This window comes from Rhincodon typus, chromosome 8, assembly GCF_021869965.1.
Source record: "Rhincodon typus isolate 14 chromosome 8, sRhiTyp1.1, whole genome shotgun sequence".
Classification (NCBI taxonomy): domain Eukaryota; kingdom Metazoa; phylum Chordata; class Chondrichthyes; order Orectolobiformes; family Rhincodontidae; genus Rhincodon; species Rhincodon typus.
This window is the reverse complement of record NC_063339.1, coordinates 73,307,944-73,380,032: the sequence shown is the minus strand read 5'-3', so window position 1 is coordinate 73,380,032 and position 72,089 is coordinate 73,307,944. Positions and strand designations below refer to the sequence as shown.

The 72,089-nt window shown below is 41.1% G+C and overlaps 1 protein-coding gene across 1 annotated transcript; it reads right to left on the bottom strand.

The window, feature by feature from the left end:
* Positions 1-21,574: 21,574 nt before the first annotated feature.
* On the bottom strand, positions 21,575-44,199 carry LOC109910965 (homeodomain-interacting protein kinase 4-like). The gene is made up of 5 exons (XM_048600459.1): positions 43,695-44,199; positions 33,725-34,824; positions 24,391-24,470; positions 23,546-23,615; positions 21,575-21,751 (listed from the first exon to the last, which is right to left on the bottom strand). Exons 1-5 carry the CDS (start codon positions 44,197-44,199, stop codon positions 21,575-21,577), a joined length of 1,932 nt encoding a protein of 643 aa, XP_048456416.1.
* Positions 44,200-72,089: the final 27,890 nt, after the last annotated feature.

Here is a 72,089-nt window from a genome sequence, read left to right as displayed (position 1 = left end):
CAATGACCTGCCTATTGATCATCATGCCATTGCAGGACTCCCACTTCCAGAAGTCACATAGCTAGAGAAAAGTGCATGCTCTTAACAGGCTTTGCCAGCTTGTTGGACTGTGTTTCAGCTTGGTTCAATGGATTATCATTGTGGAGTAAAGTAACTTTTATGGTCGTAACAAATTCAAACATAATTTGTTTGAGAAAACAATTCTGATCAAGAAGCTGGTTTCCATCACAATTGATGGTGCATCTGCCATGCTTGGTGCAGTTGTAGGCTTTGATACATTTTGCATAAATGATCTTGATTTCCCCACTTTTGTCAATTACCACTTACAATCCACCACCAAGCATTCATGAGTAAAGTTATGGGCTTTTCTCATGTAACAAAAGTTGTTGTGATGGTTATAAACTTAATTCGAGCAAGAGCCCTTCAGCACCATTTGTTTAAGGCCTTGCTCGAAAAACTCAATGATGTTTAAGGTGAACTAATTTTCCACAATGATGTGAGGTGGTTACGTTGAGGGAAGATCCTATGAAGATATTTAGATCTGATGCCAGAAATTGTCACTTTTCTTAAATCAGGAGTGTGCAGTGAGTTGTTGTGTGGTCACTGAACTTTAGGTTCCTTACTGACATAACATCAGAATTGAACGAGCTGAACTGAGAACAACAGAGAAAGGACAGACACTCAACACATATGACCAGTGCTGTGAATGCATTTAAATTGAAACTGGGCTGTGGTCCAAATTAAGACAAACGCTGCAACACTTCCTGTGTCCAGAGAAAAGACTTGAAAAAAAATCAAAGACCGAGAAAACTGGTTCCGCCCAGAAAGCTTCAGTGCACACTTGAAGAAGTTAGCAGAGGAATTCAACAGGCCATTTCAGGAATTAGATGTGATGGAATAAATCATCACCATTGTCTCAAATCCAATCCTTCAAGTGTACATTGATGGGCCTGCTACCAAATGCCGTCAGCTTTTTGTTTTTGTAAACAGTGGAGTTGATATGCAGATATTCACGATACTAAATGACATTGAGCTGAAAGTCAAATCAAGGGACAGTGATTTGTGGGGACTTGTAAACAGAGAAACACATACCTCTGTGAGACAGCGATCACCCAAATGAAGATAATCAAATCCACGCACCACACCCAGGTCACAGACCACCATTTGATGGGTTGTATATAACTATCAGGCTCAAACTGTCTGTTGTCTATTTTCTTAGGGGTAGATCCTGGGCACTGGAAGCTGTCCCTTTGGGAGCAATAAATTAACAACCAGATAAATTGCTTTAGTAATGTTGGCTGTGGGATAAATATTGGTCGGAATAACACTGTGTTATATTTTACATCCACCTGACAGGACAGTCAGTACCTTGGTTTACCACATCCTGTTTACAATTTTGCTGTCCTTATTGAAGAAAGGACATAACTACATTAGAGGCATTCAGAGAAGGCACACATGACTAATTCCTGGGGTAGAAGAGCTTACCTTTTCAGAAAATGTCGGTCAGATTGGACCTGTATCCATTGGAGTTTGGGAGAATGAGAATCTTATTGAATATCCTTAAGGCACTTGACAGGATGAATGCTGCAAGGATATTCCCCCTTGTGGGTGAGACTGGAACTAAGGGTCACAGTTTAAAAATAAAGGCACTTCCATTTAAATTGGGATCCATTTTCTCCAGAGATTGGTGAAGGCACCGTCATTGAATATGTTTAAGGCAGAGGTAGATAATTCTTGATTGACAAGGCAGTCAAAGGGCATTGGGGCAGGCAGGAAAGTGGAGTTGAAGCCATGATTGTATTGAATAGTGGAGCAGGCTTGAAGGCCAAAAGGCCTACCCCCTTTCCCATATCAGAATTCTATGTTCAAGAAAGCATGTCTGCCAGTATAGCACTCCCTCTGCAATGCACTGGAGAGTCCAGTTAGATCATATGTACAAGTCTGTTATCCTGTTACCTTCATGATTTAGAGGTGAAGAGCTGCCAACAACCAAATCTTGACTGCACAGTGCATTTGTTCCCCGATTGTATCATTGCTCATATTTCCATTTTCTACCTGTTGCTACTTTTGTTTTCTATCTAGATACAGAATTCTACCTCCAAGGTGTGTCATTGTCATCTGCAATATAGATTGACATTCTGACCCTATCATCTAGCCTATCTGTCTATTTGAGGTTCTAACTAAAGTTTCACATGAGTTAGTCAAGTCACTTCACTGGGGAAGCGTTGTGATTTTCCAATGTTTTTCTTGTGCCCTTAGTCTTCAGTGTAATTTCTTTCAAGTGAGCTACAATCCAGACTAATGTTGCCGACTTACCTTTGAGACAACTGCACCATAATTTACTGGATAGCAATGATACTCCAGTCTTCTCTGGCTGGAATTCCGTGGAGCACAGCCCAAACTGAGCCCATCAGATTCAGGAAGGGATCCCACTGCCTAGCCAGTGATCACTCCATTTGGTTGTGATCATCCTGCTGGATTTCAGGCCAAGACTGAGAGTCCATCCTTTGGCTGCTGTGTTGACTAGAGGTCAGTTATTTTCACTAAGGTACAGGTTGAAAATCCACTCTGGGACTTGAGGATGTGTTTCTAAGTCAATATATCTGTGTAATGCTGGAGGGCTGCTGCAAGATTGGAGATGCTATGTTTTGGAAGGGATGGTTGCTGTCATCAGAGGCAGCATCCTTCAACCTATGTGAGATGGAATATCTCCTGTCAGTTATAAGATATACCTTTGCTGATAGTTGAAGGGCCAACCAGTGAGAGGCAGGTTTTAACACAAATGTTGCCTTTAGGACGGTTATCAAGTGTCAGTGGGAATTACAATTTATGGTGCTGATGCCTGTTGTCAAAGCTGATGTAACCACTGATTATCATGGTAGCGCACACTAAAGTCATCATTTTCTTCTGTGTTGCCTAGCATTTTCCACTTGTGAAAATGGTTGTTCAGGGCACGATGAGCCTTCATGTCACTCGTAAACATCTTGGTCTTTCTCTGTGGCTACGCCCACCATATTGAATAGGAATGCATCTGTCATCCATTCTGCAAATGATCCTAAGCTAGCAAAGTGGCCTCTGCTTATTGAGTGCAATGGACTTGATCGACTTGCCCTTGAGAGGACTGGCACATTCTTGCTTTAGACCTTCCATAAGATGCTATATGGATGAAATCCTCTCAGGTAGATATGAAAGATCTCATTTTTTAACAATGCAGAGTCTTGGAGAACTCTTGATGTCCTGACCAATATTTATCCCTCAACTGACTTCACCAAACCTGATTCTGGTCATTGTCCCTTTGCTGTTTGAGCAAACCTGCTGTGTGTAAATTGCTATGTTTAACAAATGTGGGGGAGGTGTGTGAATGAGGCATACAAATTATGGATGGACACTGACTACATGTCTTTACAATATGAGGAAGGATTCCTTCCCACGTTCGGCAGTAAAGCCATATTGACTGTAATGCAATTATTCCTGTGTGAAGATCAAAGTTGCGATCTTTCTCGGGTAATAGAACAAACACTCCACTCAACTGGAAGCTGAACACTTGAAAAGAGATTTCTTAAACAATAGAGTGAACTGAGCAATGAATTAATCCAGGCTTGGAGTAGTTACAAATTTAGCAATCTTTCTTTGGGGGATGGAACCTATTAGTCATGTTAGATTGCCAAGTAATCTGGACGAGACACAAGCTCCTATTATCTGGTTGTTTGCTGTGGATTGTCTCACTAAATTATCCATTCCATTTTGAGCAACAACCTGAGAGATATTTTTCAAAATTTGACAAGGATAAAGAATTTTAGATTGCTATCTCTTAAGCTTGAATGAATCACAAAGACAAGAAAAAAATACCTTCAATATTTACATTATTTTGCATTACAATTGGTAGGAGTGTTTAAAAAAAATAATTTCTTGGACAAGCTGTCAATGGTGAATTACTCACTACAGCATACTCAGTCTATAAATTTTTCTTGTAACTTAGTCCTCCAGAGATCTAAATTGGAACCTCAGCATTTTAAAAAAACACTGTATGTTTTAACAACTTAGATGATGGAATAGACAGCTGTCTATCCAGGTTTGCTGATGACACACATGCTGGATGCCCAGACAACTGGGTAGATGGGAAGAGACAATTGAAAATGGCCATTGACAGGTGAAATGAATTGGCAAAATGGTAAGGAGGTAAGGTTCAATGAGTGAGGTTGTCTACTTTGGACCGAAGAAAGGTACAGATCAAGTTATTTTCTAAATGATAGGAACAGTATAAGGATGCAAAGATTTAGACTAGAAAGCAAAAGCACAGTACTGAAGAGGTTCCGTCAACTGATGTGGCTGTGGTCTACCAGATACTGGCCCTGCATGTATCTTGGAGGTTTCAGAGTTGAGATCAGCATGTGTTGAGTAAATGGGCATGTGTGGGCTGTAGCCAAACCAGGGATAAATAAATAGCTCACCAGTGAGATTTTGACACAAGATCTTGATGTCTGATCCGAATTAAATTTGCCTTTTATACTCCTCTTATCATAAATATCTGAATTATTCTTGTATGGATTAAGGCAAAAAGGTGTAAATAAATTGCTATTTCCATCCTGTCTCTTAATGATAAGTAAAATTAGCTGTGCAACAGGGATTGAATGGCTGCCTCTGTAGCTTCTCTAATCACTCCAGCCAATCATGTGGTGATTCAACTCAATAACGCTTTAGTACACTTCTCTGCTAGAATAATCATCTGGGCTGACTATGTAAATGGATCGTATGAATTAAGATGAGTATACCATGGGCCCCTTGTGCTTTCTCTATTCATTATGATTATGCCTAATCTGATCATTCAACATTCTTTCTTTCTCTGATAATCTTTCACTTCTTGGTTTATCGAGGGTACTCCCTCAATTAAATGTCTTAAGGTCAAACATTTTCAGCTGCTTCATCTGCCCTCAAAATAAGGTCAGAAATGGGTTGTTCACTGAAGGTTGCACAATGTTCAGCATCATTCACTACTTGTCAGATACTGAAGTAGTCCATGTCCAAATGGAGCAAGACTTGAGAAACTTCCTGGTTTAAGCTGACAAGTAGCAGGTAACATTTGTGTCACACAAATGCTAGACGATGATCATCTCCAATAAGACAGAATCTTAACCATCTAAACTTGACTTTCAATGACAATACCATTGTTGAAACTCCCACTATCAACATCTTAGGGATACAATTGACCAGAAACTGAACTGGACTTGCCATATAAATACACTGGCTACAAGAGCAAGTCAGAAGCTATGAATCTTGCTCTTGATAACTCACTTCTCAACTCTCCAAAGCCTGACCACCATCTACGAGGTACATGTCAAGAGTGCCTAGATGACTGCAGCTCCAACAACACTTAAGAAACTTGACACAAACCAGGATAAAGCAGCACACTTTATTGGCACCACATCCACAAGCATCCACTTCCTCTCCCACTGACACTCAGTTGCAGCAGGATGTACAAGATGCACTGCAGAAATTCACCAAAGTTCCTTAGACAGCACTTTCCAAACCCATGACCATTAGCATCAAGAAGGACAAAGGCAGCAGACATATAGGAAGCTGCCAATTCTCCTCCAAGCCATTCACCATCCTGACTTGGAAATATATCGCCATTCCTTTAATGTCACTGGGTCAAAATCCTGGAATTCCAACCCTAACAGCATTGTGGGCCTACCTACAGCACATGGACTGCATCGGTTCAAGAACACAGCTCACCACCACCTTCTCAATAGTAATTAGGGACTAGCAATAAATGCTGCCCAGCCAGCAACACCTCTATTCCACAAGTGAATGAAAAAAACTCTACACAACTTCTTTGGCACAAAGCAGACGGGCCATTCTTAGCAGCAAAACATTTTTAATGCACTGCACGCAGATGTATCTATTCCAGTCATTCCAAATTACACGCCCATAAAAATAACATTGCAATAATGGCTACATATAAACTAATCTCGTATGCATTTGCACTTGTTTATCTTGGCCACAAGACAGGCACAAACAGTTCAAATCATAGATGGCATGAAGCTTTAAGGAGTATGTGTAGTTGCTGCCCATGGATCATGCTGTAAGATGCTGCTACCTGGTATCTGAGATTGAGGGCCAAAGGAGCAACAGAATTGGAGTTGCCCAGGTAACTGCTCTGACTTTCGCATTGGGAATTATTGCCAGTTTCTATCTGGCAGGTGGGAGAATGAGAAAGTGTATTTCATTGAAATGAGATGGCATAATAATGAAGATATTAACTTCATGCTAATGAATGCAGATAGATCTCTCACTGTTCACTAGTGAGAATGTCGTCTCACTGTTCAACAGTTGGAAAATGGCACTTGTTGCTCTCAAGGAATCTCATTCCTGCCAATCTCACCCAATTCTTCTAACTTTCTCGCTAACACCCACATCATTCAGTGGCTGGGAAGATTCCACCAGTGATGCCAGCCTCCCAAATTCAATGTTATCACTGTTAGTTTTTGGAACTATTGATGAAAATCATCAGGGAAATCAGTATTTGCAGAACTTATGTGAATGATATATTTTTACAAATTGAGGATGAATACTGACTGACTGTATGATAATGTTAAACAGAGGACAGTAAATCAGCAGTCCATTTTATACTTCCCCTGATACTTATGTTTGCTGTGGAGTGATATGAATTGGGCTGCTAACTCTTTACACACTGTTACTAACTGTTACACACTATCGTGCAAAATTAATACCTCTCCCACATTTGTTAAGATGATAAAGCTAACCCCACTGATAAGCTAATTATTTGAATATGTCAGAAAGGAAGAATGAGTTGGAAAGCTCGTCAAAACATTTTACAATTAATTACTGTACTTTGAAATGGATGGCTTTTGTAGGCCACCACAAGAAACAAGAGGAAGAATGACTACTCTACCTGTTTGGTAATTTTGCGCAGAATCTTACCTGAACAATGTGGGCCATGGTGGGAAATTTGGGAATGTCAGGTGAGATGTCCAGCGAAGACCTCCTCAATGTCAAGAACAGTAAGTCTCATATTCCAAACAAGTGTTGGATGGGATTCTCACTATCAAACAACGAGAGGCTTATTAGCATGAATTATCACACATTATCACCCTCATTATGACTTAATATTACCCATGCAGTCTCTGATTCTTACACCTGCAGGATAGAAACTAGACACGAAGAATTTTTGACATGAACATCAGAGCATGTATCTTGCAACTCAAGCCCTGATGCTTCCTTCTCCAGGTCTCCCTCTTGGACAGCAGGCAGCAATATCTCAGAGCGTTGTCATGGTCAGAGTTTGCACAGACTGCACATACATGGACATTGGCATCTGACATGTGCCAACTTCACCAGATCATCAAATCACATCTCCAAACCACTTCCAGTTCAGATCTGCACTTCAATGCTGAACTTTGGAGCACATCAGCACCTCTCATTGGAATGCTGCTGTCAGGACTCTTTGCAAAAATAGACAACCATTTTGTTCACGGACTGGACCAGAATTCATCTCAGGGTTGTTCACTTGCTCTCTTAAGGCTTATTCAGTTTGTGTATACCTAGTTGCTCACAGCCTCTCTGGCTTGACTTGCCTTACCTATTTGTGCTATTGCCCCTCACCCAGAACTAACAGTCCAAAATACTTCTGTCTTGCCTTTCAGTGCAGGCACGAAGCCAGACAGCTTGTCATGGTTGTCAGTAGCAATCAGACAAGTGAGTGGATATGTTGCTGTACGTCAATGTTACACGTGCAACCTTGCTAGCTATGTACATGCAAAACACACTGCATGTGCTTCAACCAAATGGCCATGTCTCAAAGTTTACAGGGAGCCATCCTTGTCAAGTCAAGGGAGACACCATTCAGTTAGGCGATCCTGGTACAGTAAGCCAAGGGCAGCCTTCAGTATTGGTCCAGGTTCTTGGACGTGGTCAGTTGACTGCTCAGGGCAGTCACGATTTGGTGATCCATCCCTTCAGGTTCTGGGGAGTGGGTCATGGTCAGCCGTGTGGAACCAGGACAATTGCAGGATCACAGTTGGGGGGCTTTTTAGATACCAGTCTGGTCACTCATCATTTAAGACTCTCCAGCTAATTCGCTCAAGGGGTTGAGCCGTGATCAGTCCTGGGGGGGGTCTGTCCAGTAAAAGGAGCTTTATTCAAGCCCGTGCTGTCAGGATGAAGCTGGGGAAATTACTAATGGAGATTGGAGGCAGAATTCTCAGCGGCAGAGGAGATTACAGTGGGGAAGGGTGGCAACTCAATTTATAAGGCAAGGTGACAATATAACATTGAAGGGAGAAAGATAATGCAGGAAGGGGGTTTATTAACATCAGCAGCGCCCTGACTTTGACTTGTGGGAATAGTGCAGTACTGGATGTGGTATGTTTCCTCGCTATGACTGGGGCCATGGGGTAAAGTGTGGAGGTGAACATTTCGATAAATGGGTTGAGTAGGAACTTGAAAATGCACAAGGCCAGTGGGGTTGATCAGAAAGGCTACCAAGAAGGGAATGTGTATATTGGAGTTTCACCAATATTAAAAGGCAGAGCCTGAGACTGGCTCAGGAGTGACTCCTGACTCCTGTTGCCTTCAATCATGCTGTAAATAACAGTACTTGAAATGGATGGCTTTTGTAGGCCACCACAAGAAACAAGAGGAAGAATGACTACTCTACCTGTCTGGTAATTTTGCACAGAATCTTACCTGAACAATGTGGGCCATGGTGGGAAATTTGGGAATGTCAGGTGAGATGTCCAACGAAGACATCCTCAATGTCAAGAATAGTAAGTCTCATATTCCAAACAAGTGTTGGACGGGATTCTTGCTATTGAACAACGAGAGGCTTATTAGCATGAATTATCACACATTATCACCCTCATTATGACTTAATGTTACCTCTATGCAGTCTCTGGGGTGAAAATGGCTGTGGCCGCACCCAGAGAGGGAGGGGCACATATTTCATTCTGTGAGGGAGGGGCTTCAGTTTTAAGTGATGTGAAGCCATTCATATGGGAAATTCATTGCACAGACACCCAAACATGAAAGCTGAAACAAACCTGTGAGCAGTAAAAGGTATGTAAACCACAGACATTAATCTATCGTGTGCAGTTCAAATCTTTGCCCCAAGCACGCTTGACCATACCACGCAACATCATAAATCTATCCCACAAATGGTTGTGATGCACTAGTAACGTTGTGCTACTTGGAAAGATTGGCCCTGTTTGCTAAAGTAGCAAATACCTCTCATTTACCCATAGCCTGCATGTGGTGCAGGAGCTGCTCACGTTACATCTCGGACCATCAAACATTGTGTGCTGCTAAAGTGGTTAGGCTCTTTACCTTCAATGTTACTGGCAGACAGCTCCACAGCTGATGGAGTGATCATACATTTACAAATGTGTAACATATACATAGAATCATCATAGAATTATAGAATCCCTACAGTGTGAAAACAGGCCCTTCAGCCCAACGACTGCACACCGGCAATCGGAGCATCTCACTCAGACCCATCCCCCTAATCTACACATCCCTGAACACTACAGGCAATTTAGCAAGGTCAATCCACCTAGCTTGCACATCTTTGGACTGTGGGAGGAAACTGGAACACCTGGAGGAAACCCACGCAGACACGGGGAGAATGTGCAAACACAGACAGTCGCACGAGGGTGGAATCAAACCCAGGTGCCTGGCGCTGTGGCCAGTAGTGCTAACCACTGAGCCACTGTGCTGCCCCAATTGATGTGTTCCGCAAGCCAACAGGGTTCCCTCAAATTTTCTTACCAGCTGCGTGGGCCTCTGAGGTCTGTACACAGCAGCAGCTTCAGGAACTGGAAGGCAATGCTGTGCAGCATGAGATGGGACTTCTGGGTTTTTTTTTATGTGGTTCTCCTCTGAATGGGTGTCTGCTTGCATTACCATGTCTCCTTGTGATGAAAGGGCACCCAGAGTGAGCTCAAGGCCTGTCATTTCTCTGTCACCCTGCTGTCAGTGCTGAGGACCAATGGCTAGATTGATGAAGTGGAGGTCTATGCATATATCCAGTAGACTCTGACAGTTCTGGACCTGGCTGTCCATGGAGGCAGTCAAATGCTTGTGTACCTAAGGCATTGGGTCCCAATAGCACTGGTGCAGACCTGCAATCCGTGTGTCAGGTTGCCCAGTGCTCCTGACAAAGCTGCTGTGTTAGTTTGTGTGTGTTGATGAAGTCCCTGATTGCAGACACTGTGGGCTCTTCTACTGCCTGGTGCTGAGCAGGTACCTGGTCTCTGGCAGTCCTCCTAGTGCCAATGACCTTGGACATTTCTTCCTGGGCCAGCTGTGGAGGTGTGGCAGTGAAGTGCTGACCAGCATGTGCACCTAAGTCTAACTAAACAAAGCACCCGCCGTGGTTTCGGCATCTGAGGTGATGGGGTATGGATGTGTTTTGCAAGATGCAGCCTTGCCAGTGTTTCCTCTGACGCAGAGGAGGGATCTCCTGAGGTTCTGCCCTCTTGCCCGTGGAGATTATGATTATGATTTCGGATACCTGCAGGAGACAGAACAGAGGAACCGTCATGACCAAGGACTGGTTATGGCATGTTGAGACTATATTGACGGTGGATGTGATGAGCAATGTAGCATTACAATGAACAATAAATGCTTCTTACTTAATTATTGATATGTGGGTGTTTCTGCATCTTTACAAGCCAAATCCTGATCTTCATCAGCGCTGGCCAAAATCCTCTCCTCATGGGATGCAAGGAGCCAAATATCGACTCATCCTGTCTATTTCAGCCCAACTATGGTCCATTTTCTAGTGGAGGAACGAAGGGAGAAATTGAGTGAGGAGGAAGTGGATGGCACAGCTGGTAGTGCTGATGCAGGTAGGGGAAAAGCTAATATGTGCCCCCAGTGAGTGAATAAGAGTTGCAAAGGCCATGCAGGGTTGTGACGGTGAGTGAGATAAGATGATGCAGCAATAATGACAATGGTGGAGCATGATCCTTGGTGGGAGGTGGTTGCAGTTGGAGAGATAGAGCCAATGTGATCACAGAGAAGATGAGAGACTGACCCTGGTGGAGCGGAGAAGGCCATTGACTACTGCTGGACCTTGCTCCGGATGTTTGAGACTGCAGTGACCAGCATGGCAACCTTGAGCCAGTGGCAGGGTCTGCAGTTATGGTCTCTTCTACCAGTCCTAGGGGAAGAGGACATCTATCCTCTGTACCACTGTCCTCTCCAACAAGACCTCTAGATCTCTGTCTGCAAAGCAGGACATCAATTCCCCTAAATTACTTGAACCATGCAGGGCAGCTCCGGCCTAAAAGTGCTTGACTGGGTGCACAATGGCCTTTTAAATATAGCGTCAGTGCCAGGAATCTGTCAATACATCTACCTTCAGTGACTGGGAGAATCAGCTAGCATGGACAAACAGGGTGCCATGGGATGTACTGCTTATTTAACGATGAGTTTAGGACGATATGAGCAAATGCATTCAACTCAGAGAGAGAAACTCTCCATGAAACTTGATGAAAATGATACCTAATCAATTTCAGCCTTGTATCTTAGTGGAGATGGTGGGTATTCATTAGCATACTTGGAGAATTCAGACTCACTTTCATATTGTGTCCTTCAACATCAATACAACGTCTATTCAAAAGATGACACGTTCTGAAGAATTTCCTTCTGCACTGAGCTGTCAATTCCTAATAAGTGTTCTTGTTAGATGAGAAAATTCAACATACAACCTTCTCACTCAGAGAGAAGATATTGTGAACGGAGTCAAGATAATAACATAATGTCAAGATACAGAGCTAAGTGGTTTGATTCGAAGTTCACCACATTGTCAGTTAATCATTAAGAGCTGGCAGAATTACTGTTTTCTCAGTTTTTTAAATTGCGATTTTGGTGGCTTGGTTCTGGGGTGTCTAGCTTAATTTCCTTAGGAATATTTACCAAAGTTTTACATTGCAAAACTCTGTAAATTCTCATGCCCAGATATTTTCTAATCAACCTGTTCTAAGATGTTATTATACACTTCTGAAGAAGGTGGGACCTAAACCTGGGTCTCCTGGTCCAGAGGTATGGGACACTATCAATGTGCCACAAGGGCCCTTCATAAATATGAGAACTTGAACATTTTCATTTGCTTCCAGTTGCCTGACACTTTAGCACCACCCTATTCCTGGCAAACATCTCTGTCTCAGGATTGCTGCAGCGTACCAGCAAAGTTCACTGCAAGCTCGAAGAACAACGCCTCATTTTCCGCTTGGGAACTCTGCAGCCGTCCGGACTCAAATAGAGATCAATAATCTTAGTGCCTGAACTCTCCCATGTCTTAGCCCCCACCTCCGGCCATCCCATATACCAAGGCTTGTTATCACATAGTCTGCCATTACACACTACCTATTGTTAGCCACCAACAGTCTCCATTAACAGCTATTCTCCCATCTAGCCAGATCGTTATTCACTCCTTTGTCTGTCCTACTGCTCTTCTCTCTCTTTGGGCTCTATCCCCACCTATCGTTTACTCCTGACCCTCTTCACCCACCCTATCTTCTGCATATAAACCTACATTTTCCTAGCTACCCATCAGTTCTGAGGAAGGGTCACCAGACTCTGATTTCTCTTCAGATGCTGCCAGACGTGCTGAGCTTTTCCAGCAACTTCTGTTTTTGTTTCTGATTTATAGCATCCGTGGTTCTTTCGGTTTTAATTTTCACCTGCTGTTTGGGATATTGTAAAAAAGCATCTCATGGATTCCATGATTTAAGCTTGAATGGCCTATCATGACCTCACTGAACAAACTCCCCTAGATTAGCATTAACTGGTATAAATTGGAGCATCTCACTTTGCAAGTGCTCAAGTAAGGACAGAGTAGAAGTACTCTATACCGAACCATCAAACGTGAGCTGTGAGTTCCTGACATTGATTCTTGTGCTAACATCACACTGCTCCTTTTGCATTCATGTGAAGCAGTTTCTGCTGCATCTCAGTTCATCTCAGCGCAAGAAATTATTTAACTCCAGAATGCCCTGAAACCAACAATTTGCAGCTGGCTCTACAAGTTAACTCTGTAAATTGTCCAATACGGATACTGAAAGCTGTGTTAATTAGCATGCCCCAGAATGGGGGAGTGTTCCATTTCTCGGTATCAACATCCTTTACCAAAATTCGTCCAAAATTCAGCAAAAATAAATTTAGAACTTCAAGTGTCAGCTTATGCTGTGGCTACAGAATTGTGACCAAAGTTCTGAAACTATTTCAGCTGAGGCCCCCTTGTGGTCTCCTAATAGCAACCAGAACATTTGAAACTGGAGCTAAGATCTGGATTGCTTGCATTTTAGACATCTTTGTTTCATTATTTGACAATGTTTTAACCCTGTTTAGAAAATAGCGGATCTCCACTGGCACTACTCACTGTATCTTTGAGGCAATCTAATATCAGAGGCTGGAAAAAGATGGATCCAGATCATTCAAAGTGGAGGTACCAATCCTCCCATCATAAAACATTGCAATAAAGGCGGGGGGCGGGGGGGGTAATTTCCAACCGAGGTTCAAGGGATGAAATGATGTCTTTCCTAATCTCCCTCCTCCACTGGTCACATCAAAGTTTGATTTTAAAATAGGTGGTGGATATTGCAGTTACACAGCTATCACAGTATATTTAATTCAGTGTGCAAAATAATTCTGCCATTTTTCTTTAGGTTACAAAGAATAACAAGTTTATTACAAATAAAATACACTCAAACATGCAAAGATCTTAGACAAAAACAATTTAGACTGTACAAAGATATACATGACATATTTTAACATTCTAAAATTAACATGAGACAAATATGGGTAATATACAAACTAGAACCAAGCTCTGCACAGAATACATCAAATATCAAATGGAATCAAGACAGAACCCATGGTTGCTCAGCAATTCATCCCCCACTACACACACACACACACACACACACACACAAAGTGACACTGTGGATCATTAAAAGGCATTCCAATTCTTGACATCTGGCCTTGAAACTCCCTCAAGAGCCACTCTGTGGACTGTGTCAACAACCTTTCACACTTTGATATTTTAACCATCATTTTCTGAGATGCTCTATTTTCTTGAATTCTGGAACATAAGAACTAGGAGCAGGAGTAGGCCGTCTGGCCCTTCGAGCCTGCTCCGCCATTCAATAAGATCATGGCTGATCTTTTCATGGACTCAGATCCACTTACCCGCGTTCTCACCATATCCCTTAATTCCTTTATTGTTCAAAAAAAATCTACCTTATCTTTAAAAACGTTTACTGAAGTAGCGTCAACTACTTCACTGGGCAAGGAATTCCATAGATTAACAACCCTCTGGCTGAAGAAGTTCCTTCTCAATTCAGTCCTAAATCTGCTCCCTTTAATCTTGAGGCTATGCCCTCTTGTCCTAGCTTCACCTGCCAGTGGAAACATCCTCTCTACTTCTATCTTATCTATTCCCTCCATAATTTTATATGTTTCTATAAGATTCCCCCTCAATCTTCTGAATTCCAATGAATATAATCCCAAACTACTCAGTCTCTCCTCATAAGCCAACTCCCTCAATTCCAGAATCAACCTAGTGAACCTCCTTTGCACCCCCTCCACTGCCAGTACATCCTTTCTCAAGTAAGGAGACCAAAACTGCACACAGTACTCCAGGTGTGGCCTCACCAGCACCTTGTACAGCTGCAACATAACCTCTCTGCTTTTAATCTCAATCCCTTTAGCAATGAAGGACAAAATTCCATTTGCCTTCCTAATTACTTGTTGTACCTGCAGACCTACCTTCTGTGATTCATGCACCAGGAAACCCAGGTTCCTCTGCATAGCAGCATGCTGCAACTTTTTACCATTCAAGTAATAATCCTTTTTACTAGTACTCCTACCAAAATGTATGACTTCACATTTATTTACATTGTATTCCATCTGCCAGACCTTTGCCCACTCACTCAATGTATCTATGTTCCTCTGCAAAGTTTCACAGTTCTCTGCACACTTTGCTCTGCCACTCATCTTAGTGTCATCTGCAAACTTTGACACCCTACACGTGGTCCTCAACTCCAAATCATCTATATAAATTGTAAATAATTGTGGTCCCAACACCGATCCCTGAGGCACACCACTAGTCACTGATTGCCAGCGAGAACAGCACTCACTTATCCCCACTCTTTGCTTCCTGCTAGTCAACCAATCCTCTATCCATGCTAATACTTTACCCTTAATGCCATGCATCCTTATCTTATGCAGTAGCCTCTTGTGCGGCATCTTGTCGAAGGCCTTTTGGAAATCTAGGTACACCACATCCACTGGGTCCCCATTGTCCACCTTGCTTGTAATGTCTTCATAGAATTCCAAAAGATGTGTCAAGCATGACCTGCCCTTCATGAACCCATGCTGCGTCTGCCCAACGGTACAACTTCTATCAAAGATGCCTTGCTATTTCTTCCTTGATAATAGACTCAAGCATCTTCCCCACTACAGAGGTTAAGCTAACCGGTCTATAATTCCCCATCTTTTGACTACTTCCCTTTTTAAACAGTGGCGTCACATTTGCTATTTTCCAATCTGCTGGGACTGCCCCAGAGTCCAGCGAATTTTGGAAAATTACTGCCAATGCACCTGCTATTTCTCCCACCATCTCTTTTAGTACCCTGGGATGCATTCCGTCAGGGCCAGGAGACTTATCAATCCTTAGCTCCATTAGCTTGCCCAACACTACCTCTTCCGTAATAATGATTGTTTCCAGGTCCTCACCTACCTTCGTCTCTTTGTCAATTACTGGCATGTTATTCGTGTCCTCCACTGTGAAGACCGATACAAAATACCTGTTTCAATGCCTCGGCCATTTCATCATATCCCATAACTAAATTCCCCTTCTCATCCTCTAAAGGGCCAACGTTTACTTTAGCCACTCTTTTTCGTTTTATATATTTATAGAAACTTTTGCTATCTGTCTTTATATTCTGTGCTAGTTTTTTCTCATGTTCTATCTTACTTTTCTTTATAGCTCTTTTTGTGGCTTTGTGTTGACCTTTAAAGTTTTCCCAATCTTCTAGTTTCATGCTGTTTTTGGCCACTTTGTATGCCTTCTCTTTCAATTTGATAGCCTCCCTTATTTCTTTAGACACCCATGGCAGATTACCCCTTTTCTTACAGTCCTTCCTTTTCATTGGAATATACTTCTGCTGAGCACTTTGAAAAATTGCTTTGGAAGTCCTCCATTGCTCGTCAACTGTCCTAAAATCTTTGTTTCCAGTCTAAAAACGACATTCCATCACCTACTCAGGCACTAATCCAGCTTTTCAGCCAGACAGCTAGCTTCACCAAACCAGTAATATCCCAGGGTTTACAAACCTTAATTTTCCTCAGCTACACAAAGCAACCACAGTTTTTAGAAAAGTCAGTCATGGGACCCAGAAGGATATTGTTTGGTAACTCATTATTGGTGACTGTATTCCTTTGGATTATATCTGCTTTCCAGGCTTTTATTTGCTTGCAATCAATTTTGAAATATGAAATAATATATGATAAACTATTAAATCTTACATTATCAAAATTAGCACAAAAAATTTAATTCTATAAGTTCTAACTGTTGTGGGAAGGAGTTAATTAAAAGCGCCAGAAAATTCAACAAATTAAAACATTTTAAATTTATCACTTGTGCAGTATGAGATTTTAATTTCTTTTTCTTCTTTCATTTTCTCAATATAAAATGTTCATGTATCTTTCATAATAACCAGACATAACATTTGTGTTGCTTGTAGCCCAATACACACATGAATCTATAATTGATTTGTGGAGCTATGTAGCTATCAGCTACGCAAATATAACTTCAAAGATTATCTTTGTGTGCAGGGTCCAGCAAATATCCGATATCATCCTCACCCCCAGCAGGTTACCTAGGTAAGAAGGAGACAGAAATTGGTATCTGGAGGAAAGACCAGTTGGCAAATGGAATTGAGATTAAAGCTGAGGCAAGCCATCTCACCAATAGCGTGACTTATTCAGTAGACTATTACTGATGTTAAAAGGAAGGTTAATCCATTTTTTCTAACTCAGAAAAAAAACTAACTTAAATCAATCATTATAATGTTCTATGATACATTTCTTGAGTAAAGTTCTAATTTCATCATCTGAAGGCACTCTCTTTTGCTTCAGGAGATAGTGTAGATTATTCTTTACACAAGGACTGAGACTAATCAGTGAGGGTAAATGCAGGTTATAGTTCAATGGTACAGAGATTGAGACAGCCTATTTACAGACAGGTTTAATCAGTGCATGACAGGAGGACTGAGGATGGATATTTACAGGTTATGTAGGTTATAGACCTGTCTCCACATTCTTGTAAAGAGTAATGGAAGTAAAGTTTACCTGTCATTGATCTAAAAATATCTTAAGTCAACAGATATCCCAGTGAATTTCATGGCTAGATTGATGCATCCTTTCGTCATGTGGTTTACATCTTGATTCAAAAATCAAGACTACTCCGATGGTGAATGATTTCCCTTCTTTTGTATTCATTCATGGGATGGAAGCATCGCTGGCTGGGTGCACATTTATTGTCATGCCCCAGTTGCCTCTGAGAATGTGATGGTGAGTGCCTTTTTGAACTGCTGCAGTCAATGTGCAGACCCACAATATTGTTATGGAGGGAGTTCCAGGATTTTGACCCAGTGATACGTAAGGACTGTAGATATACTTCCAAGTCAGGTTGCACAGTGGCTTGGAAGCGAAATTACAGATGGTGGTGCTCCCATGTTTTTGCTGCCCTTTCCCTTTTAGATAGTCGTGGTTGTGTATTTGGAAGGTGCTATCAAAGGATCTTTAGCAAATTTCTGCAGTGCATCTTGTCGATGATACACACTGCTGCTGAGTGCCAATGGTGGAGGTAATGAGTGTTTTTGGATATAGTGCCAAACAATCGGTTTGCTTTGTCCTGGAAGGTATCAAGCTTCTGGATACAAAACTGGCTGTCCAATAGAAGACAGAGTGTGGTAGTAGATGGAAAGTATTCAGCCTGGAGCTCAGTGGCCAATGGTGTGCCACAGGGATCTGTTCTGGGACCTCTGCTCTTTGTGATCTTTATAAATGACTTGGATGAGGAAGTGGAAGGGTGGGTTAGCAAGTTTGCCCAACACACGACGGTTGGTGGAGTTGTGGACAGCGTCGAGGGCTGTTGTAGGTTGTAACGGGACATTGACAGGATGTAGAGCTGGGCAAAGAAGTGGCAGATGGAATTCAACCCAGAAAAATGTGAAGTGATTCATTTTGGAAGGTCGAATTTGAATGCAGAATACAGGGTTAATGGCAGGATTCTCGACAGTGTGGAGGAACAGAGGGATCTTGGGGTCCACGTCCATAGATCCCTCAAAGTTGCGACCCAACTTGATAAGGTTGTAAAGAAGGCATATGGTGTGTTGGCTTTCATTGGCAGGGGGATTGAGTTTAAGAGCCGTGAGGTTATGCTGCAGCTCTATAAAACTCTGGTTAGACCACACTTGGAATACTGCGTTCAGTTCTGGTCACCTCAATACAGGAAAGATGTGGAAGCTTTAGAGAGGATGCAGAGGAGATTTACCAGGATGTTGCCTGGACTGGAGGGCAGGACTTATGAGGAAAGGTTGAGAGAGGTAGGGCTTTTCTCTTTGGAGCGAAGAAGGATGAGAGGTGACTTGATAGAGGTGTACAAGATGATGAGGCATAGATAGAGTGGATAGTCAGAGACTTTTTCCCAGGGCGGAAATAGCTATTACGAGGGGGCATAATTTTAAGGTTATTGGAAGAAGGTATAGGGGAGATGTCAGAGGTAGATTCTTCACACAGAGAGTGGTGGGTGTGTGGAATGCGCTGCCGGCAGTGGTAGTGGAGTCAGATACTTTAGAGACTTTTAAGCAACTCTTGGATAGGCACATGGAGCATAGTAAAATGTAGGGTATGCAGGGTAGATTGATCTTAGTAGGATAAAAGGTCAGCACAACATCTTGGGCCAAAGGTCCTGTACTGTGCTGTTCTATGTTCTATATTCTTCAGTGTTGTTGAGCTGCACACATACAGGCAAGACAGAAGTATTCTGTCACACTCCTGATTTGTGTCTTGTTCATGGAGGGCAGGATTTGGACAGTCAGGTGATGTATTAATTGTAGTGATTATAACTAGGTCAAACATCCTGTTCATGTCGACAGCGGGCTCTGAGGGATCTGGGACAATGTCAAGGGTTCTCCATGTGTAAATAAAAGATGACTTGGGGACGAGATACCAGCCTTTGTGGAGTTATTTCATGAATCACTGCAGGATTCCAAACTGCTTTCCTGCTCTCATAGCCACTATATTTATATGGTTAGCCCAGTTTGGTTTCTGGTCAATGATAACTCCCAATGTTGATAACATGTGATTCAGTGATCGTAATGCTGTTGAATGTCAAGGGACAATGGTTAGATTGTCCCTTATTGAAGTTAGTCATTGCCTAGGATTTGTATGGGGTAAATGCTACTTGCCGCTTATCAGCCAAATACCATAGGTTTATCAGGTTTGCTGCATTTGGATATGACTGCTTTGGTATCTGAGGAATCATGAATGGTGCTGAGTATTAGTGAATCATTCAAGAACTGACCTTACGATGGAGGAAAGGCTGTTGATGAAGCAGATGAAGATAGATGGGCCTAAGACATAATTCTGAGAAATTCTGGCACTAATGTCCTAGGCTGAGATGACTGACTACCCACAACCACATCACAACCACCCACCTTTCCTTAGACACATCCCACATACTCTGAGTCCCCTGTACTCTTCCCCAAATGCCCAGTGGTCATCTGCACTTTGTCATTGTCCAGGAAAAACATACAGGAAAGCAGTCAGACATGTCCAAATGTACACTTTTACTGACAGCCAACAAAAGGAAAACGAAGGCAACAAGTAGAGGCTGCAGATTGCATTCACAATGCAAATCCAATGCTGGCATTATGACCATGATAGTCCACGATGGTCTTCTGTACCCAGCTGTATTTATCGGAACCCGGTGTCAATCAAGCCTGGTCTACCTATTAATGTCCAATGGAGGTGAGCTCCATTACCCACAAGGATAGCTTCCTCCAGCTCAATGTCCTCATCCTTCTCCTCGGAAGAATTCTCTTATTCCCTCAGCTTCTCAGCATGTATCACATCCTTGTTGCATGCTGCAATTGTGCAGGGCACAGACGTCAGAATGGTGTGGCACATTTTGTCCAGACTACAATGGAAGCCCAATACCCCCACAGATCGCTCCATACTGCAGACGTACATCTTCAGCAGGCCTATGGTTTATTCCACCACAGTCCTCAGCATGTGCACCAATTGGTGAAGCTGCCACACCAGTTGAGTGACAATGCCATTACATTCAATAAAAGGAGTTCCTGTTGCACTCTGACCCCCTTTCCATTGCAGACCCACGTCAACTCCTTCATTTTGCATTGAATTCATGGCAGTCCATCATCATATTGGCATGATATATCATACAACAATGCACCCCTCATTCCATAGCAGCCCTGAAATTTCTACAATTGTTGGGATGCTTTTGCCAGCAATCACCTTTTAAGTTATTGCTGCTAACTTCTGCATCAATCGCATGGGGCAATCTGCTTTTAACCAACATTTGACATATTAGCACATTCATGTGTTGTATACACGTGAAGAAATGTTTGCACGTGGAATGTAGCTGGATTCTGCAAATAAATGCTACATGTGTTAGCTTCTTCAATGCCCAGCCATGCAAAAGATGTGGATCCTGCAGTTTTACCCATTAAACTGACACTGACTTCACCTAGCCTGGGCACTGTCCCAGCCACTTTTCAGTTGCATTGAGCATCTAAAAAACTGCAAGTGTTGGCAAAGATACGATCAGCACCGGGCTCTGTTTGGCTATTTACACCCCGTCACCCTACCTCAAGAGTCCCCTTCTTTCTCTCACTACCCTGACAGATAATTTCCACCTATCCTCCCTAAATGGGAATCCGTCATATCGAACTTTGCTTCCAAATGTCATCCCTGCCACCTGAACCCTGTCACTGTATCTCAAAGATGCCCACCCTGATCCATTACATTGTGGGGCCACAGTGTTGGTCACTGCCAATAACTGCAGCCTATCATACCCTCTGATACTTTTCCACATACTGCTCCATGCATCTCGGGTTTCGCCCATCACTGTCCTTGTTCCCACCTCCACAAATGATTCTGTATTCCCTGCCAGCCTTGACTTCCTCCAATCTTTTTTGAATGGTGATGCCTTGACCTCTAGGACTTTGACCAACTTTGAAGGACAGCCCGTAGACATGACTGGCCAGATCCCAAATGTTGTCTTTGCAGCTCCTGGAGTGACAATACACAATTCCCCTGACTACTAGTGCTGGCCTGACTGTTGACCACTCCCAGTTGGACAAATCTCCTAAGGTTGAACATCTTGAGCAGACGCCTGGCCAGGCCAAGCTCCTGAACTGTATATGCCCCTGAGTGACAGTACCAGACCTCCACATCAACAGCGACCCTCATTGATTATTAAAAAAATCACCTTAAAACTGAAGTAAACGAGTTTATTTTTCCATTAGCAGTTTCTGTAAGCTGTGGATTTTAACCAGTAAGCTAGGCGAAGCAGCCAACTTCTACAAGCAGCTATAAATCGGTTCTGATGTAGCGCGATAGTTCCGTTCTCATGCGATCTCGCGTTCTGGGAAATTCGCGCAATAACAACGCCATTTAATGTAATGGGAACGGAATCGTGCTATAGCCAATAGAGGTAGGGAAAGTTCACGTTCTACAAATATCATTCTATAACACTTCAATCACGTTAAAACTAATTTGTGTTGAAGAAATACGCATTATCTCAGAACCGACTGTGTTAATTATCTGGAGGATCAAGGGGCAACATGTCTGGAAAGCCAAAGGATCATCTCAGTCAAATCCTGTGAACAGGGACCACTGAACTGTCTTCCCAGTCTTCCCCTCCGCCTATCACACCCTTGTTATTTACCCTGTTCCTGTCTGTGTATATGTATGTGTGTGTCCGGGGGCGGGGTTTAAAGTTTTAGGAGGTTAGAGTAGCTGACTCTATTTAAGAATGAGAATTGTTCAGAGGAAGTTTTTGGCATGCCTTCACTAACTGTAGCTCAAGAAACAGATCCAGAGTTAAGTAACTAAGTAAGGACAGTTCACAATGAAGCTGAAGCTGAAGCTGAAAGAGTCCCACAGTGTTATTGTATTTGAAATAGACTTCTGATAAAGAAGTGGAGATATCCCCACAGAGTTCTGGATGAAGAATGGACAATTATTCATCAAATTGCAGTACCACCTAGATACTGTAAAGAAGTATTGTGAGTAGCATATGAAATTCTTAGATCATGACCTACAGGAATACAGAAAATGTAGGCATTGATAAATGCATAAATCATTCTGTATAGCCAAGACTTTATAGAAACATACTGCGTTCTGTAAGATATGTCAAGCGGTAAGAAAAGCAACGTAATCCAACCAGCATCTTTGATACACATAGTTTTTGAAAAACCATTCAGTCGAATACTTGTAGATTGTGTAGGACTATGAGCAAAACCAAAAGCTGATCATCAGTATATCCTTACAATTATGGATAGGACAACGAGATTCAGGTCATACTGGATAAGTTATCGCAGCTTTAAATGCATTTTGGCTACCACTTGAAATAGTTTGATTAGGATTCTAACTCTGTCTAACATTTTCAGTTTGGGTATAAAACATTTGAAGTTAACTGCATCATCTGTAAACACAGGGAGCTTTGGAAAAGCACCATCAAACTCTCAAAATAATTATTAAGACACACTGACATGATTTCCCATGGTTTATCTGTAGCTACTTGTAATAAAACCAATGACTATTTAAGTACAGCAACTTGGTTTGTGCTTTTTGTTAACCTAGGTCTAATAGACAGGTAAATTGGAGAATTCTGCATACTTTTCTAAAATCTTTAACTTTTATGACAATTTTGGAAATAGCTGGACTTGATTTCAAGCATGCTATCTCAGTGTGGCATAACCATCCTTGGATGCAGTTTGATGCTAGTCAGCACCGAGGCTGGTTGCAGCTTGAGGCAAGCTGAAGTCTCCACATATTGCTTCTGATTTCCATGTCGAAAACTTGATATCCAACTTGTTTGGCACTTATAAGATGGGAAGCTATGTATTAATGAGGCTAGTTGGGCTGTTAACAATGCATTTAACAAGCTAATACCCCCTTAATTAAAAACTTTTTGCTGCCTGGTGAGAAACTCCCTCGCTGCTCAGCAAAAGCATCATAAATGGAACAAAATGCTTCTGACATTGAAACAGGCCTCACCAAACTTCTCAACAGATCCTGCCGCAATCTCGCCATAGCACACATTGCTTAGACCCCTATAAGATTAGACTCAAAGTTTTCAAAGTGCTCAGAATACCATGTTTATTATCCAACCTTTGAATTTGTTGTTAGTACATATGTGAGAGCACAAGTGCTGCCAATCAGACCTTGTACTAGTTTTGAAAATGATAGATCATTCTATTGGACTTACTTTCTTTTCCTTTTGGATTTTCTTGCTATTGTTCCAGAACTTTGCCAACTTGAAAATCCCACAAGTGTTCCTTCAGAAAAGATAACATTTGAAATCAGAATGAAGAAGAAATTTGCAGCACAGTGGACTGCAGAACTGAGACAGAATCACAGATTAGAACCACATAAACAAAAATAAACACTCGCCCTATCATGCTTTTTCACACTTTGAATGACCTGTCCAAAAAGCTGTTACGGCACAGTGGTATTGTCCCAAGCCCCATCTATCCCTAAGGTGCTTCAAGACATGTTCAAACAGATTAATTAAAAATAATTAGGAATGCAGCTAAATGGCACAGTGAAGGTGTGCTAGTTCCGTAACATAGTGGTCGATGGATCGAACCCAATTTTTACTGTTTATCCTGGGTGGGCGGGGGGGCAGTGATAGCATGGTGGTAAGGATTTTTCAACATTGCAGATTTGTTCAGGATCTTGTGGCCTAGTGACAGTGTTTCTCTCTCCGGGCTAGACAGCCCAAATGCAAGTCCTACATGCTCCAGAGATGTGTCATAATATTTCTGAAACAAGTTGATTAAAATATCTATCTATATCCAAATTGCTTTTGCAAGTCAATATGGAATCTGCTTCAATTTACCTTTCAGGCTGTGTAATTCATGTCATAACAACTTTCTGAGTAAAGAAAATTCACCTCCGTGCTATGTTTTGCTAATTATATCCCCTGAAGACAGTTTCTCCTTTTTTACTCCATCAAAACTCATTATAAGAGCAAACAAATACCAATATTCAAAAAGGATGCAACTATGTCCAAGTGAATTACACATGAAATCCTATGATTGTCACACTTACTTATCTAGAATTTTCTCTCTCTCCAAATCTTCAGCTTCATTGACCTCCACTGGTGAAGAATTAATTTCAGTTTCTGAACCCTATCGACAGGAAGGAAGAATTTCAACAATATTATTGTAAACACAGTTCTTCCTTGAATTCTTCCTCTTCGTACACTGGACTGAAGTTCTCCAGCTCTCCACTGTTGGATCCAAGTGATTGAACTTCACAGATGTGCTCAGGCAATGAATGGCTGTGGGATATTCATCAATGAAGTTCTTCAGATTATGAGCCGCTTTCTGCCATCCACACACCTGTTTTCTGCAGCAGATGCCAAATACCTTAGCTAATTTTTGCAATTAAACTGATGTTAATTGAAGCCTAATCCCCTCACAGGCATACTGATATTAGGTCATCATTTCCCAATTTCCTTATTACCATACCGATACAGGTTAACATTCTAGCAACTATAGCATTTTATTTATTCTATCTTCAATTATTCCAGTTCACCCTGGACTTCAGGTTCAGAAAACGAGTCTGTGCATCACTTGTCATGTTGGATAATTAATCACACAGTTTATGAAACAAATATGCTGACAACAAATCGCTAGGTTACTGTGGCATTAAGCATCAAAGGTGAGCCTGATCGAGATCTCATTTCACGTCTGCACACAGTACTTTGGAGCAGGAGCCTACTTCTCTGTCAATCATAAACACTTCATAATATTGTTGCTACATCTAAATATTCAGTGAAAGCAGGAAGGCAGAATAAGAAGCAGATTAAAGATTTTTAATAATAAAAACGTATAAGAACAAAAGACAAATCAGAAATGGAGCAAATGTATAATTTAAATAAATCATAAAACAGTGAAGAGATGATAATGCAGCAATAGACTTTTATTTTCACATGCAAGGTAAAAGTAGTCTGTTTAAATATATATTTAGTAATTTATTGTTACTCCAATGCATGCATTCAGTCTTTTACCCAGGGTTGGGGAATTGAGGACTAAAGGGCATCAGTTTAAGAGGGGAAAGAATACATGGGAATCTGAGGGGCAACCTTTTTACGCATATGGAATAATCTGCCAGCGGAAGTGTTTGAAGCTGGTACATTAACAACATTTAAAAGGTATTTGGACGAATACATGGATAGGGAAGGTTTAGTAGCATATGGGTCAAGTGCAGGGAAATGGGGATAGCGTGAATGGACATTTTGGTCGGCATGGACAAGTTTGGCCAAAGGGCCTACCTCCATGCTGTAGGACTCTATGACTCTCTATGACTATGACTCTATGATTAATTGCTTTATAGAGAAATGTTTTTTTTTGTGAGTGTGATGTATGAGTTAAAAAAACAAAAATACCTTTTTCTTAGGAGAAAGGAATATTCCTTAATCTGTCAGAAATCGCGGGGCTCATAACACGAGTAGGGCATTTTGTTCCTCATGATCAATCTTTCAGTGAGATCATGCTTGATCTATGACCTGACTTCCTATGTCCCTTTATACATTTGGTAAGTAAAAATCTAGCCATTAAAATTAACAGGTCACCGAGCATCTTAAGTTTTTTGTAAAGGGGAGTTTCAAATTTCTGAAACCCTTCATTTTTAGACGTGATTTCTAATATTTCTAAGTCTCCTCAACTGGTGGAAAGTTTCCTATGAGTTCCCTTAGTATTTTGACAGCTTCAATCAAGTTACCTTTTAACCTTCTAGGTTCATGAAAATACACTACTAATTTCTGTAAACTCTTCTCTGAAACTCTTTGGAGTGTCATTCCGATAAATCTTCATCAATCTCATTCCAATGCTGGTATATCAGCGCTTCCAAAAATCTTTCCCAGTGTGACCCTATTTTAGTGCCTCAGACTTTGTGTGGCCCTGAAGTGAAAATTGGAGGGGGCAAGAAGAGGGGTGGAAGCTTTGTGAGTAGGGGAGTGTTGAGAGTTGTTAAGCTGGGATATGGGGAAATAGTTTTTGATGGTGGGATAATGTTGAATGTTATCAGCGAGTGACTGGAGAGATTTAAAACTGCTGGGTTCACCCTAAGAAAAGCAAAGAGCCACCTTTTTTTTAAATAGGCTGTGGCTGTAGCAGCAATTTGGCCTCAGATGGTAAACTGAACCCACTAATATTGTAAAAACACAAACATTTAAAAGGGCTTCACAGCCTTGAAACTCAGAGTTTCATGGCCACTATTGCTATCTCAGAACTTGCAACCTAAATATGTCGTCCTGTGTCCCACAGTTTGCAAATGCCTGCAGTACATCTTTTATAAAGGTGTGAGTCTGTAACTTCTCACAGCACTCCTAGTGTTGTTGAACCAGGACTTTATGTAGATGAAGGGCTAATAATCTCACCAGATCGTGCCTCTTGGCAATTTGTTTCGGATGAATGTTTTCCAAGTGCACATTTTTGCTTTCATTCTCTCCACAATCCTCTGAGAGCAATTGTTTGTTTGCTTTGCAACTGAAATAAAATAAATTAAAAACAACTACAAATGACTTGATTCACACAAAATCGTTACACACCTTTATATATTTGCTAGTGAAATTCATATGTCACTGGATCACTGTCATGAAATGATACAGTACAGAGGGAGGCCATTCTGTCCATTATGTCTATATCAGCTCCTGTTAAGAGTTCTCCAGTTAAACTATTCCAACGTTTTTTCACTAAACCCTGCAAATTTCTCCTTTCCAATTATATATCTCATTCACTTTTGAAAGTTATTTGCAAGCCTAGTAGACAATGCATTCACAACCATAACAAATCACTGTGTAAAAAAAAATCTTGTCTCTGATTTATTTGCCAATTACTTTAAGTCTGTCTCATCTGTTTACCATCGCTTACCACCACTGGAAACAGTTTCTAGTTACTTACTTTATCAAAATCCTTCATGACTCGGAACCTCTTCATTATGTCTACCCTAATTTCCACTGGTCTAAGGGAAATAAAGCCAATTTCATGGTCTCCCCACATACCTGTCATCCCATTCTAGTAAATCACCGTTGCGCCCTTCCTAAAGCTTTGGCATCCTTTCTGTAGTATAGTGCCCAGCTAAACAATGTTCCAGCTAAAGTTTTATATAATTTCCTTGCTTTAGTCCTCTGCATATGTTTACAAATGAATCCATATACTTTTAAAAAAAAAAATTCATTCATGGTAAGTGGACATCACTGGTGGGCCAGCATTTATTGCCCAACCATAGTTGTTCTTGAGGAGGTGATAGTGAGTTGCCTTTGTGAATTGCTGCAGCCCATTTGGTGCATGTAAATCTCACGTAGGATTTATAACTGTAAACCTCAGCTTGACCTGCCTCCTTTAAAGGAGTGCATATTTATTTCTTCAAACCTAACTATCATTTTCAATTGCTTTACTCTATAACATTGTCATTTATAGACATAACCCAGAAAATTAAATGACACTTTAAAATGACTTCAAGTGTATGTAGCTGTGAACAAAAGCCCACAATTCACATGCCTGATGATGAACATACACACCAAGATGCATTCTTATCCCTGAAAGGCATTAAATTGGGAAGCCGACAACCATATTTCTGGCTACAAGCACTACGAATTTTGGCTGCTACTCTTAAGGTTCAATGATTACCCTGGTGAAAGGAAATGCATGAGCAACAAGAATTACCCTCTGTACTCCAAACATCTTTAGTTCTTATAGAATGTGCTTGTGACATTACTGCTGGCTTTCTGGGAGGGCCCTCAACTTGCAGCATAACTCAAGGAAGCTAAAGCACAAGGCTGGAAGCACCCTTTTGGCCTCTGCTCTACTGCAGACATGGGCCCAGTTATTCTATTTTGGGGCAACATTTTAGGCTGGCTATTTGATACAACAGGTCGCCATTTTTATTTCTCTAATATACCAATAGATTAATCCCCTCTCCTATCTTCACAACATTGGCAGTGGGAATATGCTTAACATTTTTTTAAAGATTGATAAATTTTAATGCTGACCTGGTAATTTCACTTCTTGATATATGTCTTGATCTACTTCTGATCCCCCTAGTTCCTAGTAGACAGTCATTGGAAAAATAAATATAATAAATACTATTGATAATGTTGTTGAAAAACAACTTCTGACTCATGATTCTTACCAACTAATTACCATGTAATTATATGATTTCATAGATGCATGGAATTAAGCTGTATCTTCATCAAAATTGTGGAAAACAGAGGGAAGGATTCTATTTATACAGAAAGGAAATGTTGGAAAGCCTAGTGAGGAACTGTGAGCTCAATCAAGTAAATAAGATATGTGGGACACTGAAAAACTCGGGGAATGTGAATGCTGAAATTGAGAAGCTCCTGAACATCATTATGGTAAGAGGCTCAGGAAGACAAACATGGACAAAGAGAATCAGGGATATCAGCATGGAAAATGAAGCTCTGGAATACTGCTATAAAATAAAGGTCTTGGGTACATCAGTATGGAAAAAGAGGCTCAGTGGAATAAATGGAATAAACACGGTTTTTTGAAGTATAAAATCAAAGATGTTATATTCAGTGGAAGTATATTTAATAGACTCAGAAGTATGCTGTGCATGATTGTCCAAACATTTATTGATACCTAATCTAGGTCCTCTGCTGCTGTTCGGCAAGGAACAGTACAAGTGTTCTCTTATATCTGAAAAATATCTGAAGAAGTAAAAAAATTGGCATTCTGTATATCAGCAACTAAGCAAGGAAAACCAGCTTTAGATCATAATTGTGAAACATTTTTCTGAAGTATGCTCCATATTATGGATTACTTTGAAGTGCACTGATTTCTAATTTGTGTGCATTAATATTCCAAAATCAGAAATAATATAAACACATATTAGTCTTTTTTCAGTGGTTTTCTTTCAGTGCAATTCTTCGACAATTGATTATATAGGAAGTAGGAAGCACAAGCTGGTGAATGGCAATGAGAGTGCGTTAGGGATAAGCAATAGGATTTTAATTGATGTCACACTTTAGGAGATTAGAATGTGAGATTGTGTTGGAAAACTCCTCGATATATGTATTGGGGTAAAAGTACAATGGCATTACATAAGCAGAAACTTACAATTAGGATCAAGAAGTAATGTAAGTTGATTTCAAGTAAAGGATCAAGATGGATTTTGAAACCTCCATTCTAATGTAATATAACAAATAATATCCTAATAGATTAAGTTTTATAGTTTTGAGGTCAAGCAACATAACACTCATCCTATGCATGACATAGGAATGATGTCAAGTATATTCAAATAAGGGCAGGCCAACAAGCCCTTCAAATCTGTTCCATGATTCCAGTAGATCAAGATGGATTTGTGGAGTTAAACTATCTACTCTGCCTTTGTAAGGCAACCTTTAGCCAAAAAACACCCGCTCAAACTCAGTTTTGTTACATTCAATGGCATTACAGGGAGAATTCCTGAATGCCACTGTCTTTTCTGTGAATAAAATGTGTTTCCAGCCATAACCCCTAAGCAATCCAATTCAGGTTTTATGATTATTATCTCTTGTTCGAACTATTCCACCAAAGGAACAGTTTTTCTCTCTCAAATTCTTTAATCATCTCATTTAGGTCAGTTTTAATTTTCTATCCATAAAGGAATATAAGCCAATCTATAACCTGGCCTCATTATAAATCTTATATCCCTCATATCATTCTGCTGAATCTGAGTTGCAGTGCCTTCAAAGCTATCCTTGAAATCATTGCAGTTCTGTAAATAGGGGTCTAACAAGATCTTTGCACTTCTATTAACATAACTAGCCATTTGGATACAGAACTGGCTCAAAAGCAGAAGAGGGTAGTGGTGGAGGGTTGCTTTTCAGACTGGAGGTCTGTAACCAGGGGTGAATCACAAGGATCATTGCTGGGCCTACTGCTTTTCGTCATTTATATAAATGATTTGGTTATGAATATGGGAGATATGGTTAGTAAGTTTGCAGATGACACCAAAATTGGAGGTATAGTGGACAGCGAAGAAGGTTACCTCAGAGTACAACAGGGCCTTGATCAGATGGGCAGAAGGAGTTTAATTCAGACAAATGTGAGGTGCTGCATTTTAAAACGATAAATCAGAGCAGGACTTATACTGGGGAGTGTTGGTGAACAAAGAGACCTTGGAGTGCAGGTTCATGGCTCCTTGAAAGTGGAGTTGCAGGTAGAAAAGGTAGTGAAGAAGGCATTTGGTACACTTGCCTGTATTAGTCAGTGCATTGAGTATAGGAGTTGGGAGGTCATGTTGCGGCTGTATAGGACATTGGTTAGGCCACTTTTGGAGTACTGCATTCAACTTTAGTCTTCCTGCTGTAGGATGTTGTGAAACTTGGAAGGGTTCAGAAAAGGTTTACGAGGATGCTGCCAGGTTGAAGGGTGTGAGCTATAGGGAGAGGCTGAATAGGCTGGGGCTATTTTCCCTGGAGTGCCAGAAGCCAAGGGGTGACCTTAATAGATGTTTATAAAATCAGAGGGGCATGGATAGGGTAAATAAACAAGGTCTTTCCCCAGGATGGGGGAGTCCAAAACTACAGGGCATAGATTTAAGGTAAGAAGGGAAAGGTTTAAAAGGGGCAACTTTTTTACACAGGGTGGTGTGTGTATGGAATAAGTAGCCAGAAGAAGTGGTGGAGGCTGGTACAATTACAACATTTTAAATGCTTTAATGATGGAGGGCTTACAGAGATATGGGCCAAATGCTGGCAAATATGACTAGATTTATTTAGGGTATCTGGTTGGCACGGACAAGTTGGACAGAAGGTTTATATCTCTATGGCTCTGTAACTTCCACCCTTGTATTCCAAATCTCTTTGAATGAAGACCTTGGCTGAAATTTTTCCGTGTCAGATTGGGATGGAACGGTTGCAGGATGGCAAACAAAATGACTGCGCAACGGCATGTCTAGAAATTCCATGTCTGCTTTCTGCCCTCCGCTATTTTCTCAATGGCAGGGGAGGAAGCATGTCTGAGAATTTGCCCGCCTCTCTTAACAAGGAATTTTAGATCAATGTGGACTTGTTAAGAGCTTTCTCTGGTACATTTCCTAACTTTTAGGGAGATGGCCATGCCTAATTACCCTTGAGAAGGTGGTGGCCGGATGCTTGGCACGTCAGGAGTCAGACCATCCCAGCTGAGGTGGGGACAGGACATGTGAGATATGCAAGAAAATGCTTTTGAAGTTGTACTGAAGAGGCTAAACATTGCAGAGAGGTCTTGTCGCATCTTTGAAAATATTACTAATTTTAAAACGCACAATAGCCTACCCTTTGTTGAATTCCAGGCTTCCCACTATCCTTCAAACCTGACCTTTGGCAACTTTTCTCCTGATTTTTGAATTCTTGGTACAGAATTGGCTGCTGTTTTAGACCAAAACCTAGCCCACCACCCAAGAGTCCCAGCTCCATTCTCACACCCCTGATCAATAATTGGGCAGTGGAATCGACTCCAGGGTTATTCAGGCTGTCAGCCTCAGGCTTCTCAGACAGCTGCTAATGGGGGTGGGTTCACAAACAGGAATTTAGCTACTTCTCCATACCCACCTCTGAGAGGAAATCCAGCCCCAACTTTCTGTGAGCCTTTTAAATTATTTTCTGCACCTGAAATACATATGTTATATTGACTGTGAACTTTATTTAACTCATGCAGCAAAGGTATGTGATTTCAGGGTTGATTTTAACTCTCAAGTGAATAGATTTTGTTTGTGTTGTAATTGAATCCAGTGTTGCATCTTCTAAAAACTGGCTAACAATTAGAACTTAGTGGAAGTTTCAGTAAATTTTCTAAAGAATAATACATTGTTTGAACTCTAATATAATTCTTACCACTCTTTACATTTTCTTCAGCTTGGTCACTACTAAGCTGTTCCTGCTCAGATACAATGAAGCTTGGTTTATTTTCGATATGTCTTGGGCGTGACATAATTGGCCCTGTTGAAATAAAATTCTGCTGTTTGTGTAGATGCACCCCAGGCTGTAGGTGCTGTTTGGTCCCAGCACAAGTGCTGTACCTCTGAACTGAATTTGTTAATCCCACCTCTGTAGCATCCCTCCATTTCGGGGCCTTCCTGCCACTACACTTGGAATGTGTGTAGGATGTGGCCAGTGCAGAATTATTTTCTTTTGCAAAAGAATTTTTCAGGTGTACTGCTGATGTCTCTTTTATTTGAGCTTCTTTATTTTGCTTTTCCTGTTGAGTAAGAACAGAGACTCCCAGTGATACAGGAAAAATAACAATTAATGTCTCACTGATACAGGAAAAGTAACAACTAATGTCCAAGAGATTGGCATTAATTCTGCTGCAATGATTGGAAAATAATGCATCTATTTATCATAACTAAATGTTATATCATCATTTAAAAGATGTATCTTTTTCATGATAGTGTATAAATTGAGTACTGTTTCATGATTGTATAAATTGAGTACTAATGTAAAAAGAGATGCTGTTGAAGATTTTTATCTTGCATTCATCAGAACAGAAATGCAAAAATATCGATCTCAAAAAAAACAACAATTTCTAGCAAGTGAAAGATGAATGATCTCATTAGAGGGTCACCAAAGCTCATATGAGAGGATGAGATTGAGAGAAGGGAAGTGCAGGAATTGAACCCACGTTAAAGGCATTACTCTGTATCATAAACCAGCCAACTGAGCTAAACAACTCCACGACAATTTCTACTGCACGAAGAATGGTTGTTAATTAGTTGGCGAGTGGATTCTTCATTGGTCAAGGTGTTGCCATGGAAACAAGTATTCGTAAACTTTCGTTTAAATTCAAACCAGGCAAGTTGATTCTGATTGGTTGAGTATTGCCACAACATATGTAGCTTCTAAGAAGTGTAAGCAAGTCCTATTGTGAGCCCCACTGATAGTATTGTATTGGTTGTTAGTGTAATTCTTAGATTGTTTAAAAAATTAAATACGTGTTGCCCAATTGCAGAATCCACTGTTGGACCCAGTGGTCAGAGTTTTACAAGCATGCTGCGAATCAGGGACAAATGTCATCTTGTACATTCTCCATGACAACACTTCGACAAATCAGAGTCCACTTGCCAACCAGTTAGAACCATTTTCCCTTCCAGTACAAATTGTTGTTCTCTTTGAAATTTGTCTTTCTTCAATGTTGTCTGAGGAGTGAGAGACAAAAAGCTGTCAGTTGTTAGAGCTACACTTTACTCTTCCAGAAAACTACATTACTTAGAAGCTTGAATGATTATTAACTTACTATACTTTTAAACAAAAATATATCATGAACCTCCCTTCACTTAATAGCTGACATATTCCATTTGTGCAGAAATTGATTAGTATGCGTAACATTTATTTGTTTAGTAAATTCCAGTAATGGATTTTCAACTGTTTATAGATTCCTACATGTCATACCTCTGTTACAGAAGATCTTGGGTACTTTTCAGGTTTGTTGTCCCCATTCTCTTGACCTTCTTTCATTGATGGAAAGACAATCGAATGCTTATTGCTGTTTCTGTCCTTATCAGGCTTCAGATCAAGTCGAATCACATTGTTAAAAGAATGATCTGACAGAGGCGGGTTAATAGGATTTCCTGGTGTTGATTCTGCAGCGTGCCTGTGTACGGACCAAGAGATCTGATGACAAGTTTCTTGATATGGATAAGGGGGCCGTCGGGCATCCCCTGCGCATGGAGTGAAGTGTTCATGGACTAGATGGCTCACTCCCCCAGGTGGCATCATATGTCTGTGCATTCTTCCTGACTCTCCAAGAGTGACATTGTCCCTTTTATCAATGGCTGTTTGTCCAAAGGAATAACTGTGATTGGACTGGTCCTGTGTATTCTCGCGGTACACAGTATTTCTATCATGACACTCCTGTAGCAGGTGAGAATTATTTTTGTTATTTTCAGTTCTAACGTAATTCAGAGCAGCATTGAGGCTTTGAACAGACAACTCATAATACTTTGTATGTTTATAGTTTTTCTCCAGTTCCTCCATAGTGATGAATGGATGCTGTAATGCAAGTCTTGGAGAAATGCGATATTTGGGATCAAAGTTCAACATTCTCTTCACAAGAGCTACCATACTGTTACGATCATGGAACTCGGCAATATCATCACCATTTGGGGACAATGTTTTGATGATGCTGCATGTTTCAAGATCATCTAGTGACTTTAAAGTATGTCTCCTTGGCTCCAAAGGTTGTGCAAACATCTTTGACTGATACTCAGATGACGACTTAAGTTGCCACTGGTGGGCTGAAGAAGTGGAGGAGTTTCTTTTGAAGAAATGGTGAGTCTTACTTGCTTGGTTGAGCAGCTGGTCGTGAGGTTGACCTTGGGTTTCAACAATGATTCTGATCTGATCATATTGATTCTTACCCGGATATAAAGGGCTACCAAGTCGAAGTTCAGCTAGAACACAACCGAGGGACCACATATCCAGCTTTTCACAGAAAGGCAATCCCAAGAGGATCTCCGGTGATCTGTAATATCTGGCCTGGATATATGGGTCTTCAAAGTGAAAATTAAATGTCTATGTTATAGAATATTGAATCTATACATAAGTAATTTTCTTCAAAAACTAGAGGGAAACCATATATTAATTTCAAACCCGAAGTGCTATGATTCATATTATTGCTGTGTATAAGCACACTAACGTTGTACTTCTAAGCAGAGAACAATAGAGAGTCATGAACTATAAGTCATCTTGCTTTGTGGCAAGATGTTGGTACAGGTTTGCTGGAAAATGGATTTAGAATAACAGATTTATGGAATAATGAAAAGTGGATTTGGTGGCTGTTTTTGACAGGTACAGACTCAATGGCTCAGAGGGTCTTTTTCTGTGCTGTAGTCCTCCATAATTGTGACTTTATGATGGTTCAACTTGTTGTAGCTGGACACTGGTGTGCGGCATAAAACTGCCGAAAATGCAGAAAGAGTTGTAAGTCAGATGAAAAAAAAAGCATAAAAATATATAAGGGAGTAACCTTTCCATTTGATGTGGTAAAAACATTACAAAATATCCTGAAGGAGGAAATAATAAAAGCAAGATCAAGAGGGACTTAACATGGTCATATGGGAGGGACATCATGTTTGACAAATCCACTGAATTTCTGTGCAAGGACAACTGCATTGATTTTATTCCTTCATCTCACCCCATTGAGCCCAGACTTACAGGCACTTTTCAGGCAAAATATTTCATAATATACTGAACCATTCCGAACTGATCATGCTTGAATTTGGTGCACTGGGTACGTAGCAGGGCAGCTGAGGTTTAAGTGCATCCTCTGGCAGGACATGTGCCTGGAAATGAGGTTCGGAAAACATCAAACAGAAAATCCACACACAGGCTGAAAAATAAAAATAGGTCTTATCTTCTTAGACCTCCTGAGCATCCCCCAGAACAGGACAGTATTTAAAAGAGGTGACAGGGGTCTGACCCCATGGTTAGAGAGCTGGCAAGAGTCCTGTGTAATTCCTTTAAAAGCAGATCTGTCAAATTAAGTGCCACTCAGGCACATAACTAGATAGTGCACAGATTCTTTAGGATCAAGGACCCTGGGGGCAGAAGCCCTAGCTACTGAGAGAGGCTGGCCAATCAATCTACTGCCAACGTGAGGCTAAGTATCATCACTGGATCCGTGGCCACAGATGAATAGCAGAAGGAGTAGATTGCAGAGTGGGTCGTGATTAGAATGAGGTTAGTCAGGTGGACCTCATAGCATATGAGTTCCCTGATTAGGGTTGTTATCTTGGTCCAATCAGGGAGTCCTGGCTGACAGATATAAACAGGAGTGTCAAGGGTTCTACTTCTTCGAGGAGCCAGCTCAGAGATAGCTAGGTCAGTGTCATGTACTATGCATGTGTAAATAAGAGGTGACAGGGGGCGGGATACCGGCCTTTCTGGAGTTATTTCAGTGGTGGCCAGAGTCAGGTGCTAGAACACCATCTGGTATGTGGGATTAATGATGTAACCATGCAAAAGCTACTGGTTGAAGCCCAACTGGACTCCAAACAGGCACTACAACTGGTTTTGTCATTAGAAAACGCGGCAAGTGGAGGTTATTAGTTACAGGATATTACGACAGAAGTGGACACTCTCGCTAGTCTGACTGGACTTGGGGAACTCCACTTGAGTGAGGCCAGCTGCATAGTCTCACTCAGGTCATATCCTGAACAGAGGGACAGCCCACTACAAAACCCAAAAACAAAGCCAAGCCTTGGCTAAACGGTTAAAATTTTCACGAGGATCGGCAGGTCACTGTAGTTGCTGCCGGTATGTGGACTTGAGACTAGGCCTGAATTATGTAACAGAAGTCACAGGCCAGTATCCAGGAGAATGCATACCCTGGGAAGTCCATCTACAGCTGGTTTGGAACAGTTAAACTGCTTAGCAACATCCAAATCAGAACCAATCAAAATAAATGCCTGGCTAAATAGTCACCCAGTTCTAATGGAGGTCGATACCTGTGTAGCTGTATCAGTGACTACGGAACCAAAATTACTCTGGACACCAATCCTTAAGGTTGTGTGAGACCTTGCCAGGCCGAGAACCTATACCCGGGAACCATACACAATAAGGGTACAACTTCTGTTCCAGTCTTTTATGAGAAGTAGCTGGTTTAGTTACCACTAATTGTAGTAAAAGTCTCAGGCCCAAGCTTGATGGGGCAAAATTGAGTGAGAAAGATTCAATTTAATTGGCTCAGTATTTTTCAATTAGAAAATAGCTGCCTCAGTGAAGTCCTAACGAATTGCCAGATGTCTTTCAGGATGATCTAGGGACTATCAAAAGGACCAAGGTCACCATAAACATTGACCAAGAAGCAATTCCACAATTCTGCAAGACTAGCCCAGTACCATTTTCCTTACAGGCTAAAGTAGATGCAGAAACCAGGAGGCTGGAAAGCAAAGTAGCCATCAAACCAGTACAGTTTGCAAAATGGGCAACACTGGTCGTACCAACAGGTCAGTTCACCTTTTGGGGATTTCAAACAAATGGCAAGCTGGATAAATACGCAATCCCTCGCATAGAGGACTTGTATGCAAAACTGGCAGGGTTGGGGGTGTGGGCTGTCCTTCATGAAGCTGACTGTGAACAATGTGTAGCTGCAACAATCAGATGAGAATTCCCAGAAGTATGCTACAATTAATATCCATAAGGGTTTGTACCAAAACAGAAGTTGCTGGAAAAGCTCAGCAGGTCTGGCAGCATCTGTGAAGAAAAAAAAATCAGAGTTAACGTTTCAGGTCTGGTGACCCTTCAGCCTGTGCCATTTTCCAGTGGATAATGGAGAACATTTTCCAAGGTCTATCCCAGGCTATCATTTACCTGGATGACATACTAATAATTGGGAAGACCAATTAACATCATTTAGAGAACTTGGAAAAAGTGCTTAAACGTTTCTCCAAGCCAGGGGAATGTCTTAGGAGAGAAAAATTTACGCTCACAGAACTCACGTCTGTGTCAGAGCTTCGGTGTTTTCTTAGGTTGGTGAATTATAATGGAACATTCATACATAACCTCACCTCCATCCTGGCAACCTTACATTTGCTATTGAAAAAGGGTCAGCGTTGGGCATGGTCTTGCAGCCAAGATGTAGGTAAGTGAAGATGCAGCTATTGTTGTCTAAGGTGGTGGCACACTACAATCCCAAGCGAGTCATGCAATGCCTCCCCATACATATTGGAGTAGTCTTGGCTCACCATTGGCCCAGTGGAGAGGAACACCTGATAGCGTGTGCTTCCTGGACTTTGGATGATGCCAAATGAAGATAAGCCCAGATAGAGAAAGAAGGTTTAATAGTCATCTTTGGTGTGAGAAAGTTCCACAATAGCTTCACAGATGTAAATTTGTGATAGTAACAGATCACAAATCCCTGTGAGGGCATCTTAAATAGGACAGGGCTGTGCCACCCATAGCTTCAGAGGTGGGCTCTTATTCTGAGTGCGTACAATTACAAGTTGGAACACCATCTGGGAGGCCAAGTGGCAAATGTGGATGCTTTGAGCCACCTCCCACTGATGGATACACCATTGGTAATGCTGCCACTGGAACAGCCTGTTCTGGTTTTAAACTTTCTGGACAGCCTTCCGGTCACCGCTGACGATATCAGACTGTGGACACAAAATGGTCCTGTACTGGCAAACTGAAACAGCTGGTGGTGATGGGGTAAAGGCCAAAAGGTCATCATAACCAGAACTGAAACCTTTCTGGACCCTGCGAGACCAGATCACCATAGAGGATGGCATGTTATTGTGGGAAGCATGAGCAAAGCTAAACTCCACCAGGGTCATCCAAGGGTTTCCAAAATGAAGATGTTGGTGAGAAGTTACGTCTGGTGGCCAGGACTGGATGCTGCTATACCAGTATTGTTAGGGCATTGCCTAGAGTGCCAACAAGGACAAAAATTACTGCCAGCAGCTCCCCCACATTCATGGAAATAGCCGGGTAAACCCTGGACTCAGTTACGTGTTGACTATGCAGGTTCTTTCATGGCCTCCATATTCTTAGTCATTGTGGATGCCCACTCAAAGTGGCTGGATGTGCAGAGTTCACGTGTCAAACATGGGGATGATGATTGAAAAGTTGCGAGCATCTTTTGGCAACACATGAATTCCTGGAGGTGCTGGTCACAGACAATGGACCATTATTTACCAGCAAGGAATTTCAGTAATTCCTGAAGTTAAATGGTATTCAGCAAGTAAGGACAGCTCCACGCCATCAGTTGGTCTGGAGGAAACAGCAGTCCAAATGTTGAGGGCAGGCTTAAATTAACAGCCTACAGCTTCACTCAATACCAAACTGTCCCAGTTGCTGTTTGATTATATGACCACCTCTCACTGAACTACAGGGACAGCTCCAGCAGGGTTGCTAATGAGGACAGGACGCATGGTAAGTGGCGACTTTTCACTTTACTCTTTTGTGTGCATGTGACAATAAAGCTAAATCAATTCAATTCAAACCTGATCTTCCTGGAAGTTGGGGGAAGGGATGTAGTGAAACAGCATCAGGAATGCCAATACCAGACACAAGATTCGTCTAAGTGAGAGGGACGAAGCTTACTGTCGAAAACACAAATGGTTCTGCATGTGTAAAAAGGCTCGGTCGACACAAGGTCAAGTCCCGACTTAGAAGGTTAGGTAGGAGAGGCAGTCCTGAGCAAGCACTTGGATCACATGAATGCTACAACCTCGCAAACAGGGCAGCAGCAAAACATACCTGGCCCATCAGAACACCTGGCATGGCTGTCAGAACCTTTGGGTTCTTCCCCTCTGCCTAGCGTCAGAGAAACCTCTGAGAAGATGGACACAACAGACATCACAGCCTCAACAGCCTGAAGAACATGAGTTTTGGCTGAGACGCTCCAAGTGCAAGAGGCAGGCTACGGTCCGCTACATGCTGCTTGTATCCAAGGCAAAGTCAGAGGAACCGAACCTGGTGCGAAATGCCCCAGGAGAAGCTACAGGATAAAAAAAAAGGTCTTCATTCCGAGGACTTAGAGAGGGAGGGATGTAGTGACTGGAACAAGGTCAGCAAGGTGAACCTCATAGAATATGAGTCCTCTGATTGGACCAGGTTAATAGCCCCGACAGGGAGTCCTGGCTGATAGATGTAAATAGAAATGTCAGGGGTTCTACTTACTCTAGGGGCAGCTCTGAGCTAAATGGGTTACTGTCATGTACCATGCATGTGTAAATAAAGGGTGACTTGGTAACAGGATACTGGCCTTCATGGAGTTATTTCACGGGGTACTACATCTTTGGATCAAGCACTGAGTGCCTTTTAATGAGGAAATCCTATCAACCCAAAAGGATTTGTTTGTTGTGCCCGCTTAGTATAATGAGTTCCCCCACCTGGTGGCGTACTGTAATTATACCCATTAGGCCTTCCCAAGATTAAGGGCCCTGGAATCAGAAATCCCAGCATCCAGACCTGCCAGCTCTCCATTGCTGTCAGCGACAGTGGGAGAGGTGGTAGCTGTTGTATGTACCAGAAGCCCTGGATCATTGAGGGAGCACAGGCTAAAAGTCAGTCCAAGTGTGATGGGGGCTGCAGAAGGGGCTGGTCATGGCTCTCAGCAGACCTATTCGATGTCCTGATGACAATCCCTCAATCAGGCATGACTGAATGCCTTTGAAGAAGGGCTCACCCTATAAGCCCATGATCAAATCCGTCAGGACTTTGCTTTTTTTGGATTGCCATCCAATAGTGAATCCTGTCTACTACTAACCGAACAACAATACTTATTGTCCAGCCCTTGAGGAGGTAGTGGTGCTCTGCCTTCTTGAACTGCTACAATCCATTCAGTATAGAGACACTCACAATGCTGTTAACAAGGGAGTTCCAGGATTTTTATCCAGTGGCATTGAAGAGATGGTGGTACATTTTCAAGTCAGGATAGTAAGTGGCTTGGAGGAGAACTTGCAGATTTTGGAGTTTTCACGTATCTTCCCTTGTCTATCTATATGGTAGTAGTTGTGGGTTTGGAAACAACTGTCTAAACAGTCTTATGAATTACTGCAGTGCATCATGTAGATGGAGTGAATGTTTATAGATCTGGTACCAATCAAATGGGCTGCTTTTTCCTGGAATGGTTGAGCCTCTTAAATACTTTTGGAACAGCACTCATCCAGACAAGTGGAGATTATTCCATCACACTCCTAACTTGTGCCTTGCAGATTATGGTCAGGCTTTGAGGTGTCAGGAGCAGAGTCACTCATTGCAGGATTCCTAGCTCTGACCTCCTCTTGTAGCCACAGTATTTACATGGTGAGTCCAGTTAAGTTTCTGGTCAATGATAACCCCAGAATGTTGATAGTGGTGGATTCTGCAATGATAATGCCGTTGAAAGTCAAAGAATCATGGCTAGAAACTCTCTTGTAGGGAATGGTCACTGCCTGGCACTTGTGTGACACAAGTCACATATCAGCCTAAGTCTGGATATTGTCCAGGTTTTGCTGCTTTTCCCTATGGATGGTATCAAGAGACCATTCCAACTGAAAAAGACAGCCTGGAAAGAGGTGGCTACAGAGGTCAGTACCTATGGGTGGCTCAAGAAACATGGCTCTAGTGCTGCAGGAAGAAGAATAATCATTCTAGGTACCACTTCATGCTCCAACGAGTGTGGTTTAGTATTGTAATATTGCCACCTCACAGGACTGTCATACTGAAGACTGGGTACCAGGCATCTCCAACAGATGCATCATGTGTAATCAATGTCTGCCACTTCACTGTGGAACCAATGCAGCGTGACTGGCACCACAAGGATCGCACTTAAAGCGCAAAAGGAATTACAACACTCAGCAGCTCACACACCATCAATTCATTGAACTTTCTTCATTACTAGGAGAAACCCCATGTTCCATAAGTAATTTGGGGATATGATCCATTGTTATAATTGTACTCCATTCATATTCAGGTGATATTGCCATGACTGAAAGATTATGATGCATGTTTGTGGATCATATTCTAAAATCTTCAATAATGTCTTCAATCCGCAGCAGTCAGGTCTCCTAAAGATATTTATACCTCCAAGGAAAGTCAGTGGATGGTGTTTTGGAGATAAGATCTACCCTCTAAAGACATGAGAATTCCTGCCACTGACACTGAGGAAAAGAACAGCTGAAGCCACATAAGCATGAGAGTGGTCATTGCTTAAGCCATCATGATACTGAAGGTGCCATTCATGTGCCTGGACAGATCTAGATAATGTACCAGTTAATAATGACTGACATTTAACAGCTAAACTTAGTTCAAATTTCAAACCAGGCTATACCCTTTTTGCTGAGGTGCAGTGTTCATGTTCTTGTACATACTTTTACTGTTTCAAAGTAGACTGCAAAACCTGAAAGTTAACTGCTAATTGTCATTAACTACTAGATTTTCTATGGCAATCTCTACTAATCAGAATTCACTTGCCAACTTTCTTCTCATAAACATAAATATTACCTTTTTCCCTTAAATTAACATTGTCTGAATTTTCCAGATGTCTGCAGGACAAAAATCTTCAAAATACTGTGTCTTTGTTAACAAACCTAGTGACTTGAATAATACACTGCCTATGCTATATTAGACAGACATACTTTTAATGAAGTTTTTGAAACAGTAGGCAGGGAGGTTACTATCTTCAGTGATGCTGTCCTTTGTGCATTAGAAACATTCTCTCAAGGATAACACACTCATTTCCTCCTATCAACCTGCTCTTCAAAACCAATACCCTTTGCTACCATCATTGCTGACCAAACATTTGCTGCTATACCCCTAACTTACAAACTCTGCAATTCGTTAGGCCATTTTATTGGGACTGGTTGCATTCCCAGCAGAGTCCACTATTGACTTCTTATCATTGCTGAGATTGCTGGAGCTGCTGGCCAATTGGATTGCCTACCAGCTCCAGAGGGCAGGGCTTCTGCCTACTGAGGGGTGGAGTTCCACTTTCCACTACTTTAACTTGTCCAAATGGTATTATGGCTGCAAGATGCATTTCTTTTCAGTCCAATGTCAAGTTTCCTGTTCTCTGGTCAAAATATTCAACTTCAACCATGCGTTACAAGAAGCAATGGAGTCAATGAGCCAATCTGAAGAAAAATAGAATCTTTGGACCAGTCAGAAACATTTGAATGATTAAGCCAATGATACAGAGTAAAAACTATTTGGAAACATTATAATCACTGAACCAGTCAGTAGAAAGGAATCAGAAACATTAGAGATGCTGAGAAAATTGGAACTTGTAAACCAGTTGGAAAGAGAAGAATCATTTCATCAAGTTAGAAACAGGAAAAGCAGCAAAACAATGAGATTGCTAAGACACTTAGTTAAAAATAAAACTACCGGCACATAAACTATGACGAATTTTAATTATCACATATAATTGGTTTACTTGAAAGAAATGTCAAGGTTTCCCTGACAGCTGCCTGGATTAAGGCACTTCAACATGTGATATGAAATTGCGCGACAGAGGTCGTCACAGGTTTGATCTTTAGTTAATGTTACTTAGCTCAGCCTGGTTACAGTATTGACACTGCAACTGTCACCAGCTTCCACTGGACAGCTATAGGGAAGAATGTATAACTTGCCCATTTTAATCCAGTAACTTGTCTTCTCCCTTGAAAACACAATTGTTTTGAGGACAATTTGGACTTGGCCAAAATCCACAAGAACTTTCTTCAAGTTGAAACACTGAGAACGGTTATTTCATCAAGATACTAGAGAATTACCATACTTCACTAAGAGCCAAATTTTCTGCAATGAGTATGGAAGAAAATAGGAATAAAATAAATTAAATTGTCTGAATATTTTCTTACTTCTGTAGATAAGTTAAACAAATCCAGATATTCAATATCAGAGTTATTAAGAAATGAATAATCTAAATATATACCTGGAATATGCTGAACCTCAGGTAGTATACTGGCTGAGCCAAAATCAATCAGTTTAACTCTGAAAGGAAATCGCACGTGTTCTACTAACATGATATTGTCTGGCTTGATGTCTGTGTGGATAATAGACATATCCTTAAGCTTTTCCAAAGCCTTCAGCAGCTGTATGGCAATGGTTCGAACATGCTTAACAGGGAGAGGGGCAAAGCTGTTAGACTTCTGGAAGTCCTGCAAGTTCTGCTCCAATAGTTCAAATACAAGGTAAGACTTTGCATTTCTATGGAAATATTCAAGAAGTTTTATAATATGAAACTTGTCTGCATCCACATCTTGCAAGAGTTTCAACATTCTGACTTCTGTCGCACTGCAGCTATCATATTTTACAGTCTTAATAGCAACAAACTGACCAGTGCTTCTTTTGCGACAGCAGGCCACCTCCCCATATACTCCCTCACCTATGGGTTGGATAATGCTATATGTGTCATTGTGAGAATGAATTGCAGACATCTTCTTACGAGAGGTTTTCTGAAGAATCATTTTAGGGGAATATATCTTATTCAGTGAGGCAGAGTATCCTGCAGCTCTTTCAATGCTCATCTTTGAAGTTTTCTCTCTTATCAGCTAGAACTCGACCTTTGCTGTCAGTCGACCTTTAGATGGAGACGATGTTGCAAGTCGGTTATACTTGAACACATTGTGTATGGTGAAGAAACAATCTTCTTTAACTCTTTCTTAATGATGCTACTTAGGCTCTGAAGAAACTTTTCAGAAAAAACTTGCAGCTTTATAGGTGAATTTCAATTTTTGAATGATGAAGATTAGCTATTTGACACTTATAAACAATGCTCTCAAATTAACTCAAGATCAGATTTTGTGCGGAAGTTCCATCACATTCATGCAATCCAAAAAAAAACCTATAGGATATAGTCAGCAAGGTTATCAAAACCAACCAAAATTGCTTGTGTAGCAATGTATAGCTTTACTGAGTATGTATAATGCTGAGTCACATTATATCATAATCTGTATGAATGGGTTTATATGCTCTGATGTCATAATTATTCTGTGATTCACCAATATCTTTTAAAGGAAAAGGTCATTAATGTATGTCTTTGAAGGACCCTCCCCCACATTAATACAACGGAACCTATTTGTAGAATATACGAGAAAATGTTTTCACTTTCAAATGGTTTTCAGTACTCTTAAAACTCTGTCAATGACACTCACTTGTGAAGGGCATTCCACACTGGCTTTTGACAGCTCTTGTTTTCTGCAGTTTTCCGATAAGGGAGAGAAGGCCTGGGCCATGTGACTAAGGATTCCAGGATAACAGTTAGTATTATAGAATGTATTTTCTTTGAAAGTATTACACGTTACGAGAGGTACAGCACTTACAAGAAACAACCACCAGAGCAACTACTATCTGAAGAATACATGTCACGGAAACTACTGAAAACTTGTGTTGTAAAAAATCATGACCAGGAATAAAGACCTAAGAAAGGAAAATTAACAGCTGAGAATTTTAGCCCCCACTTTTCTGCCTTTTTATCAATGTATTGATTCATGTGGTTCCTTTGGTCAATGGGGTTGAATCTTACAGTTTTTTGGCTGTGTAAACTTCATGGAGTTTCATAGAAGGTCTCTCCCTGCAAGGCCTTGGTGTTTTCTTGCCAACTCACCTTATTAATTACCTACCTGCTCCCATGCTGACAGTCTTGTCCTATGCTAGCCCAATTCTACCACTCGTCATACCCAGTGGAACATGCCACTGCTGGGATAGTCTTGACCATCAATGCTGATACCAGTGCCATCTTTAAAAGACCATTGCGCATCCGGTCAAGTACTGTAGGAGCTGTCCTGCAAGGTTCATGACATTTTCCGCAGATGCAGCAGATAAGAGGAAAATGGTGTCCTGCTTTGCAGACAGGAAACTGGAGGTCCTAATGGATGGACTGGTCAACAACTTTCACCACTCTGCCAGGGTAAGTATCCCTTGTCTCTCTGGCACCTCACACTCCTCAGTATGGCACCAACCTCCCACGAAGGCTCATGCTCTACTGCACCCATTATTACCTGCAACATCTTCCCTCATTTGCTCTCACTCATCTCATACCACCAAACCTGTAAGGCCCCTTTGTTGCCTCCTCACCCATTTGGAACAATTCGCCACTTTCTCCCAACTGCACCAGCACTAACAACTGTGCTGCCTACTTTCATCTTCCCTAATACACATCTTCTCTCATTTCAGGAGCAAACAGACCACAATGCAGTACAAAGAGTCAAGGCGGCTGGTGGCAGCCAAACATTCGGCTCCTTACCCCTGATGAAAGTAGAATTCTGACCCTGACCACCTCAAGATACTGCTTGACAGTGTCCAAGCTCTCAACTGGTATCAATGGCTGCCTTTGGCTTTCTTAATGAACTCCTGTCTTGCTTGATGCTAGCATCATTTGTAAAAGATTTAATAGCACGGCACTTGGAAAACAGAAAGTAAGAGCGAGAGGGATTTGAACATGTGTGACAGAAACTAAATGAGAGACAGAGTGTGAATATGTGACAGAGTATGAGTCAGTATGAAAGAAAATATATGTGATACAGAGCGAGAGAATGAGTGAATGTGAGAGACTAGGTATGTGAGAATAAGAGTAAGTGAAACAAAGTAAGTGAGTGTGTGTAACAGAGTCAGTAAATTAGTACGTATGACAGAGTGAAAGAAAGAGAGACAAATGAGTAAGTGAGTGAGTGTGGGAGAGAGGAGTGTGGGGAAGTGAATATTTTGTATTTTGACAGATGAGTCGAAGTGTGACTGAGTGAATGAGAAAGAGAGAGTGTGAGTGAGTGTATAAGACAGACAGAGATAGAGTCAGGCACTGATGCCTTATATGATGCCAACATCTGTACAGTTCATAAACCAAAATCCTCCCCGACCATCAACCTCACCCTGCTCTCATAGTTCTGACTTGGAGTCCCAACAACTTTTAGTCCTTCAAATGACGTCATGGGAGAAGGTTTGGGAAGCTCTTGTCTAACGGAGGGGAATGACGTAATGTGGGGTTAATGGGCAGAATGTTGTTACAGCAAGTGGGTCAGGATAAAGTGGCAATGATTGGTGAGCTGGCGAATGCCGAAATCACCTTTATACTGGCAGTCCAAAGCTACTCTGAAGTAATTAGTCAGTTACCCAGACAATGTCGAGCCCTCCGACTGTATTCAGGCCCCAGTGGAGTGATATCCTGCCTGCAATAGCTACTGGTGAATCATCTTTATGGCACTAGTAGTGCCACTGACAGCATTGGGCATTGCTGATATTGCTCTGGGACCTATCTAAAGGATCAAAAATTGATCCTCTTGAGACATATAAGTGGGAAATGTGATCCCAAAGAAGGGCTCTCAGCTGGTGGCAGGAAGGGATCGATAGCAACAACAGTGGATGGCATCTTGTGGACAAACTTATCCACTGCCATGTCCTTCAATCAGGGACAGAATGCCAGTTAGCAAGGGATATTTCCTCCAGAAGGTGTAGTGTATACCAGCAGAGTCAGGGTGAAGTCCTCAAACGGCCGGTATGACTTTCTGCCCTAGACTTAATATGGGGGAGGCAGCAAGATGGTGGGAACTCTGCCCTGCACATTTCCAACCATTTACATTGGCCCACCCTCCTCCAAAAAGCCCTCTGGGAGGTTGGGTGTTAAATTCTGCACATGGAATGGGTAATGCGATGACATTTGAGGAATGGAATGGAGGCTGGGAGATGGGTCTGGGATTACATGAATGGATAAAAGGTATGGTACAAGAAAGCACCAAAAAAATGGAATTGGGATTTTAAGAAGTAATATTTCAGTAAATACTAAATACATTATTGAGGTTTTGTTGGTCTCTGCTAGTATTACATATAAATACCAACTGCTATTTTTGTTTACCAAGGCTGTTTTGAGCATAACCTGAAGCAAAGCAATAATCTCTTCACAAATTGTATCTGCAGAGTGCAATCAGGAATGACATGGTGATGCACTGCAGATGAAACAAAAATATGACTGCAGTTTTCTTCTTCTCAGCAAACCCAGCTTCTTATGTAGAGGATAATTTTGCCAGACAGATTTGTTATTGTGCTTTAAGATTTTGCTTATAATTCAGCATATACTAGCAGATTTTGAGGTAGGCTGACAATTTTGCTATGGCTTAGAATTCCAATGAAATTATTTGAGAACCAGAGTCAAGGAAGCTAATATGGAGTTGGGGTGGGGTGGGGGGGGAGCAAATAATTTGGCATTTGAAATGTTCGTCACTGCTTTTCAATGTAGGTTACATAGCATTTTCAACTGATGAATCTGTTGTACCTTTTGTTGTGTAAGGGCTTCAAGATCCTGCAGAAACCTTGTGTTGATGTCATGAAACCACTCCTCACTTGGAATAAATAATAGTGTTGGTGGAGTTAAGAAAGAAGAGAAAAGCGGGAAACACGTGCAAAAATAAGCATGTGGATTTGACCAACTAACATTAGGTGGTAGATTTTATTGGATAGACTTTCAACAATGTAACAATAACATTGGAGCCTGGTATATCTCTAACTACCATGTATTGTGTTATTTCATCTTAATGTGTAATAATAGTGGTATAAAGAAGACCAAGCCTGAAGACAGATCTTGCTTTCTCCTCAACTAGTCTGTCTTAAACTCAAACTGATACGTGGGCAACAAAAAACACACAACAGACAATGGCAGTGAGAAGGTCCACTGCCAAGAAAATCATGGCATCTGTGAAGATAAGAAACAGACTTGAAATTATGTGGGGTAGTGGAGAGCTCAAAAAAAAACACCTGTTTAAAAACATATTAGTATAGCTTTAAAACCAGCTAGCAGCCAGAAAAGCCAATAGTTGTTGTGAAGAAAAACATTTCTGAACAGAAAACACCTGCAAAGATGCCAGCAGCAAGTCTGAATAAAAGCCTTTATAACCAATTATAGGGGAAACAAATAAGCAGTGAGAACAGTAAAAACCCACTTGTGCCAACAAGACAAATTCAAGCACCCACATAAAAGAGGCTGATTATCAGATATCCAAAGCAGATTTGATCCCTTGTAGGAAAGAAAGAGAAAAAGGGAAAGTTTGTAATCTTTTCACATGAGGGAATAGGCTGGGAGGTAGAGTTAGAACCTCTGACAATGATTTAACAATTTTGGATCCATTTGCTTGACAATGAGTTAACAACAAGTAAGTTCAGAAAATTCTTCAGAAACAGGCTTAAAATCAATCAACAAAAAATCAAGAGTACAAGTCATTTGTTGAAATGCAAAAACTCATAGCCCTGAGTGAAGTTAGTTAAATATTTATTATTTCAGTGATTTGGACAAGAGATGCAAATTTTATTCAGAAGCTGAGAAACTTTATCAATTTTAACTGCCAAATAACAAATCAGAGATAAATTAAAAGAACTCAAAACTGCTTGGTTAAAACACAGTGCAAAAATACCTCAGGCTCAGGAGAAATTAGTACAACTGCTGCAGTCAAAAATTATTAGTGATTAATAGTAATCAATTATTAAATAAAAACAATCTTACTGACTGACACCATTTTGAGAAAGGTTTTACTCACATGTAGAAATCCTTCAGACCTCTTAAAAAATCTTCATTTATCTCTATGAAGGCACCATATTGGAGAAGGAAAATCCAATGTTACATTGGAAACACTACTTAGAACAGCAGGAACTTTACCAGCTTACAGATTCAGTACTCCATGAACAATCTGTATAACAAAGTATCAAAATAACTTTCATTTATCAAGAATACAATAAGGCAAAAAAATATGTGTAGCACAAGGAGATCAAAATCCTGCCAATGATCATCCAGATTGAGAAAAAAAATCAACAACTTCAAGTGCCAATCAACAATCAATCAATGCAACAAAAGTCACCTATAGGTCTTTTCACCAGAAAAATTCAAACTACCAGATATGTTTGATAAATCGCAAATTGGCAAATATGGAAAGCACAATAAGTTTTCAAACAGCTTCAGGATCTGACAATTAATCAAATAAATAACAGATTAGTATACTTCTGTGCTATTTTGGAAGTACATCAGATCATGGGTTACACAGACAGCAGATCAATAAGAAATAAATTATGTTTGACAATCCAGAACATTTTTTGATCAATATAACACATCAAAAACAAGTAGGACACTGGCATGGTCACACGTGAGTAGCAGATACCAAATTTGTTTGTGGCTAATTTCATTAATGACATGTTTGTACTATATGAACCATGCAATATGGAAACTTGCAACAAGAATTCATTTGTGACAGAATTGATAATTATCTCTTAGATAATTCAGTCAGAAAACTTCTTCAATCAAAAGAAGATATAACTACAAATGGCAGTCCAAATAGCAGTGGTTGTGGTTAGTTGGCTCGCCGAACTGATTTGTTGTTCCGCAGACGTTTCATTACCCTGCTGGGTAACATCATCAGTGCGGCCTCCGATGAAGCGCTGTTGTGTTTTCCCACCTGGTTTTTAAACTCTGGAGTCCATTGGGCTGGATTACCTCACTTCCGGTTTTCCTTCGTAGTGGAGTTATATGGGGTCGAGTTCTATGTGTTTGTTGATGGCTTTCTTTATGGAGTACCAGGCTTCTCAGAATTCCTGCGCCTGTCTATGCTTCACTTGTCGCAGGATTTTGGTATTGACCCAGTCAAATTGGTGGTTTTCCTTATCCATGTGGATAGAGATGAGTGAGCGTTGGTCGTGTCTTTTTGTAGCCAGTTGGTGTTCGTGTACCCTTATTGTCCAGCTCAATGGACTCCAGAGTTTAAAAACCAGGTGGGAAAACACAACGGCACTTCATCGGTTGCACTGATGACGTTACCCAGTAGGGTAATGAAACGTCTGCGGAACAACAAAGCAGCTCAGCGAGCCAACCACCCACAACACGAGCTACAAATCTACTCCAAAACCTTACAAATAGCAGTGGATATAGAATCTATAAAATCATTCAAGAAACATACAGCAAAGGTTCCACTTAACACAGAACATTCTATACAGTGTGTTGACTATTTAAACTGTAACAAAGCACTCTATCAAGACGCCTTGTCTGATACTATTTTGCACATGACAAAAGCAACATGAAATCCTGGGCAATCTACTACTACAGCATCTTGTCACAGGTGGGTTCTAAAACCCCACATCATCAAAGATAAAACTGTTCAGCCTTACACCACTGTGTACACTGTAGAAAGATGTTTTACAGTCTAAAGAAGACAACAAGCATCAAATAAAATTGTTTCCAAGCCAACATGTATATTCATGATTAAGAACAGAACATTGAAGAAAAGGTTAATACCGCAGTGACGTAAGTTTCTTCCTATAGGGAATAACTACCTATGGACAAACAACATCGCTCCTTGCTTGGATAATTAAAGCCATCATTCAATTCAGATTCCATTGACAGAGAAAGAAGAAATAACTCAAATTCTCCATACATTCTTGCAGTTACATCAATGAAAAACTCTTCAGCACTGATGATCTAACAGAAACCAGAGCAGAAAAAGAAAGGCTTATCAGTTTTGCATCATTGTTTTTATAATTTTGAGACAGGACTGTGACATATAAGTAAATGTTGCAAAAATAAGTCATCTAGTTAACTAATTTGAAAGTGCATATACATTTCATTAAAAAACATGACTGGGGAAAATGCTTTGGGTTTAATGTCATGTAAGGGCTTCAGAACCCTGGAGAAACCGCCTGATGATGTTACCAAGTTGCACCTCTTTGAATATTAGTACAGAATTGACAGAGTTAAGTAAGGAGAGAAGGGAGAAACACGTGCAGGAAAACATGTAGAGTGGACCAGCATTAGGTGGTAAAATTTACGGAATGGTCTTACAATAACAAACAGAAAAATTGCAGCCTGCTATATCTCTAAATAATATGTACTGTGGTAGTCAGTCTTAAAATGAATATACAGTATTAGAAAGAAGCCAAAGCCAGAAGATTTGCCTTCTCCTTGACTAGTCTGTCTTCAATCCCAACGTGAACAAAAAAAGACACGCAACAAAAGACTACTGACACACGATTCTTTGCCATCACCAAACAGAAACTTTAAGCGGTTCAGTCAGTAAGTAATTGAGTAATATTTTCCACAAAGTCAAATAGAATGGGGATATTGCATCAAGTAAAAATAAAATCAGTAGCACATTCAATGAAGCCAGAATGAAGAGAGGTAAACGTCACTGAGCGTATCAATTACTATTCACTAATTGACTGCAACTGATTGTGCTGTACTTTGATTATCCCAGGAACATCAATAAGACCAGCTCCATATGAGGATACACATGACAATATGAGACATCTGTTGGTTCTGCTGAATTATTTATCAATAAGTCATTGGAAATAAGTTGTAATGAGCCATGCAGTTCAGCAAAATGTTACCATTTCATTTTACATTTGAAATAGTTCTTGACTGTTGAGGTAATTAAAGTCAACTTTAGCAGCATTCAAAGGAACAACTTCTGCTTTGTTTTTTGATTCACAAGAAACCCTTCAAAGCAGCTCCTAGATGGAAAGAATGACTGAGTTGTCAATGACTGTCTCTATTAAAACAAGGGCAGATCAAAGTACTGAAGTAGCAGATATTAGGTAGAAAACTCCAAAGCTTTGGATGTAATCTTGTTCTCAATGTCAGAATTGTCCCAGACACATCACCAGTAACTGTAGTGTCAATTCCACTGATTTATCCCATATATAGATATTAGTTGATGGTAAATTAATTTTCATGTCCATGAATGGATCTTAAGATACATCATGTGGTACATCGAAAAGGAAATATTGCAGAAGGTGCAGGAGGGGGTCACAACGTCTCATTGCAAATGAACTGTCCCAAAAAGTACTTTGGGCCCTCCTACCACTCAAGGAAAGTGAAGAAAAACAATCATAAATAACCTCTTAACATACAACTGTGAAAAAGCTAATGTTCCATTTCTTGACTGAGTCTTGGCAGAGGAAGATGTTGTCATCGTTGAAAGTGATATCTACATTGCCATGTTTTAAATTCTTGCTTGTGTTATGATTCCAGTCAAGACTACCGGTTTTATGTAATGATCCGAAAGAGATCCCACCAAATTGTATTATGATCTGATTAGGGACCAGCAATGCTTTATTTTTAAAGTAGGCAAAAAGGTGAAATCCAGGTATTTACAAAGAAAATAAGAACAGAAAATTCCATAGCTTTAAAAAAACATGGATGCACAATTCTTCACTTTCACACATCTGGCCTTGGAACTCCCACTCAATAGCCACTCTGTCATGGACTGCCTCAATAAATGCTTCTGTCCTGTTTTAACTCTCTTGTCCTAGATCTACACTCCTCCAAATTCCAAAACCGCATCCCAATACTTATTCACCCCATACTCCAGCTTTTCACTGACAGCTAGCTTTACCAAGATAGATGTATCCCTGAGTTTTCCCTGAGCTTGCTTGTGAGTGAAGCAAATACCGCCAACAGTTTGACTAATCTCTATTTCTTTTGCTTCCTGACAATGTTTCATTTCTCCAAAAGTGGCAGTTTGTCCTTACACCATCAATTTATTTTGGCTGTAGTTGCAAATACTTCAATTCAGCGTGTCATAGAGTCACACAGCACAGAAGTAGAACCTTTGGTCCAACCAGTCCATGCTGAACATAATCCCAAACTAAACTAGTCCCAACTGCCTGCTCTTGGCCCATATCCTTCCAAACCTTTCCACAAATAGTGCTTTTTTAAAACCAGAATAGACTAACTTATTCTGCTGCAATTCCTAATGTATTCAGCTGAGTATAAGAAAAACTCAGAACAGACTTTGTTCAAACAATGTTTTCTACCATTTACATTGGCACTTACCTCCCAGCTTTTCCTGAGATCTTCATAAGCATTGATATATAGGCATACCAGAAGATGAGGTGTCAATCTGGTGAAGCCACAAAACAGGACTACTTGCATGCCAAAACAGCATTAGCAGCAAGTGATAGACAGAGCTAAACAATCTCACAACCAACAAATCAGATCCAAGCTCCGCAGTCCTGCCAATTCCAGTTGTGAATGGCGGTGGACAATTAAACAATTCACTGGATGAGGAGGCTCCACAAATATTCCCATCCTCAATGATGGAAGAGCCCAGCACATCAGTGCAAAAGATAAGGCTGAATCTATCACAGAGATCTCCAGCCAGAAGTGCTAAGTGGATGATCGTCTTAGTCTTCTCCAGTGGTCCCCAGCATTAAAATACCAGTCTTCAACCAATTTGATTCACTTCACGTGATATCAAGAAACGGTTGGAGACACTAGATACTGCAAAGGCTACGGTCTTGACATCATTCCAGTAATGATACCGAAGACTTGTGCTCCAGAACTTGCCGGTCTCCTAGCAAAGTTGTTCCAATACAGTTACAACACTGGCGTCTACCCGACAATGTGGAAAATTGCCCAGGTATAAAAAGAAGCAGGACAGATCCAACCTGGCCAATTACCACCCCAACAGTCTATTCTTGATCATCAGTAAAGTGATGGAAGGTGTCATCAACAGTGCTATCAAGCAGCACCTGCTCAGCAATAACTTGCTCAGGGACTCCCAGTTTGGGGTCCTCCAGGGCCACTCAGATCCTGATCTCATTCCAGCTTTGTTCCAAATGTAGACAAAAGAGATGAGTTACTGGAGGGAGGTGAGAGTGACAGCTCTTGACATCAAGGCTGCATTCAGTAGAGTGTGGCATCAAGGAGCCCTAGCAAAACTGGAATCAGTGGGTATCAGGGGTCAAACTCTCTGGTGATTGGAGTCATACCTGACACATAGGAACCACGATTGTGGTTGTTGGAGGTTAGTTATCTCAACTCCAGGACATCTCTGCAGGAGTTCCTCAGGGTAGTGTCCTAGGCCCAACCATCTTCAGCTGCCTCATCAATGACCTTTCCTCCATCATAAGGTCAGACATGGCAGCGTTCACCGATGATTGCACAATGCTCAGCACCTTTCGCGACTCAGATACTGAAGCAGTCCATGTTCAAATGCAACAAGATCTGGACAATATCAAGGCTTGGGCTGACAAGTGGCAAGTAACATTTGCACCACACAAATGCCAGGCTATCACCATCACAAACAATCCAACCACTACCCCTTGATATTCAACAGTGTTACCATCATTGAATCCTCCTTGGGGTTACATTGACCAGAAACTCAACTGGACCCGTGACATAAACACAGTGGCTATAAGAGCAGGTCAGAGGCCAGGAATACTGTGTTGAGTAAGTCACCTCCCAACTCCCAAAGCCTGTCCATCATCTACATGAAATCACCCCACTTGCCTAGATGAGTGTAGCTCCAAATACACTCAAAAAGCTTGACGCCATCCAGGTCAAAGCAGCCTGCTCGATTTGCACTACATCCAAAAGCATCCAATCCCTCCACCATCAAAGCTCAGTAGCAGCAGTGTGTTCTATATACAAGATGCACTGCAGAATTCACCAAAGATCCTCAGGCAGTACCTTCCAAACCCATGACCACTTCTATCTAAAATGACAAGGGCAGCAGATACATGGGAATACCACGATCTTCAAACTTCCCTCCAAGCCATTTGCCATCCTGACTTAGAAATATATCACCGTTCCTTCAATGTCGTTGGGTCAAAATCCTGGAATACTCTAATGGCATTATGGGTCAACCCACAGCGTGTGGACTGCAGCGGGTAAGGAAGGCAGCTCACCACCACCTTCTCAAGGGCAACTAGGGACGGGTAATAAATGCTAGCCAGCCAATGATGCCCACATTCCCACAAATACGTTTTTTAAAAAATGATGTTGATTTGCTGTTTCTGACATTGATCTATTCATTTCATTCACTTCAACAGATTTATTTATTTTCTATAAATTGAAGCACTCACAGCATAGAAATATCAGTTCTACTTTGAATTCTCTCTAGATTCCAATTCTTCGGCATTTTAACTATTTTAACTGTTTGGTTGACATTTTCACACTTGCTACCAAAGTTTCCCTGTGGATGAGCACAAATTTCAGCTGCTCTACTTCCAAGTGATCAGAAACTTTATTTGAATGACATTAACCCATGGAACTTTCTTGGAACTTCTCTCCCCTCAATGCCATAACAGTGCCCCACATCCATCTGTTTACTCACCATATTGCAATGAAACATTTGAAAAAATGGAGGGGTGGGGGGACTTGAAGATAGTTTTATTTTCTCTATTCATTTGTGGGATGTGGGCGTCGCTGGCTGGCCAACATTTTTTGGCCATCCCTAGTTGCCCTTGAGAAGGTGGTGGTGAGCTGCCTTCTTGAACCGTTGCAGTCCTACCCACTATTGGGGGGTGAGGTGGCGGGATTCCATGATTTTGACGAAGTGACAGTGAAGGAACTGGTAGTCCAGGTAATCACATTGGCATTTTAAAAATCAACATAAATTTCACTATTGTGTGTTTTGGCTCATGTTGTTCAAATGTACAGACCTTGAACATTAGTGAAAATTGACATTTTGCTGAAACGTTTTGTCTCGCACTCATCAGGGGAAATGTAAGAATGCCAAATTTCAAACAATCACAATAATTCATAGTATATGAAATACAGTGCTGACTGGTCAAGTGATTACCATGAAAAAAGTTATATCATGTATGGATTTGAGTGCTAGCATGGTTCTATGTCCTTTAGCTGTTCATCTCGAGGATTGACAGATCAAATCAGGCAACACATTCCTCTGTTCATAATAGGAAGAGTTTGAAGCATATTAGACCAGCATGTGTTTGCAAAATCCAAAATGAAACAAATGTCTACTGATAAACATGAATACACGTTTAATCAGCATTTTTGTTGAACAAATCCTTGGTGTACTAGTTGGTACACATGGCCGATTTTTGAAATTTGCTCAAGTTCATTTCATGGATCATTTACATTCACAATAATTCATCTACATTTATATGCAGGGACTCATTCTCTGCTAAAAAAAAATTATTCAGTTCTTCTGTGTTCTTTGAATTACCAGGGAAGCGTTGGAAGCATATAATCCCCCTTGGTTTTCTCCATGTCAGTGTGTTGGTCAATAAGAGTTAACTTGTCAACTAATTAACATATCTTTTCTTTTGTAGTATAAATCATTGTGAGGATTTGAAATTCTTGCATTTGTCCTAATAAGTAAGATGAAAAGCTGTGACAACATTTATCTCCTTGCAGCAATATTCAAGTTACTGTGTGAGGCATCATGTGATGGGTTTTCTGATGACAATGGCCATATATTTGATTGAGATCATGATTAGTTGATTTTCTTTAAAATTAGTCCTCAGAATGCCAATTATAAATCATAGAAATAGCAGGATTGATTTTCTGTAATTGTGGTGCTATGGAAAATGTCTGCAAGGTTAGCGGACCTCTACGCTTTGTATTCCAGAGGATGAAGTTCTGCTGTGAGATTTTGATTCATAAAAGATGTCTGATACACTATCATACGGATGCAGATCTGAAAATATTAATCACAGTGAATTGTAGTTGGGCTTATTGCTTTATAATTTTAAGTTAATTTTTTAGTCTTGTAATTTACAGTGGAAATACTTTCTTTAAACTGTCTATAATCTATTGAACCATCAGTTTTGTGTTGACTAATATCATACTGTTATAATCCCAGAATTGTGCTGAGATTGTGCCTACCACTGCTTTCCAAAACCAGCTCACTGTTGGAGTTTCCAATGTCATGGATGACATTTCATTTATTCTTGCTTCCTTCCAAAACGCATTCACCTTGATGCATCTTTTGTCATCTTTAAAAGCTTCTTCAAATGTGATTGAGACAGGCATTCCTTCAGTCATTTTCTGGTAAATAATGTTCACTTGCTGTTCAAGCATACAAAACTTCTATTGAATGCAGGTGTGATTTTTCTCTTAGTAAAAAGTCCATTTGGAATATATAATATTACAAGCCAACCAGCTGATGTGATACCAGCATTTCAAATTTGGATCATGTAGGCTATTGTTACAACTAAGGTTGGAAATGTCACTGTTTCCTTTCTAGTCCCACTCCTCCATTGGTTGTAACAAATTTTACATTTAAGCAGGCTGGTGGTATGGCCAACTATATAGGTCTTAGATTATGTTAGGTACCCTATTAGACCCAAGTGAGCTAGGTTTATTTAATCAAGCTGGTGTATTATCCCAAACAAGCTTACTCAAACAAAGATGCAAAGATTATTGACAAACATTTTGAATTATGCAATAAACACACACGTATACGTACCTGAGGAGAACAAAAAAAATTAAAACTTTGCAGAGCGCTAACTTGAAAGTAGTTTGGCCAAGTATTACTTACACTCAGGAGAAAAAGGATGCCATGTGTGTTCCAAATGTTGTTGTGACTAAAAAATTGTTTTGCAAACACACTAGCTGCTAGCATGGGGCTGACTTCCTAGAACAACTGTAATTAACTGAATTCCCTTTGCTTCAGATGATGGGAAAAGATTGCAGGAAAATGCTCTTTACGAACTCGCTGAGTGATAAAGATGACTTTCAGTGGGCTTCAGCTCACACACTTTATTGAGAAGCACTGCAAAGTAAGAGAGGGAAAGTCATGGGCTGTTGCTTCTTAGGCATGTCCCAGTTCTGAGGAAGGGTCACCAGACCAGAAACATTAACTCTGATTTTTCTGCACAGATGCTTTCAGACCTGCTGAACTTTTCCAGCAACTTCTGTTTTTGTTCCATGTCTCAAATTCTTTCTAACTGAATTCAAAAAATACAACAGCTTTATCCCATTCACAATTTAGGGCCATGAGTCTTCTCCCTGAAAGTCTTCCAGATTGTATATATTTGAGCTTCATGTTCCATGCAGGTGCAACATTATTGTTGTTGTTGTACTTAGTGCCAGTGTTCCCTCTAATTTTCTTTCCGGCTGCAGGGACCTCAGAGGTCAGCGAGTGGCAGCAACTTCCAGAACCTTGGAGCAGCTGCACACGCTTGCAATCATGCATTTTAGAGGGAACATTGCCTTTTCCTTAGCAAAGTATTCTTTGTTCATGATATATTTACATTGGTCCATCTAATTTTTTTAAAAAATTGAATCATAACAATGTGCTCATTTATCATAATTCAAAGATTCGGTACAAGAGGTAAAATAAGGCCTGTTTTAGTTAACCTGTTTGGACTTGCTGTGGCACACCTATGGAGAAGGTGGGACTTTAACCTAGACTTCTGGTTCAGAGTAGGGACACTGTCACTGAACCAAAAACCCTTATCCTGCCCTCTTTAGAGATATTCTACTCAACCTGTTCAGAGATGTTACTACACACCTATGCAGCAGGTAGGATTTGTACCTGGGTCTCCTGGCTCAGAGATAGGAACACTAACTATTGTGCCACAAGAACTCTCCTGCCTTCCTATATACTTAACTGAATGGGATCCAACTTGTTAATCATCTGTGACATATGTTCCGTTGACCACGTCAATCCCAAATGGCAATGCAGCTCTTTTCCAGATCCACCACTGGGAATTGAACTGTGCCATTAAAATCTACCTAGCAGTACTGGCATGAGATCAGCATTTAATGATTAGCCTTACAATCTAACTGCTCTGCATGTGGCCACTGTAACTACAACAGAAGTGTGCACTTGTGTCCAGACCCAATTTTTGATTTATAGGAAACCAATCTGCAACTCAGAAAATGGTACAGCCCAATCTGTACCAATAGGCTTTGCTATTAAGACACATTTGATAGAAGGGGCATCTTCTAATGGATCCTCACTCCAACTGGATCCTCACTCCAACGTCTAACAAAGACATACAAGAATAATATCAATTTGCATTTATATTGCATCTTTAATATAGAAAAATGTTCAAGGTGTTTCACAAGAGCATTATCAAACATACTTTTGACACCAAGCCACATAAAGAGACATAAAGTGTCTTCATGACTAGAGAGGTGAACTGACTTTAGGACAGAACTGCATTGCTTACTGCTCAGACTGTTGAAGGCAAGAGGCACAAACAACATAACAATTAAAATCAGGCTTGCATAAGAGGCCAGAATGGGTGAAGCATAGAGATTTCAGAGGTCAACAAGATTAAGGAGCATGTAGACATATGTACACACATGATATCTGGCTAAGGATCTTAGAAAAAAAAGGAGTAAGACACTTCGCCCCTTGAGCCTCTTCCACAATTCACTGGGCTCATGGATGGTCTGCAACCTAACTTCACAAACCTACCCATGTCCCACGTCTCTTAATATCTTTGCTTAATCTAAATCTGTCAAACTCAGAATTAACTTTTAGAATTGATCAAGCCTTTTGAGGAAGACCTTCCTAAATTTCTACCAACTTTTGTTTATGGAAGTGTTTTCTAGTTTCACTCCTGAAATGTCTGGCTGTAATTTTAAACTATGTCCCCTAATACTGGACTCTTCATCCAACAAAAATCACCTTTCTCAATCAACCCTATATTTTTCTTAATATCTTGAATTACTTTGATCAAATCACCCCTTAACCTTCTAAATTTCACATTACAACCCTAGTTTGGGTCATCTCTCCTTGTAGTCCAGTTATCCACTTCCTTCAAGGCTAATCGATTCTTAAGATATGTTGCCCTGGATTGTTTACTCCTGGTATGGTATAACCTGTATTTTATATAGCTGAAGTGTAACTTCTATCCTCTCATATCCTAGTTCTCTAGATATAAAGGACAACATTACATTAGTCTCTTTGATTAGTTTCTGTACTTATTCATAATCTATGTGTCTGGACTCTTTATAATACACTATTTCTAGCTTTACACCATTTAGAAAGAACTTTGATTTATCCTTTATACGTTCAAAGTGGATAACCTCAGATTAGCCAACATTTAACTCAATTTGCCACAGTTTTGCTCATTCACTTTATCAATTAATATCTCTATGATTCCATCCACACAGCCTACAGTGCCATTTATATTAGTGGCATCTGGAAATTTGAATCCCATCATCAGTCTCATTATTAAATACATACCTCCCTGTGGGACACTAGTCACATCCTGCCAATTTTAGCTTCTGCCCATTATTCCTACTATCTGTCTCCTGCTTTTCAGCTACTTTCCTACCCAGACTAAATAACTTCCCTTCAATTCTATGGGTTTCAACTTTAAAGAACCAGATAGAAAAGGGACTGAAAAGAGGGATACATAAGAGGTACAGCTGACTGACTTACCATTCCTGAATGTAGGGAGCTGCCTGGCTGTGATTAAGTAGTTCAGTGAACATCTGGGCCTTACTGATCTCTATTGTTCTGCAAAGAACTGGATACTGCTACCTACTCACTTTGTTTCATCATTTTGTTTATTCTGTATTCATCCAATGTAGGGTGTAGGCCTCTCACATCTCTATTCCTTGTTTCCACTCACGGGGTCCTATGATGTTATATCATCTCTTCATCATCATCTTTTTCTGCGCCTTCTTCTCTTTCTTGTTCTTGGCCATCTAATATGAAAAAAGATGCCACACCATCTCCATTTGGCTTCATTTACGTTCTGAATGATGCACTTTTTGTATTATGGCATATATTCCAGACCAGGCCGGCCTGTACTTTTAAGATAGTTACATGACATTATACCAAAACACCATATATTTTTAAGATATCTCCCTCATCTTCAATTAGAGTCAGTTACTTATATGTACAGTATATGTAATATACAGTAACATTAGCAAGCAAAGAATCTAGACAGTGTATAGGTCTCTGATATTATAGCCTTGTAGTCAGGATTGCAATTAAACTTCAGATATCTGACTCAAGAACAACTCAGCTATCTGTGGATGAACATCTAGAATTACAGAATCACAGGACCCCTACAGCGTGGAAGCAGGTCATTCAGCCTATCGAGTCCACAACGACCCTCCGAAGAGCATCCATACCACCCAGACTGATACCCCATCCTTACCCTATCTCTGTAATCCTGCATTCCCCATGGCTAATCCACCTGCACAGTCCTGGACAACTATGGGTAATTTAGCATGGCCAATCCACCTAACCTGCACATCTTTGGACTGTGGGAGGAAACCAGAGCACCCAGAGGAAACCCAGCCAGACAAGGGGAGAACATGCAAACTCCACACACACACAGTTGCCCAAGGGTAGAACCGAACCTGGGTCCCTGGCACTGAGGCAGTAGTGCTAACCACTGCTCTAGTAAATCAAATAAAATGACACTAACCCTTAATCCCAGTTTGCTGGTGTATTTCATTGCAATTAATTTTATCCCAAATTGATATGCATAATAACTATCTTAACCACTGCTTTCAGAACTGTGTATAATTTTTGTTTCAGACACGGTATTTTGTAGTTGTCTATGATTCCACACCATATTTCAGAGTCAGTAGGACACAATGATCATACACTTTCTCCTCCTGACTGGCAGTGCTATTTTGTTGTCACAGAATTACTCTCTATCTCACAAAGCAACTTCATACAGCTCTGATCCTACTCAGTACATTTTAATTTATACTATCCTCCTTCTTTGGTCCAGAAATTTCTATTCAGCTACTTTTTCTATTTCTCACTCTTCAATTTGTATGGTATCTTCTGTCTTAAATGCCAAATATTTTTTTCCCCTTTCTGCATTTAAAGTCTAATTATTTACTTGTACTTCTGGAGTTTAATAGATTAAATAATTTGTACAACATCATCTGCAATGGTATGAGTCTGCTTATCTCTCCATCAACATTTAATTCTCTTTCCTCTATTGACATTTTATTGAATATACCATGTGTTAATTTGGTGAATACTTTTGGTGCCATTTTAAATTCATATCTCATAAAACTCACAAAAATCCTGTTATTATAAAAGATTAAGTCTGACGATGTGGCGTGCTAATAAGATCGTATATATCATCACAACAATTGACATAATGCCATAGACTCTACAAGTATTTCTTCATAGCACAATGGGACCAAGAATAATATTCAGTGAAAATGATAAATGGGAAGTTAAAAACAGAAAATGATGGAAATACTCTGCATATCTGGAAGCACATTTAGAAAGAGGAATACAGCTGGAAATTTGTGCCCATGTCAAGAGGAGGCTTTGCTGCGCCAGAAAATAAGTGTTGTGGACCAAGATACCTTCCTTTCTCCCCTTGATCAAGCTCCAGACAGGAAGGATCCAGGACAATTTGTCCATGTGCAGGCCAATTTAGACCCTTAAGTAATGGGGACTCAGCAGGCAGAGAGGCTGCTACCAAATTCTGTCATGTTTTCTTCAGACTAATTGATGAGCTCTTTGTTCTTAGGCTCTTTGTGGCTGTATCTCAAAAACCTGCCATTGGGCAGGGGAAGGCTGCGGAAAGGCCACTTAAAACTTCTTTTGATCACATTCCTGCATTTACCCATTCACCTCCGAACATCCTGCCTCCAATCCCCTATATGCGAGGCTCCAGTGACGATCCCCAGGCTAGGTCCAAATGTTGTATTGGCAGTGGCCACTGCTGCCCATCGCTGCACTAGAACTCGAGAACTGCAGGCCTCTGTCTGACTGGCAGTTCTTGGGCATGGGATTTCTCCCATACTTGCTGCATGGAAGGCCTCATACTGTCCACATATGGGTTTGATTGAATCCCAGTGGTAATGGCATAGGGTTCACACCAGTTCTTCAATCTCTTTGCTCACACTATATTTTGCCCAACATTTTCAGGTCAATGACTTTTCATCAGAACTGGAAAAATTTATAAATGTAATTGATGTAAATAAACTGGGTAAGAGAGAGCATTACAATCTAAGTCATTGTGAGAATCCAAATGGATCAAGTTAGTTTCTAGCCTCAAACACCAGATGGAGCTCTTGGACAGTGTGCACCTTGAGCAAATGCTTTTTTTCTTATATCCAGAAGTAGCAAATGCTTGTATTTCTCTCCTGCAAACTCTACAGGTAGCTGTAATAACTGCTCATATGTCGCCACCAAGACACCCTTTATTTACACATGGAGTCCTTGACACTGATCCAGCTCCTCGGATCCCTGTTCTCAGAGGGCAAAGGATGTCTGACACTTCTGTACATATCGGTCAGACTGGGCTCCCTGGACCAGATTAACAACTCCAATCAGGGAACTCATATTCTATAAGGTCCACCTGTCTGACCTCATTACAATCACCACATTCCTCTCCCTCTGAGTCCGAGGGCATAGACTGGCTCCTTTTTTTGTAGCTCCTCCTGGGGCATTTTAGCACTGGGTCAGGTTTCTCCAACTCTGCCTCTGATACAGGTGGCATGTAATGCACAGTAGCTTACCTTTTGCACTCAGAGTGTCTTGGAAGAGATTCGTTCTCTTCTTCAGGTGGCAAAGATGTTGAGGCGGTGACATCCGTTGTGCGCATCTCAGATTCCAAGGTACCTTGAATGCTTGATGGAGAGGGAGAACCCACGGGTTCTGGTATAGTCAGAAAGGCTGTTGAGCCAAGGCCATCTTGCATGTTGACCAGGAAGCAATTCACGATTCTGCAAGTCACCCTTTATTTACCTGGATAGAGTCCTTGACACAGATCCAGCTCCCTTAAAGCCAGCTCTCAGAGTGAACAGGATATCTGACTCTCTTGTTTTTATCTGTGAGCCAGGGGTCCCTGATTGGACCAGATTACCAGCCACAATCAGGGAATTCACATTCTGTGAAGTCTACCTGGCCGACCTTGTTACAATCACTAAAATGGCAAATTCTAAATGTTGAAATCTTTACAATTAAGTAATAATGTTGTAAATCCTGACATCTTGAGAGTAAATATACTCCGTGCTGCAGTATTGTGAGATGCAGAATATAAATGCTTCCGAAACGTTGTCTTCCAACTAGCTCTATCCAACAACACATTTGGGAGCCGCCTCTTGATGAAGGCAGATGCAAGTGATCAAATTCATCTTGGCCTCCAATGTGTCAAACTGGCCTTCTGCCAATGAAGGAGTTAAATTTATATGTGTGTTGAATTTGGTAAGGCAAATCAGAGCAGGACTTATACACTTAATGGTAGGGCTCTGGGGACTGTTGCTGAGCAGAGACTTTGGGGTGTGGGTTCATAATTCCTTGAAGGTTGAGTCGTAGGTAGACAGGCTATTGAAGAAGCTGTTAGGTACACTTTATTGGTCAGTGCATTGAGAATAGGAGTTGGGATGCAGGAGCCTACAGCCCAATAGCCTAAATGTGGATTTTACCAGTTTTAAAATCTCCCCACCCCTGGCCTCACCCCATGACCAACCCTCCCTCTCATCCCGCCTCCTTGACCTGACACAACCTGTCCATCTACTCTCCCACCTATCCGCTCCTCCCACCTCACTGACCAATCCCCACCACTCCCTACCTGCACTCATCTATCACCATGCCACCTACCTTCCCCAGCCCTACCCCTCCCCTCTCTATATATTTCTGACCTCCCTTCCCCTCCCCCATTTCTGAAGAAGGGTCATGACCTGAAACGTCAACTTTCCTCTCCTCTGATGCTACCTTATCTCCTCCAGCTCCACACTGTCTATCTCTGACTCCAGCATCGGTAGTTCTTACTGTCTCTGTTGCAATGTCATGTTGCATCTGTACAGGACATTGATTTGGCCATTTTGGAATACTACATTCAATTCTGGTCTCTCTCCTGTAGGAAAGATGTTGTGAAACTTGAAAGGGTGCAGAAATTATTTACAAGGATGTTGCCAGGGTCAAAAGGTTTGAGCTATAGGAAGAGGCTGAATAGGCTGGGGCTATTTTCCTGGAGGTTTTCGAGGTTTATAAAATCACGCGGGGCACGGATAAGGTAAATAGCCAAGGTCTTTTTTCTAGGGTAGGGGATTCCAAAACTAGAGGGCATGAGTTTATAGTGAGAGGGGAAAGATTTAAAAGGGATCAAGGGGGCAACTTTTCAATGCAGAGGGTGGCGTGTGTATGGAATGAGCTTTCAGGTGGTGGTAGAGGCTGGTACAACAGCAACATTCAAAAGGCATCTGGACAGGTACATGAACAGGAAGGGTTTATAGAGATATGGCCAAATGCTGGCAAATGGTACTAGATTAATTTAGGATATCTGGTTGGCATGGAAAAGTTGGACTGAAGGGTCCAACTGTATGACCAGGATTCCAAACCCAGGACTAAGCTCATGTTTTACATCGCAGCAGTGATTCCGACACTCCAATAGGCCTACAAGACTTGGATGGCCTACAACGGGCACCTCAAAGTGCTGGAGAAGTACAATCAGAGGTGACTTTGTAAGATCTTCCAAATCTAGTGGAATGGAAGATGCTCCAACAGCAGCATTATCTCCCAACCCAAAATGCCAGCATAGAAGTGCTAATCGCTCAAAACTAGCTCCTTGGTGCAGGACATTTTGTTCATTTACCTGATGCCAGACTCCAAAAACAACTGTACTACTTGGAATTCAGTCACAGCAAGGGAGTCCCAGGAGTACAGCAGAAACACTTTAGGGATGTCCTCAAAGAAGTTATGTTTTTAAAAGAGATTAAAATATCTCTGTCCATTCATATCATGGGAATGCCTGGCTTGTGACCATCCAAAATGAAGAAGGCCGACTTAGGAAGGCACCAAACACATGAAGAGATTTTGTCGAGTATTTGTGAAGTTAAAGTGTCAGAGAAGGTGCACAAACTTCCAAACACCTCACCTAACTAATCATTTAAATACCAGCTGCCCCCATGTGACAGTCTGCTGATTGCATATTAGACTGATCTGCCATCTCAGAAATTATTCAGTCAGAGTGAAAAACAAGTTAACCTTGATCCCAACGGTCTGCCTCAGAAAGGAAGGTGCCAGAAGGAACGGCTGTTGTTGCTAAGGAGTCCAACTCCATTTGGTTGTTGGAGGTTTCTTCAAATAACCTCCAATTATCATCCCCATTAGGGATAGCAAGAACTGTAGATGCTGGAGTCAGAGTCAATACAGCTGATGTATATTCAATGCTGATGCTGCCTGACCTGCTGTGTTCCTCCAGCTCCACACTATTTATTATCATTCCCATAGGGATGGGTTGCCTGTCACATTCTTCATTCCAAGGCAGCGGGAAAACAAACAGAACCCACTTTACGTGTTTTAATGATTCTGCCTTTTCTTTCTATCTGCAATATTTGTTTTCTAAGAAATGAAACTTCAAAAAAATGTGAAAATTTTCAAAATTATTCATGGCTCCACGATTTTTCTCTAGGATTGCATCTTGCATCAATATCCAGGAGGTAATGTTTAAAAGCAGAAAAGGTGAGAATGTCATTACAAACAATAAGTGTGAATCAGAAGAGAGAGGATATGAATCATGAAATTAATCAGAAAACTAAAGTGTAAACAACCCAAAAAAAGGAGATATCAAAATAATGACTGAATCTAGAAATGGAATGGATGAACAGTCCAGGATGCAGATGTGAGAAGAAAGAGACAGAAGGAGAAAGGAGAGCTGAGAAATAAAAATGGACAAGCAATATTTGCAGGTTTACATAAAAATAATAAGTTGGTCATTTAAATTTGATCAAATGATTGTAAACACTTTAATAATATTTTAGTATAGAAGAGCTGAGGTACTCGGTGGCCATTGCCTGGGGAGGAAATCCAACAGGTGACAAAGGTAACCAGGATTTTGAGAATGGGCATCAATTTTTTCAATGATTCTTTTTCATTTAAGGCTGGGGCAATGTTCCCTGGAGCGTCAGAGGCTGTGGGGTAATCTTATAGAGGTTTATAAAATCATGAGGGGCATTATAGGGTGAATAGCCAAGGTCTTTTCCCGGTGTGGGAGAGTCCAAAACTAGAAGACATAGGTTTAAGTTGAGAGGAGAAAGACAGCAAGGGACCTAAAAGGCAACTTTTTCATGCAGAGGGTGGCGCATGTGTAGAATGAGCTACCAGAGGAAGTGGTAGAGGCTGGTACAATTACAACATTTAAAAGGCATCTGGATGGGTACATGAATAATAAGGGTTTAGAAGGATATGGGACAAATACTGGCAAATGGGATTAGATTAATTTAGGATATCTGGTTGGCATGGACAGTTGGACAGGGTCTGTTTCTATGCTGTACAACTCTGTGCCTCTGTTTATTTTTTATTCTTTCTATGGTAAGTGAGTGTCACTGGCAAGATGAGAATTTTCCTGGAATTGTGGTGTGAAGATTCAATTGCCCAAAAGTTATTCAGTGATGCCTGCTGGAAGGGCACATTTGAAGCTTTTTAAGGAGATTGGGACAAAAGAGAAATATACTGCAAATGTTGTAAACCTGAAATCAAAACAGAAACCATGTCAGCATATTTGGCAGAATTTGTGGAAAGGGAAGCAGAGTTAGCATTTAGGATCTTCCCTGAGTCATGGAGACTCTGCATATGGATGCTTAGGACCGCTAAACTGTGATTACATATTAGAATAGAGAGCTATACAGTAAATAGGGACTATGTGATTTCTGTGATAATCCATTCTGCTGCCTGCATGGTTTGCTGGACTATGGCTGGCCAGAAAAGTCCTGAAAGGGTAAACAAACAACATTTTGACTTATTCAGATCAGAAACCAGGATTCTGACCCAGATATAAAGACTCAGGCCGTAGTATCTATCCCTTCCTTCATCTGTTTGACCAGTACTTACAGGGTCCAGTCAGAAAAGTGACAACCTTGTCTTTAGTAGAATGTGACATGACATCTGTCTTCATCCTGATTTTTCCAATTATCGACAGCCAGCAGCATATTAGTATATAGATTGTGACTTAAAAAATTTTAAAGAGATGCTGCCTGATCTTTGGTTGCGTAGAATGCAAAATCGCCCCTGGAGTCTGCAGAGGGCTATGTAGCACAGGATCCAAGCTATAATTAAAAGAAGGAGCTGGATGCATCAATTGTACATGCTGCCCACCTCATAATGTAGTTAATGAATCATGACCCCCAAGTTCAAAAGGTTCAATCAAAGACCTGAAACTCCCAGCACTGAGGGTACATTTACAACATAGACTGCAACAGTTCAAGAAATTGACTGACCACCATCTTTTTGAGGACAATTAGAGATGGCAAAAATGCCAGCCTTGTCAGTCTTTTTAAATTTATTCATGAGATGTGGGTATCATCATTAGGCCATAATTTATGATTTTAGAGTAGATTTGTAGCTTGGGTTGTGGATGTTGTGGTTGGTTGGCTCGTTGAGCTGGTTCATTGTTCCGCAGACGTTTCGTTACCCTACTGGGTAACATCATCAGTGCAGCCTCCGATTAAGCGCTGTTGTGTTTTCCCGCCTGTTATTTAAACTCTGGTGTCCGTTGAGCTGGATTACCTCACTTCCGGTTTTCCTTCACAATGGAGTGTGTATGGGGTCTAGCTCTATGATGGCTTTCTTAGTGGAGTACCAGGCTTTATTGATGGTTTTTTTAGTGGAGTATCAGGCTTCTAGGAATTCCCGTGCTTGTCTCTGCTTTGCCTGTCCCAGGATCCTGGTGTTGTCCCAATCGAATTAGTGGTTCTCCTTATCCATGTGGATGGAGATGAGTGAGTATTGGTCGTGTCTTTTTGTTGCCAGTTGATGTTCGTGTACCCTTGCGGTTAATTTCCTTCCTGTTTGTCCATTGTAGGGTTTGTCGCAGTCTTTGCAGGGATCCTTGTATATGACATTGGTCCTATCCATAGTGGGTAGTGGATCTTTGATCCGGGTGAGCAGCTGGCGTAGGGTTGATGTGGGTTTGTGTGCTACTCTGATGCCCACATCGACCCTACGCCAACTGCTCACCAGGACCAAAGACCCACTACCCACTATGGACAGGACCGACGTCTGGCCATCAGAGTACCACACAAACCCACATACGTAGGCCAGACCATGTAACGACAACGTATTTTCTTTCCCAAAGGACATTACTGACACAGAAATAACACACTGTGGAGCTGGAGGAGCAAAGCGGGCCAGACAGCATGGTCCTGACCCAAAACATCAACTTTCCTGCTTCTCTGATGATGCCTGGCCCGCTGTGCTCCTCCAGCTCCACACTGTGTTCCTCCAGCTCCACACTGTGTTATCTCTGACTCCAGCGTCAGCAGTTCTTACTATCTTTTACTGACACAGATGTTTCTTTTCCACATTGATTAACAGTGGTCACCTTTAGGCTAGCTTTTAATTCCAGATTTTCATTCTTTCAAATTTCACCATCTTCTACGGGATTCAAATCCCCAGAGCCTTAGCATGAATCTCTGGAATATGAGAATAGTAGACAGCACCCCTACACCACCACCTCCACATGAGGAGGTAAAATGCGCTTACAGGGTATGCCTGGTCTCTGACTAGTCAGAGGTCATAATATCTGAACCATAACCCCTGTTTCTGGTGAGGATGGGAAGACTTTCAAAATGGGAATATGAAGAGGTGGCTAGAGTAATTAACGTTCAGTTTCAGCTGGATGGCAGTGTAGCGCAAAGTTTAATGATGTCACTCAGACAATGTGAGTGACTTAATTTGTATATTCATCTCTCACACTCTTCAAAATGAAGCAATAATCCCTTCACTCCAGCAGGAGCACACCCTAGCACTATGCATTCATCCAAACACCCAAAACTGACATGTAAATCATCCACACACACCTTCCAATCACGCCAGCTGCACACATATCATTCCAAACCTCTGCAAACCTACAGCTACTTGGCTATGACAGGCACACCACAGTGACACACAGTCACTGGTATTCTAACCTCTGTCTTGCAGAAGGTAACACAAATGGTGGGATGATGGCAAGGTGGGGTTTGGGGGGAGAAAGAAAACCAAAGGACCAATGGTGGAAAAGCATACCTACTTCCCGTTAGCACCCTCAAGGAAAGTCTAATGACTGCATTGGGGTTAGTAACACAGTGTCCGTAGCACCAGGTTCCACTAGATCTATCAGGAACCATGGTAAGTTGCTGCTTCAGGCACCTTCTCCATTTAATCCTCACCCTCCTCTGAAGGATGTCATGATTTGCAGATGGTTTGGAACTGTTGCTTTCCTCCTCACCACTCCTTCACGTTAATGATGTATTTTTGTTTTCAGATTGTCAAGAACAAATGACTGATCAGCCTCCAAATAGCCATGAAGAAGACCTTGAACTAGCTTTGGAAGAAGCAACTGCAGAATCTGGATCAGTGATTCATTGTACAGAAGGAGGTTGAAGTAAAGCCAAAGCAAAAGATAACTCATTTGCGTGTGAAATCTCCTGGAGAGAGAGGTCGCTGATGAGATCTGATGCAGTTGATTCAGATAAGGACATAATTAGGAAGATCACAGGAAAACGATAACGACAATATGTGCTGGCATGTTTTAAGCATTGGCCTAACATGTATGTCCAACAACTTCCTGCAGTCACTGTCAAGGTGCACGGATGAGTGAACCTCGGCACGAGGTATCTCACACAGCTTGGCACCCATCCTTTCTGACAGTCATACCAACCCACCAAGGAGTCCCTTGGTGTTGTCTCAGCTTAAACTACAGCATAGTCTTCTAGTGTGTCACTGCTAGCAGCTCAGATGAAGCTCCAGAGATGAAGGTCTGCCACCATAATGAATGCAGTTACCAGTGCAGCCCAAGGTGCATCACTGAAGTGCAAAAGCATCTTGTAAGTGGATTGAAGGGACTCCTAAAGGCTGGCACATGCCAGATGCCAATATTGATAATTCTGGGATGTATGTGGTGAGTGCCATGGAAATAGCCAAAATGTTGGTGCATGGTGTCCAGTCATTTGAAGCAAGCTTTGAGTTGAACATGCAAAAACCTGCTCTTTTTTCCATATTGCATTTTATTAAAAGCTAGTTTGTCTGGCGAGTTTGGTAAGATCACAACCCAATAGCAAGTTGAACTGTTATAAGGCACGTAACAAGCAACAATGAGCAAAAATTGCTGCTTGAGAAAGGTGAGCAACATATGGCAAGATGATCTCAATGTCAACTTGGACTTGCAAAATATCTTGTATAATTCTACCACCCATCTTATCATAGCCAACATTGCTCAGAGTCTGGGAAGATTCTGCCCCAGGTGGTTTTGGTTGAGCTGTCAGAATGTAGATGGATACCTCCTCAATTCTGCACTACAGAGATCTTTCATAGTGACTAAGTCAACGAAACCATTACATCAAAATCCTGTAGCCTTGCTCCATAATATTGCAGGTCATCCACAACTCTCACCAAAGGCCTCCTGATCTCTCACAGAGCAATGGCAATAGGGGACCAAAACTATGTGTGGAAACAGCAGTCTTTGTTATAAAGCAGCTATCCTCCAAGATCATGGAGCCCAAAGATGGTAAGTATGGCAGACATCCATAGGATAAGAGCACTGAAAACAACCAATGCTGGAGATCACAGCGGGTCAGACAACATCCATAGAGAGATGGCAAGCTAACGTTTCGAGTCTAGATGACTCTTCATCAGAGCTGAAGTGAAGTGTGGAGGGGAAAGCATTTTATGCCAAAGTTTGGGGT

Coding starts and splice junctions, on each gene's coding strand:
- LOC109910965 (XM_048600459.1), bottom strand. CDS start 44,199: ATGTCTGCAATTCATTCTCACAATGACACATATAGCATTATCCAACCC. Junction 23,616..24,390: donor AGAGAGAAAATTCTAGATAA/GTAAGTGTGACA, acceptor TCTTTTCTGAAG/GAACACTTGTGGGATTTTCA. Junction 21,752..23,545: donor AAATCCAAAAGGAAAAGAAA/GTAAGTCCAATA, acceptor TATTGGCTATAG/CACGATTCCGTTCCCATTAC.